The 72,089-nt window shown below is 47.0% G+C and overlaps 1 protein-coding gene across 1 annotated transcript; it reads right to left on the minus strand.

Moving 5' to 3' along the window:
• Positions 1-3,056: 3,056 nt before the first annotated feature.
• Positions 3,057-44,313, minus strand: LOC124020431 (N-acetyllactosaminide beta-1,3-N-acetylglucosaminyltransferase 2-like). Its single transcript, XM_046335672.1, has 5 exons — positions 43,964-44,313; positions 23,586-23,720; positions 8,437-8,558; positions 7,092-7,640; positions 3,057-3,978 (listed from the first exon to the last, which is right to left on the minus strand). Exons 3-5 carry the CDS (start codon positions 8,551-8,553, stop codon positions 3,412-3,414), a joined length of 1,233 nt encoding a protein of 410 aa, XP_046191628.1. The 5' UTR covers positions 8,554-8,558; positions 23,586-23,720; positions 43,964-44,313; the 3' UTR covers positions 3,057-3,411.
• Between the last annotated feature and the right edge of the window lie 27,776 nt (positions 44,314-72,089).

Raw genomic sequence — 72,089 nt, forward strand, 5'->3', positions numbered from 1 at the left:
AAGGACTGGGCTGAAGAACCAGACAGGGCTATGGATGTAAGGACTGGGATGAAGAACCAGACAGGGCTATGGATGAAAGGACTGGGCTGAAGAACCAGACAGGGCTATGGATGAAAGGACTGGGCTGAAGAACCAGACAGGGCTATGGATGAAAGGACTGGGCTGAAGAACCAGACAGGGCTATGGATGAAAGGACTGGGCTGAAGAACCAGACAGGGCTACGGATGAAAGGACTGGGCTGAAGAACCAGACAGGGCTATGGATGAAAGGACTGGGCTGAAGAACCAGACAGGGCTATGGATGAAAGGACTGGGCTGAAGGACCAGACAGGGCTATGGATGAAAGGACTGGGCTGAAGAACCAGACAGGGCTATGGATGTAAGGACTGGGCTGAAGAACCAGACAGGGCTATGGATGTAAGGACTGGGCTGAAGAACCAGACAGGGCTATGGATGTAAGGACTGGGCTGAAGAACCAGACAGGGCTATGGATGAAAGGACTGGGCTGAAGAACCAGACAGGGCTATGGATGCAAGGACTGGGCTGAAGAACCAGACAGGGCTATGGATGTAAGGACTGGGCTGAAGAACCAGACAGGGCTATGGATGAAAGGACTGGGCTGAAGAACCAGACAGGGCTATGGATGTAAGGACTGGGCTGAAGAACCAGACAGGGCTATGGATGAAAGGACTGGGCTGAAGAACCAGACAGGGCTATGGATGAAAGGACTGGGCTGAAGGACCAGACAGGGCTATGGATGAAAGGACTGGGCTGAAGAACCAGACAGGGCTATGGATGAAAGGACTGGGCTGAAGAACCAGACAGGGCTATGGATGAAAGGACTGGGCTGAAGAACCAGACAGGGCTATGGATGTAAGGACTGGGCTGAAGAACCAGACAGGGCTATGGATGACTGGGCTGAAGAACCAGACAGGGCTATGGATGAAAGGACTGGGCTGAAGAACCAGACAGGGCTATGGATGAAAGGACTGGGCTGAAGAACCAGACAGGGCTATGGATGAAAGGACTGGGCTGAAGGACCAGACAGGGCTATGGATGAAAGGACTGGGCTGAAGGACCAGACAGGGCTATGGATGTAAGGACTGGGCTGAAGAACCAGACAGGGCTATGGATGTAAGGACTGGGCTGAAGGACCAGACAGGGCTATGGATGAAAGGACTGGGCTGAAGGACCAGACAGGGCTATGGATGAAAGGACTGGGCTGAAGAACCAGACAGGGCTATGGATGAAAGGACTGGGCTGAAGAACCAGACAGGGCTATGGATGTAAGGACTGGGCTGAAGAACCGATGTGGTGACAGTTGAGCTTATGAGGTATTTATCAGTTACATTTTTTCAAGAATCAAAACTGGATGCAGCAACTGTTGACGGACACTTCAACCCCAAAAGGTTTTTCACCAACAATGTAAAGACCTAGTTATTTTTGTTACTTTGACAAATTCATTTCTAGAGATTAATTCATTTAATGTGATTAGTGAATTATAAAAAATAAAAAAAACCTGTCCCTGATTTTAAGGTCAACCCTGTTACATGAACTGAACTCTCGTTTGAATATGTTGAAACTATTACAGTCAACCCTGTTACAGTCAACCCTGTTACAGTCAACCCTGTTACAGTCAACCCTGTTACAGTTAACCCTGTTACTTTATTTGGCTCTTACTACAGTCACTGTTTTCCAGCATTTTGAAAGCTCTTTGTGCAGTCAGACACACAGTGTTAAAGTGTTTTCATTAAGGTCCATCAGTCAGATCTCTTCAGACTGGGAAACCTGTTTGTTTTTAAAGTTGAACATGTGCTCTTTTTTATTTGATTTATTTTCCCAAGTTACATTTTCCAACAGGGACTCATTTCGTGGAACGACCAAACATCTTTATCTAGCACGGCCCAGACCAGCTGAGCACTCATACATTAGCCTGGTTCCAGATCAGTTTGTGCCAACTCTTACGGTCATTTTCACACAAAAACAGATCTGGGATCAGACTCCTCTGTCTCCAACTCCTCATAATACAACATGGTACAGACTCTTTGTGCCGTCAGACACACAGCAGAGAATCATGGAAGAACCATCAGACTTGACCATCATAACGCCATGACGACCATTTAGAAAGCTCAGAGACACGTTGACCATCATAACGCCATGACGACCATTTAGAAAGCTCAGAGACACGTTGACCATCATAACGCCATGACGACCATTTAGAAAGCTCAGAGACACGTTGACCATCATAACGCCTTGACGACCATTTAGAAAGCTCAGAGACACGTTGACCATCATAACGCCATGACGACCATTTAGAAAGCTCAGAGACACGTTGACCATCATAACGCCATGACGACCATTTAGAAAGCTCAGAGACACGTTGACCATCGTAACGCCATGACGACCATTTAGAAAGCTCAGAGACACGTTGACCATCATAACGCCATGACGACCATTTAGAAAGCTCAGAGACACGTTGACCATCATAACGCCATGACGACCATTTAGAAAGCTCAGACGTTGACACGACCATTTGGTCTGCCATCGTACCGCCATGACGACCATTTAGAACGCTCAGAGACACGTTGGTCTGCCATCGTTGACCATCCGCCATGACGACCATTTAGAAAGCTCAGAGACACGTTGTCTGCCATCGACCATTTAGAAAGCTCAGAGACCATGATCATAACGCCATGACGACCATTTAGAACGCTCAGAGACACGTTGGTCTGCCATCGTACCGCCATGACGACCATTTAGAAAGCTCAGAGACACGTTGGTCTGCCATCGTACCGCCATGACGACCATTTAGAAAGCTCAGAGACACGTTGGTCTGCCATCGACCATTTAGAACGCTCGACCTTCACAATCACACCCTCTTTATCTTGGGATTCAAAACCTGAAATGTTCATCCAAGTTTAACTTTGAAGACGGTTAACTAACATCAACAAACATGATAATAACAACATTAAAGCTGCCAATGTTCGACTGATCCTCCAAGAGTAATAATCCTTCCTAAAAAAACAAATAAAAAAGTCTCAAAAGTCTGTCTGACCTTTAGAATGTTAACAACCCTACCAAGTGTCACAAAACAGTGGCCACTGACCTCTCACAGAGTTACTATAACAACCAGCATAACAAAATGGCCGCCTGTCGTGGTGTCTGGTCCAGGCAGTTACCGACAGTTTAAGTCACCCGTCTTCCCTGGTTACTGACAGCTCAAACCAAAATGGCCACCGACACCTGTTGTCCCCGGTTTCTGAAGTCAAAATGGCCACCGACACCTGTTGTCCCCGGTTTCTGAAGTCAAAATGGCCACCGACACCTGTTGTCCCCGGTTTCTGAAGTCAAAATGGCCACCGACACCTGTTGTCCCCGGTTTCTGAAGTCAAAATGGAGACGGGCTGGGAAGTTACTGACAGGTCAAGTTGGGGTCATTGAGCCAGGCCCAGATCTGGATCATCTCCTGCGGTGTCCGGCTGTGTACCAGCATCAGACCCTTATAGGCACACGGGTTCCTCCTGTACTTCTCCTCAATGTCAAACGTCTTGAAGCCTTTATGCTTCTCCGGGCCCAGCCCCAGTTTCCTCAGACACATCCCTGTGTAGACGTCGTCGATGGGGTAGAGAGGTACGTGCTGCGAGGCTCCGTGCAGCCGCCTGGCCAGGTCCCCGGAGTACAGATACCCCCCTCCGCCTGCGTATGGCGGGTACTTGCCAACGAACAAACTCTCTGGGATGAAGTACTTCACCTTTTTATCCCTGTTCGGCCCCGCGTTGGTGATCACATCCCCTACAAACAGGTCCCTTGCCCGGGGCCCCGTGAGGCCCTTGAGGAAGGCCAGGATCCTCAACGTATTGACAAAGACGTCATCGTCCCCTTTAAAGACGAACTGAGCTCCAGGACAGCGTGTGGTCATCCAGTCCAGGAAGAGCACCTCCTTGACGGTCAGGTTGAAGAACGAGTCCCGGTAGTCCCACTGGGGGTAGAGTTAAAACTATTATTATACAACAACAAAATATACTACATACAGATTTGAGTATTTGGTTCATTATTCCACTGTTTATCCCATTGTATATGTCAGCACACTAAGAGTCTGAGTATCCCTGTGTCACACCAATACTGCAACATTAGACAAGACGTACAGTTGAAGTCAGAAGTTTACATACTTAGGTTGGAGTCATTAAAATTCATTTCTCAAATTTCTTGTTAACAAAATATAGTTTTGGCGGTTAGGACATCTACTTTGTGCATGACAAGTAATTTTTACAACAATTGTTTACAGACAGATTATTTCACTGTATCACAATTCCAGTAGGTCAGTTTACATACACTAAGTTGACTGTGCCTTTAAACTGCTTGGAAAATTCCAGAAAATTATGGCATGGCTTTAGAAGCTTCTGATAAGCGAATTGACACAATTTGAGTCAATTGGAGGTGTACCTGTGGATGTATTTCAAGGCCTACTTTCAAACTCAGTGCCTCTTTGCTTGACATCATAGGAAAATCCAGAAATCAGCCAAGACCTCAGAAAAAAAATTGTAGACCTCCACAAGTCTGGTTCATCCTTCGGATCAATTTCCAAACACCTGAAGGTACCACGTTCACCTGTACAAACAATAGTACGCCAGTATAAACACCATGGGACCACGCAGCCGTCATACCGCTCAGGAAGGACACGCGTTCTGTCTTGTTGAGATCTACGTACTTTGGTGCAAAAAGTGCAAATCAATCCCAGAACAACAGCAAAGGACCTTGTGAAGATGCTGGAGGAAACAGGTACATAAGTATCTATATCCACAGAAAAGCGAGTCCTATATCGACATAACTTGAAAGGCAGCTCAGCAAGGAAGAAGCCACTGCTCCACAACCGCCATAAAAAAGCCAGACTACGGTTTGCAACTGCACATGGGGATAAAGATCGTACTTTTTGGAGAAATGTCCTCTGGTCTGATGAAACAAAAAAATAAAACTGTTTGTGGGCAGAAGAGGCCTACAAACCTGACTCAGTTATACCCTTTCTGTCAAGAGGAATGGGCCAACATTCACCCAACTTATCGTGGGAAGCTTGTGGAAGGCTCCCCGAAGCGTTCGACCCAAGTTAAACAAATTAAAAAGGCAACACTACCAAATACTAATTGAATGTATGTAAACTTCTGACCCACTGGGAATGTGATGAAAGAAATAAAAAGCTGAAATAAATCATTTCTCTCTGATATTATTCTGACATTTCACATTCTTAAAATAAAATGGTGATCCTAAATGACCTAAGACAGGGAATTTTTACTAGGATTAAAATGTCAGGAATTGTGAAAAACTGAGTTTAAATGTATTTGGCGAAGGTGTATGTAAACATCTGAGTTCCAACTGTATTACAGATCAAAACCAACATTGTGGACCACAACATCACCACACAAATACCATATATTTAAACACCCCCCCCTTGTCGACTGATGAAGCGGTGTGTCAATCTAAGTAACATAATAACATGAACCCCCAACAAAATCTGCCAGTTTCAGGTATTAGGGGGGGGGGGGGGGGTTCAAAATGTAAAAGATAACACATCTAACATTTCCTGAGCGTCTTCTAGCTCTTTGATATGGGACCGACACTGAGCGTCTTCTAGCTCCTTGATATGGGACCGACACTGAGCGTCTTATAGCTCCTTGATATGGGACCGACACTTCAAAACCTTGTTCGTTAGGATTTGTTCTTTGCCCGTCTTCTCTGGTATTTATCAATGTGTTATGGGATTTGGGAGTAAAAGGACAAATTCAATATTTTATCAAATCATTTTAAAAATGTATATATTTTTTTATACCTATGACCAACTTAAAACAATTCTATGTCAGCTTATAACCCCCACCCCCTCCCAACATTTTAGGGTGTTTTTCCATAAAGTCCTCTTTAAAATAACCGATCTCGGTCCTCTTTAAAGTAACCGATCTCGGTCCTCTTTAAAGTAACCAATCTCGGTCCTCTTTAAAGTAACCAATCTCGGTCCTCTTTAAAGTAACCAATCTCGGTCCTCTTTAAAGTAACCAATCTCGGTCCTCTTTAAAGTAACCAATCTCGGTCCTCTTTAAAGTAACCAATCTCGGTCCTCTTTAAAGTAACCAATCTCGGTCCTCTTTAAAGTAACCAATCTCGGTCCTCTTTAAAGTAACCAATCTCGGTCCTCTTTAAAGTAACCAATCTCGGTCCTCTTTAAAGTAACCAATCTCAGTCCTCTTTAAAGTAACCAATCTCAGTCCTCTTTAAAGTAACCAATCTCAGTCCTCTTTAAAGTAACCAATCTCAGTCCTCTTTAAAGTAACCAATCTCAGTCCTCTTTAAAGTAACCAATCTCAGTCCTCTTTAAAGTAACCAATCTCAGTCCTCTTTAAAGTAACCAATCTCAGTCCTCTTTAAAGTAAATATATATATAAAAAAGACTTTGCCCTTGTATGAGGATGCCACTGGGAAAGAAATTGCACAAGGCACACCTGTTCATTGAAATGCATTCCAGGTGACTACCTCATGAAACTGGTTGAGAGAATCCCAAGAGTGTGCAAAGCTGTCATCAAGGCAAAGGGTGGCTACTTTGAAGAATCTAAAATATATTTTGAGATGTTAAACACTTTTTTGGTTACTACATGATTCCATATTTGTTATTTCATAGTTTGTGTCGTCACTATTATTCTACAATGTAGAACATAGGAAAAGTAAATAAAAACCCTGGAATGAGTAGGTGTTCCCAAACTTTTGACGTTAACATGTCTATTATTGACACCCTGAGGACATTAACATGTCTATTATTGACACCCTGAGGACATTAACATGTCTATTATTGACACCCTGAGGACATTAACGTGTCTATTATTGGCACCCCGAGGACATTAACGTGTATATTATTGACACCCTGAGGACATTAACGTGTATATTATTGACACCCTGAGGACATTAACATGTATATTATTGACACCCTGAGGACATTAACATGTATATTATTGACACCCTGAGGACATTAACGTGTCTATTATTGACACCCTGAGGACATTAACGTGTATATTATTGACACCCTGAGGACATTAACGTGTATATTATTGATACCTGCAAGATGTCCCGGTGGTGAGCGTTCTCATAGCGCAGCATCTCCGACAGATCTGGGTGGTGGTCCACGGCCGTGGTGTTGCCGAGCAGGAACACCGTGACAACCGTCCGGTTGGCGAGGACGCCGGCTCGACCCCACGACTGGCGGATGGCCTGGCGGCGGTCAAAGTGAGGAGCGAGGGATTTGACGGCCAGTAGGAGGAAGGGCGGCTCCCCTCTCCGGGTCTTTTGGCAGACGTGAGGCTGGTCCACCACTAGAGGGTACGACCGACAGCGCATGTAGAGCAGGAAGTCTTTAAAACGAGGAGGTAGGGAATTGTAGTCTTTCACGTGAGTGGTGACTCTGTAATCCGGTTGGCACGGGTCAGGGTTCAGCCCCGTGTCGTTGAGCCAATCAGGGACAGGTCTGACATCATCATCGCTAGTGTTGTTACTATTGGAGGAGGCGAGGATGGGGTTGTGTTGGAGGTCCAGTCTCTGTTGCTGGCGGTTCCAGTAGGCCTGACTAGGAGCCAGTTTGGACCAGAAGCGCTTGGAGGGGACAAGGACCTTGAATGGAGGAAGGAAGGACGAAATTAATAAATAAATTGAATATCCTAAACCGAGAACAACAAAACATACCTTTAAAAAAAGAGGATTAAAAAAGGCAATTCAACACTGATTTAATAGAAGAGACACCTTGTTGTGTCTCTTGTCCTGTCCCCTCCTCACCTTGTTGTGTCTCTTGTCCTGTCCCCTCTTCACCTTGTTGTGTCCCTTGTCCTGTCCCCTCCTCACCTTGTTGTGTCCATTGTCCTGTCCCCTCCTCACCTTGTTGTGTCCCTTGTCCTGTCCCTCCTCACCTTGTCGTGTCTCTTGTCCTGTCCCCTCCTCACCTTGTTGTGTCCCTTGTCCTGTCCTCACCTTGTTGTGTCTCTTGTCCTGTCCCCTCCTCACCTTGTTGTGTCTCTTGTCCTGTCCCCTCCTCACCTTGTCGTGTCCCTTGTCCTGTCCCCTCCTCACCTTGTCGTGTCCCTTGTCCTGTCCCCTCCTCACCTTGTCGTGTCTCTTGTCCTGTCCCCTCCTCACCTTGTCGTGTCTCTTGTCCTGTCCCCTCCTCACCTTGTCGTGTCTCTTGTCCTGTCCCCTCCTCACCTTGTCGTGTCTCTTGTCCTGTCCCCTCCTCACCTTGTCGTGTCTCTTGTCCTGTACCCTCCTCACCTTGTCGTGTCTCTTGTCCCGTCCCCTCCTCACCTTGTCGTGTCTCTTGTCCTGTCCCCTCCTCACCTTGTTGTGTCCCTTGTCCTGTCCTCTCCTCACCTTGTCCTGTCCCCTCCTCACCTTGTCCTGTCCTCCTCCTCCTCACCTTGTTGTGTCCCTTGTCCTGTCCTCCTCCTCCTCCGTGGAACACTAGGATGAAGATGAAGAGATTGACCGTCATCAACGTCACCAGAAACTTCAGCTTCCTCCTCAGGCCCGCCATGACCTCTAGAGGGAGAGGAGAGAGACGAGGGAGAGGAGAGAGAGAGACGAGGGAGAGGAGAGAGAGAGACGAGGGAGAGGAGAGACACAGACGAGGGAGAGAGAGAGACGAGGGAGAGGAGAGAGAGAGACACAGACGAGGGAGAGGAGAGAGAGAGACACAGACGAGGGAGAGGAGAGAGAGAGACGAGGGAGAGGAGAGAGAGAGACGAGGGAGAGGAGAGAGAGAGACGAGGGAGAGGAGAGAGAGAGACGAGGGAGAGGAGACAGACGAGACACAGACGAGGGAGAGGAGAGAGAGAGACACAGACGAGGGAGAGGAGAGAGAGAGACACAGACGAGGGAGAGGAGAGAGAGAGACACAGACGAGGGAGAGGAGAGAGAGAGACACAGACGAGGGAGAGGAGAGAGAGAGACACAGACGAGGGAGAGGAGAGAGACACAGACGAGGGAGAGGAGAGAGACACAGACGAGGGAGAGGAGAGAGACACAGACGAGGGAGAGGAGAGAGACACAGACGAGGGAGAGGAGAGAGACACAGACGAGGGAGAGGAGAGAGACACAGAGGAGAGAGACACAGACGACAGAGAGGAGAGAGACACAGACGAGAGAGAGAGAGAGAGACACAGACGAGAGAGAGAGAGAGACAGAGACGAGAGAGAGGAGAGAGACACAGACGAGGGAGAGGAGAGAGACACAGACGAGGGAGAGAGAGAGACACAGACGAGGGAGAGAGAGAGAGACACAGACGAGGGAGAGGAGAGAGACACAGACGAGGGAGAGAGAGAGAGAGACACAGACGAGGGGAGAGAGAGAGAGACACAGACGAGGGAGAGAGAGAGACACAGACGAGGGAGAGGAGAGAGACACAGACGAGGGAGAGGAGAGAGACACAGACGAGGGAGAGGAGAGAGACACAGACGAGGGAGAGGAGAGAGACACAGACGAGGGAGAGGAGAGAGACACAGACGAGGGAGAGGAGCGAGACACAGACGAGGGAGAGGAGCGAGACACAGACGAGGGAGAGGAGCGAGACACAGACGAGGGAGAGGAGAGACACAGACGAGGGAGAGGAGCGAGACACAGACGAGGAGAGAGAGCGAGACACAGACGAGGGAGAGAGAGAGACACAGACGAGGGAGAGGAGCGAGACACAGACGAGGGAGAGAGAGCGAGACACAGACGAGGGAGAGGAGAGAGACACAGACGAGGGAGAGGAGAGAGACACAGACGAGGGAGAGAGAGAGACACAGACGAGGGAGAGGAGCGAGACACAGACGAGGGAGAGAGAGAGAGACACAGACGAGGGAGAGGAGCGAGACACAGACGAGGGAGAGGAGAGAGACACAGACGAGGGAGAGAGAGAGACACAGACGAGGGAGAGGAGAGAGACACAGACGAGGGAGAGGAGAGAGACACAGACGAGGGAGAGAGAGAGACACAGACGAGGGAGAGGAGAGAGACACAGACGAGGGAGAGAGAGAGACACAGACGAGGGAGAGGAGAGAGACACAGACGAGGGAGAGGAGAGAGACACAGACGAGGAGAGGAGAGAGACACAGACGAGGAGAGAGAGAGAGAGACAGAGAGGAGGAGACGAGAGAGACACAGACGAGGGAGAGGAGAGAGACACAGACGAGGGAGAGGAGAGAGACACAGACGAGGGAGAGGAGAGAGACACAGACGAGGAGAGAGAGAGAGACACAGACGAGGGAGAGGAGAGAGACACAGACGAGGGAGAGGAGAGAGACACAGACGAGGGAGAGAGAGAGAGACACAGACGAGGAGAGAGAGAGAGACAGACGAGAGAGGAGAGAGACACAGACGAGGGAGAGGGAGAGAGACACAGACGAGAGAGAGGAGAGAGACACAGACGAGGGAGAGGAGAGAGACACAGACGAGGGAGAGGAGAGAGACACAGACGAGGGAGAGAGAGAGAGACAGACGAGGGAGAGAGAGAGAGAGAGAGACAGACGAGGGAGAGGAGAGAGAGAGAGAGAGACGAGGGAGAGAGAGAGAGAGAGAGACAGACGAGGGAGAGGAGAGAGAGAGACAGACGAGGGAGGAGAGAGAGAGAGAGAGACAGACGAGGGAGAGAGGAGAGAGAGAGAGACGAGGGAGACAGAGAGAGAGAGAGACGAGGAGAGGAGAGAGAGAGAGAGAGAGGGAGAGGAGAGAGACGAGGGAGGAGAGAGACAGACGAGGGAGAGAGAGACAGACGAGGGAGAGAGAGAGAGAGACAGACGAGGAGAGAGAGAGAGAGACACAGACGAGGGAGAGGAGAGAGAGAGATACACAGACGAGGGAAAGGAGAGAGACACAGACGAGGGAGAGGAGAGAGAGAGACACAGACGAGGGAGAGGAGAGAGAGAGACACAGACGAGGGAGAGGAGAGAGAGAGACACAGACGAGGGAGAGGAGAGAGAGAGACACAGACGAGGGAGAGGAGAGAGAGAGAGACAGACGAGGGAGAGGAGAGAGAGAGACAGACGAGGGAGAGGAGAGAGAGAGAGACAGACGAGGGAGAGGAGAGAGACACAGACGAGGGAGAGGAGAGAGACACAGACGAGGGAGAGGAGAGAGACACAGACGAGAGAGAGGAGAGAGACACAGACGAGGGAGAGGAGAGAGACACAGACGAGGGAGAGGAGAGAGACACAGACGAGGGAGAGGAGAGAGACACAGACGAGGGAGAGGAGAGAGACACAGACGAGGGAGAGGAGAGAGACACAGACGAGGGAGAGGAGAGAGACACAGACGAGGGAGAGGGGAGAGACACAGACGAGGGAGAGGAGAGAGACACAGACGAGGGAGAGGAGAGAGACACAGACGAGGGAGAGGAGAGAGAGACAGACGAGGGAGAGGAGAGAGAGAGAGACAGACGAGGGAGAGGAGAGAGAGAGAGACAGACGAGGGAGAGGAGAGAGAGAGACAGACGAGGGAGAGGAGAGAGAGAGAGACAGACGAGGGAGAGAGAGAGAGAGAGACAGAGAGGAGAGAGAGAGAGACAGAGGGAGACGAGGGAGAGAGAGAGAGAGACGAGGGAGAGAGAGAGAGAGAGAGAGACAGACGAGGGAGAGGAGAGAGACGAGGGAGAGGAGAGAGACACAGACGAGGAGAGAGAGAGAGAGGGAGAGAGACAGAGAGGGAGGGAGAGGAGAGAGACACAGACGAGAGAGAGGAGAGAGAGAGACACAGACGAGGGAGAGAGAGAGAGAGACAGACAGAGAGAGAGAGGAGAGAGACACACAGACGAGGGAGAGAGAGAGAGAGACACACAGACGAGGGAGAGAGAGAGAGAGACACAGACGAGGAGAGAGAGAGAGAGAGACACAGACGAGGGAGAGGAGAGAGAGAGAGACACAGACGAGGGAGAGGAGAGAGAGAGAGACGAGGGAGAGGAGAGAGACGAGGGAGAGGAGAGAGACGAGGGAGAGGAGAGAGACGAGGGAGAGGAGAGAGAGAGACACAGACGAGGGAGAGGAGAGAGAGAGACACAGACGAGGGAGAGGAGAGAGAGAGACACAGACGAGGGAGAGAGAGAGAGAGACACAGACGAGGGAGAGGAGAGAGAGAGACACAGACGAGGGAGAGGAGAGAGAGAGACACAGACGAGGGAGAGGAGAGAGAGAGACACAGACGAGGGAGAGAGAGAGAGAGAGAGACACAGACGAGGGGAGAGAGAGAGAGAGAGACACAGACGAGGGAGAGAGAGAGAGAGAGACACAGACGAGGGAGAGGAGAGAGAGAGAGACACAGACGAGGGAGAGAGAGAGAGAGACACAGAGAGAGGAGAGAGAGAGAGAGACACAGACGAGGGAGAGGAGAGAGACGAGAGAGAGAGAGAGAGAGAGACGAGGGAGAGGAGAGAGACGAGAGAGAGAGAGAGAGAGAGAGACGAGGAGAGAGAGAGACGAGGAGAGAGAGAGAGAGAGAGACGAGGAGAGAGAGAGAGAGAGAGAGACGAGGGAGAGGAGAGAGAGAGAGACGAGGAGAGAGAGAGAGAGAGACGAGGGAGAGAGAGAGAGAGAGAGAGACGAGAGAGAGGAGAGAGACGAGGGAGAGGAGAGAGACGAGGGAGAGGAGAGAGACGAGGGAGAGAGAGAGAGAGATACACAGACGAGGGAAAGGAGAGAGACACAGACGAGGGAGAGGAGAGAGACACAGACGAGGGAGAGAGAGAGAGACAGACGAGGAGAGAGAGAGAGAGAGACACAGACGAGGGAGAGAGAGAGAGAGAGACACAGACGAGGGAGAGAGAGAGAGAGAGACACAGACGAGGAGAGGAGAGAGAGAGAGACACAGACGAGGGAGAGGAGAGAGAGAGAGACACAGACGAGGGAGAGAGAGAGAGAGACAGACGAGGGAGAGAGAGAGAGAGAGACACAGACGAGGGAGGAGAGAGAGAGACGAGGGAGAGGAGAGAGAGAGACACAGACGAGGGAGAGAGAGAGAGAGAGAGACGAGGGAGAGAGAGAGAGAGAGACGAGGGAGAGAGAGAGAGAGAGAGACGAGGGAGAGAGAGAGAGAGAGACGAGGGAGAGGAGAGAGAGAGAGAGAGGGAGAGAGAGAGAGAGAGAGACGAGGAGAGAGAGAGAGAGAGAGACGAGGAGAGAGACAGAGAGAGAGAGACGAGGGAGAGAGAGACAGAGACGAGGGAGAGAGAGAGAGAGAGACGAGAGAGGAGAGAGAGAGACAGAGACGAGGGAGAGAGAGAGAGAGAGACGAGGGAGAGGGAGAGAGAGAGAGAGACGAGGGAGAGAGAGAGAGAGAGAGAGAGAGAGAGAGACAGAGAGAGAGAGAGAGAGGGAGAGAGAGAGAGACGAGGGAGAGGAGAGAGAGAGAGACGAGGGAGAGGAGAGAGAGAGGGAGAGAGAGAGACGAGGGAGAGGAGAGAGAGAGGGAGAGGAGACAGACGAGGGAGAGAGAGAGAGAGACACAGACGAGGGAGAGGAGAGATTGAGACAGGCGAGGGAGAGGAGAGATTGAGACAGACGAGGGAGAGGAGAGACGAGGGAGAGGAGAGACGAGGGAGAGGAGAGAGAGAGACACAGACGAGGGAGAGGAGAGAGAGAGATACACAGACGAGGGAAAGGAGAGAGACACAGACGAGGGAGAGGAGAGAGAGAGATACACAGACGAGGGAAAGGAGAGAGACACAGACGAGAGGAGAGAGAGAGAGAGAGACACACAGACGAGGGAGAGGAGAGAGAGACACACAGACGAGGGAGAGAGAGAGAGAGACACAGACGAGGGAGAGGAGAGAGAGAGACACAGACGAGGGAGAGGAGAGAGAGAGACACAGACGAGGGAGAGGAGAGAGAGAGACACAGACGAGGGAGAGGAGAGAGAGAGACACAGACGAGGGAGAGGAGAGAGAGAGACACAGACGAGGGAGAGGAGAGAGAGAGACACACAGACGAGGGAGAGGAGAGAGAGAGAGACACACAGACGAGGGAGAGAGAGAGAGAGAGACACACAGACGAGGAGAGAGAGAGAGAGAGACACACAGACGAGGGAGAGGAGAGAGAGAGAGAGACACACAGACGAGGAGAGAGAGAGAGAGAGAGACACACAGACGAGGAGAGAGAGAGAGAGAGAGAGACACAGACGAGAGAGAGAGAGAGAGAGAGACACAGACGAGGGAGAGAGAGAGAGAGAGACACAGACGAGGGAGAGGGAGAGAGAGAGACACAGACGAGGGAGAGAGAGAGAGAGAGACACAGACGAGGGAGAGAGAGAGAGAGACACAGACGAGGGAGAGAGAGAGAGAGAGACACAGACGAGGGAGAGGAGAGAGAGACACAGACGAGGGAGAGGAGAGAGAGAGACAGACGAGGGAGAGGAGAGAGAGAGAGAGACGAGGGAGAGGAGAGAGAGAGAGAGACGAGGGAGAGGAGAGAGAGACAGACGAGGGAGAGGAGAGAGAGAGAGGAGAGAGAGAGAGACATAGACGAGGGAGAGGAGAGACACATAGACGAGGGAGAGGAGAGACACATAGACGAGGGAGAGGAGAGACACATAGACGAGGGAGAGGAGAGAGAGAGAGACATAGACGAGGGAGAGGAGAGAGAGAGAGACATAGACGAGGGAGAGGAGAGAGAGAGACATAGACGAGGGAGAGGAGAGAGAGAGAGACATAGACGAGGGAGAGGAGAGAGAGACACATAGACGAGGGAGAGGAGAGAGAGACGAGGGAGAGAGAGAGACATAGACGAGGGAGAGGAGAGAGAGAGAGACATAGACGAGGGAGAGGAGAGAGAGAGAGACATAGACGAGGGAGAGGAGAGAGAGAGAGACACACAGACGAGGGAGAGGAGAGAGAGAGAGACACACAGACGAGGGAGAGGAGAGAGAGAGAGACACACAGACGAGGGAGAGGAGAGAGAGAGAGACACAGACGAGGGAGAGGAGAGAGAGACACACAGACGAGGGAGAGAGAGAGAGAGAGACACAGACGAGGGAGAGGAGAGAGAGAGAGACACAGACGAGGGAGAGGAGAGAGAGAGAGACACAGACGAGGGAGAGGAGAGAGAGAGAGACACAGACGAGGGAGAGGAGAGAGAGAGAGACAGACGAGGGAGAGGAGAGAGAGAGAGACACAGACGAGGGAGAGGAGACACAGACGAGGGAGAGAGAGAGAGACACAGACGAGGGAGAGGAAAGAGAGAGACGAGGGAGAGGAAAGAGAGAGACGAGGGAGAGGAAAGAGAGAGAGACGAGGGAGAGGAAAGAGAGAGAGACGAGGGAGAGGAAAGAGAGAGAGACGAGGGAGAGGAAAGAGAGATAGACGAGGGAGAGGAAAGAGAGAGACAGACGAGGGAGAGGAAAGAGAGAGACAGACGAGGGAGAGGAAAGAGAGAGACGAGGGAGAGGAAAGAGAGAGAGACAGACGAGGGAGAGGAGAGAGAGAGACAGACGAGGGAGAGGAGAGAGAAAGAGACAGACGAGGGAGAGGAGAGAGAAAGAGAGACAGACGAGGGAGAGGAGAGAGAAAGAGAGACAGACGAGGGAGAGGAGAGAGAAAGAGAGACAGACGAGGGAGAGGAGAGAGAGAGAGAGACAGACGAGGGAGAGAGAGAGAGAGACAGACGAGGGAGAGGAGAGAGAGACAGACGAGGGAGAGGAGAGAGAGAGAGAGACAGACGAGGGAGAGGAGAGAGAGAGAGAGACAGACGAGGGAGAGGAGAGAGAGACAGACGAGGGAGAGGAGAGAGAGACAGACGAGGGAGAGGAGAGAGAGACAGACGAGGGAGAGGAAAGAGAGAGATAGACGAGGGAGAGGAGAGAGAGAGAGGACGAGGGAGAGGAGAGAGAGAGAGACGAGGGGAGAGAGAGAGAGAGAGACGAGAGAGAGAGAGGGGAGAGAGAGAGAGAGAGACGAGGGAGAGAGGAGAGAGAGAGACAGACGAGGGAGGAGAGAGAGAGACAGACGAGGGAGAGGGAGAGAGAGAGACAGACGAGGGAGAGGAGAGAGAGAGACAGACGAGGGAGAGGAGAGAGAGAGACAGACGAGGGAGAGAGAGAGAGAGACAGACGAGGGAGAGGAGAGAGAGAGACAGACGAGGGAGAGGAGAGAGAGAGACAGACGAGGGAGAGGAGAGAGAGAGAGAGACAGACGAGGGAGAGGAGAGAGAGAGAGAGACAGACGAGGGAGAGGAGAGAGAGAGGAGAGAGAGAGACAGACGAGGGAGAGGAGAGAGAGAGACAGACGAGGGAGAGGAGAGAGAGAGACAGACGAGGGAGAGGAGAGAGAGAGACAGACGAGGGAGAGGAGAGAGAGAGACAGACGAGGGAGAGGAGAGAGAGAGACAGACGAGGGAGAGGAGAGAGAGAGACAGACGAGGGAGAGGAGAGAGAGAGACAGACGAGGGAGAGGAGAGAGAGAGACAGACGAGGGAGAGAGAGAGAGACAGACGAGGGAGAGGAGAGAGAGACAGACGAGGAGAGAGAGAGAGAGACAGACGAGGGAGAGGAGAGAGAGAGAGAGACAGACGAGGGAGAGAGAGAGAGAGAGAGACAGACGAGGGAGAGGAGAGAGAGACAGACGAGGGAGAGGAGAGAGAGACAGACGAGGGAGAGGAGAGAGAGACAGACGAGGGAGAGGAGAGAGAGACAGACGAGGGAGAGGAGAGAGAGAGATAGACGAGGGAGAGGAGAGAGAGAGAGAGACGAGGGAGAGGAGAGAGAGAGAGACGAGGGAGAGGAGAGAGGAGAGAGGAGAGAGAGAGAGACGAGGAGAGAGGAGAGAGAGACGAGGGAGAGGAGAGAGAGAGACAGACGAGGGAGAGAGAGAGAGACAGACGAGGGAGAGAGAGAGAGAGACAGACGAGGGAGAGGAGAGAGAGAGACAGACGAGGGAGAGGAGAGAGAGAGACAGACGAGGGAGAGAGAGAGAGAGAGACAGACGAGGGAGAGGAGAGAGAGAGACAGACGAGGGAGAGAGAGAGAGAGACAGACGAGGGAGAGAGAGAGAGAGAGAGAGACAGACGAGGGAGGAGAGGAGAGAGAGAGAGAGACAGACGAGGGAGAGGAGAGAGAGGACAGACGAGGAGAGAGAGAGAGAGACAGACGAGGGAGAGGAGAGAGAGAGACAGACGAGGAGAGGAGAGAGAGAGACAGACGAGGGAGAGAGAGAGAGACAGACGAGGGAGAGGAGAGAGAGAGACAGACGAGGGAGAGAGAGAGAGAGACAGACGAGGAGAGAGAGAGAGAGAGACAGACGAGGGAGAGGAGAGAGAGAGAGAGACAGACGAGGGAGAGGGAGAGAGAGAGAGAGACAGACGAGGGAGGAGAGAGAGAGAGACAGACGAGGGAGGGAGAGGAGAGAGAGACAGACGAGGGAGAGGGAGAGAGAGACAGACGAGGGAGAGGAGAGAGGAGAGACGAGGGAGAGAGAGAGAGAGAGAGACGAGGGGAGAGAGAGAGAGAGAGAGACGAGGGAGAGGAGAGAGAGAGAGACGAGAGAGAGAGAGAGAGAGACGAGGGAGAGAGGAGAGAGAGAGAGACGAGAGAGAGAGGGAGAGAGAGAGGAGGAGAGGAGAGAGAGAGACAGACGAGGGAGAGGAGAGAGAGACAGACGAGGGAGAGGAGAGAGAGAGACAGACGAGGGAGAGGAGAGAGAGAGACAGACGAGGGAGGAGGAGAGAGACAGACGAGAGAGAGAGAGACAGACGAGGGAGAGGGAGAGAGAGAGAGAGACAGAGAGGGAGAGAGAGAGAGAGACAGACGAGGGAGAGAGAGAGAGAGAGAGACAGACGAGGGAGGAGAGAGAGAGAGAGACAGACGAGGGAGAGAGAGAGAGAGAGAGACAGACGAGGGAGAGGAGGAGAGAGAGAGAGACAGACGAGGGAGAGGAGAGAGAGAGAGACAGACGAGGGAGAGGGAGAGAGAGAGAGACAGACGAGGGAGAGGAGAGAGAGAGAGACAGACGAGGGAGAGGAGAGAGAGAGAGACAGACGAGGGAGAGAGAGAGAGACAGACGGAGAGGAGAGAGAGAGAGACAGACGAGGGAGAGGAGAGAGAGAGAGACAGACGAGGGAGAGGGAGAGAGAGAGAGACAGACGAGGAGAGAGAGAGAGAGAGACAGACGAGGGAGAGGAGAGAGAGAGAGACAGACGAGGGAGAGAGAGAGAGAGAGACAGACGAGGGGAGAGAGAGAGAGACAGACGAGGGAGAGGAGAGAGAGAGACAGACGAGGGAGAGGAGAGAGAGAGACAGACGAGGGAGAGGAGAGAGAGAGACAGACGAGGGAGAGGAGAGAGAGACAGACGAGGGAGAGGAGAGAGAGAGACAGACGAGGGAGAGGAGAGAGAGAGACAGATAGACGAGGCAGATGAGGGGACACATTCAAGTTAGTTTATTTGTCATATGCACAATGCAACAAAATGCTTTACACACAAATTAGTGGTCAACTAGCCTAGTGGTTAGTTAAATCCCCGAGCTGACAAGGTACAAATCTGTCGTTCTGCCCCTGAACAGGCAGTTAACCCACTGTTCCTAGGCAGCCATTGAAAATAAGAATTAGTTCTTAACTGACTTGCCTGGTTAAATAAAATCAACATTAAATAAGATGGAAATCTCCCCCTGAGTTAATATGGCAGTTCAAAAACACATGACTACAAACAGCCCACATGTTCATTCTACTTTAAGGGGGGTGTAATGTCTTCACTTCAAGAGAACACAGGTCTCTAAGAAACAATGCTGCAGAATAATGCCCCCACAGAATGCATCAGCAATTTCAGATGAATGGTAATCAGACTGCTAATCTACAATCTATTCAAATCTACAATTTATTCAAATCTACAATTTATTCAAAAACTCTGCTCGACTCTAAGATGGAGACCTTCGGGTCAGTTTGAACATTTGAAATATTTATTTTGAAATGGCCAGAAAGTCTTTCAGGAAAGTTGGAAAGGTTATTTAGGGAAAATCAATGTTTCTAGGCAGCGAATCACTGATCATGTGCTTTCTATTCCAGAGAGCCCTCGTGATCCTAATCTGGGGTCCTGGTCTGACTGATGACAACTGCACAACCTAGGAGAGATATTGGCTGTGCAGGTTTGGCTTCCGACCCTGCAAGAGCACAGCTGATACAGCCAACCAAGGTGGAATCATAACCACAAGGATGTGGGTGTGGGGGCACAAACATACACCCCTCCTCCTCAACACACCCACCTCCCTCCCTAAACCCCCTCAGTAATCTGGACCTCATCTCAGATTGACTCAACAGATTGAATAAGAGCGGATGGGATCCTGAAGATTTTGGCTTTTCAAAACAGAGTTTATAAAACCTTTATAGACTCACTCCCTTTTCACTGGGTTACTTCATTTACTAGTTATTGTCTGACACCATCCCTGGGTTACTTCATTTACTAGTTATTGTCTGACACCATCCCTGGGTTACTTCATTTACTAGTTATTGTCTCTACTGACACCATCCCTGGGTGACTTCCTTTACTACTAGTTATTGTCTGACACCATCCCTGGGTTACTTCATTTACTAGTTATTGTCTGACACCATCCCTGGGTTACTTCATTTACTAGTTATTGTCTGACACCATCCTTGGGTTACTTCATTTACTAGTTATTGTCTGACACCATCCCTGGGTTACTTCATTTACTAGTTATTGTCTGACACCATCCCTGGGTTACTTCATTTACTAGTTATTGTCTCTACTGACACCATCCCTGGGTTACTTCATTTACTAGTTATTGTCTGACACCATCCCTGGGTTACTTCATTTACTAGTTATTGTCTCTACTGACACCATCCCTGGGTGACTTCCTTTACTACTAGTTATTGTCTGACACCATCCCTGGGTTACTTCATTTACTAGTTATTGTCTCTACTGACACCATCCCTGGGTTACTTCATTTACTAGTTATTGTCTGACACCATCCCTGGGTTACTTCATTTACTAGTTATTGTCTGACACCATCCCTGGGTTACTTCATTTACTAGTTATTGTCTGACACCATCCTTGGGTTACTTCATTTACTAGTTATTGTCTGACACCATCCCTGGGTTACTTCATTTACTAGTTATTGTCTGACACCATCCCTGGGTGACTTCATTTACTAATTATTGTCTCTACTGACACCATCCCTGGGTTACTTCATTTACTAGTTATTGTCTGACACCATCCCTGGGTGACTTCATTTACTAGTTATTGTCTCTACTGACACCATCCCTGGGTTACTTCATTTACTAGTTATTGTCTGACACCATCCCTGGGTGACTTCATTTACTAGCTATAGTCTGACACCATCCCTGGGTGACTTCATTTACTAGTTATTGTCTGACACCATCCCTGGGTTACTTCATTTACTAGTTATTGTCTGACACCATCCCTGGGTTACTTCATTTACTAGTTATTGTCTGACACCATCCCTGGGTGACTTCATTTACTAATTATTGTCTCTACTGACACCATCCCTGGGTTACTTCATTTACTAGTTATTGTCTGACACCATCCCTGGGTGACTTCATTTACTAGTTATTGTCTGACACCATCCCTGGGTTACTTCATTTACTAGTTATTGTCTCTACTGACACCATCCCTGGGTTACTTCATTTACTAGTTATTGTCTCTACTGACACCATCCCTGGGTTACTTCATTTACTAGTTATTGTCTGACACCATCCCTGGGTTACTTCATTTACTAGTTATTGTCTCTACTGACACCATCCCTGGGTTACTTCATTTACTAGTTATTGTCTCTACTGACACCATCCCTGGGTTACTTCATTTACTAGTTATTTTCTCTACTGGCACCATCCCTGGGTTACTTCATTTACTAGTTATTGTCTGACACCATCCCTGGGTTACTTCATTTACTAGTTATTGTCTGACACCATCCCTGGGTTACTTCATTTACTAGTTATTGTCTGACACCATCCCTGGGTGACTTCATTTACTAATTATTGTCTCTACTGACACCATCCCTGGGTTACTTCATTTACTAGTTATTGTCTGACACCATCCCTGGGTGACTTCATTTACTAGTTATTGTCTCTACTGACACCATCCCTGGGTTACTTCATTTACTAGTTATTGTCTGACACCATCCCTGGGTGACTTCATTTACTAGCTATAGTCTGACACCATCCCTGGGTGACTTCATTTACTAGTTATTGTCTGACACCATCCCTGGGTTACTTCATTTACTAGTTATTGTCTGACACCATCCCTGGGTGACTTCATTTACTAATTATTGTCTCTACTGACACCATCCCTGGGTTACTTCATTTACTAGTTATTGTCTGACACCATCCCTGGGTGACTTCATTTACTAGTTATTGTCTGACACCATCCCTGGGTTACTTCATTTACTAGTTATTGTCTGACACCATCCCTGGGTTACTTCATTTACTAGTTATTGTCTCTACTGACACCATCCCTGGGTTACTTCATTTACTAGTTATTGTCTCTACTGACACCATCCCTGGGTTACTTCATTTACTAGTTATTGTCTGACACCATCCCTGGGTTACTTCATTTACTAGTTATTGTCTCTACTGACACCATCCCTGGGTTACTTCATTTACTAGTTATTGTCTCTACTGACACCATCCCTGGGTTACTTCATTTACTAGTTATTGTCTCTACTGGCACCATCCCTGGGTTACTTCATTTACTAGTTATTGTCTGACACCATCCCTGGGTTACTTCATTTACTAGTTATTGTCTGACACCATCCCTGGGTTACTTCATTTACTAGTTATTGTCTGACACCATCCCTGGGTTACTTCATTTACTAGTTATTGTCTCTACTGACACCATCCCTGGGTTACTTCATTTACTAGTTATTGTCTGACACCATCCCTGGGTTACTTCATTTACTAGTTATTGTCTGACACCATCCCTGGGTTACTTCATTTACTAGTTATTGTCTGACACCATCCCTGGGTGACTTCATTTACTAGTTATTGTCTGACACCATCCCTGGGTGACTTCATTTACTAGTTATTGTCTCTACTGACACCATCCCTGGGTGACTTCATTTACTAGTTATTGTCTCTACTGACACCATCCCTGGGTTACTTCATTTACTAGTTATTGTCTCTGCTGACATCATTGACATGCAAAAATTGGGCGGCTCATTTGCATTTAAGCTGAGGCTAAACATTTGCTTTGATTTAGTTGATAAGAACATAGTAGAACACAGCAGCAGTTCAATACAACACTAAGACCTGGTCACCATCACACACAAAAAGACAGGATTCCTGTTCGGACAAAATCAAATATTTACATTCTTCTCTTGCTATTGGAGTTGGAATGAGCAGAACAACCCACCTGAGCAAGGCTGAACGCAGCTCTCTCCCTCCCTCCCCCACTAACCCTTCTCAGAGTACTTCCCTCATTGAAACACAATGACCTCTTACCCACCATAACCCTCCCCCACTATTTCGGATTTCTTCCTCTCACTACTTCCAGGTGTCCTTTATCTTTCTTCCTCATCTCTCCCTCGTTCTACCCTTTCGCTGTCTTGTGTTTCAGTTTCACTGTCTCCTAGCAACAATTCTGCCCCAGTGCCTTCAGGCCCCTGTGTCCTCTCATCCTCCCTCTTCTTCATTCTCTCCCTCTTCTTCATTCTCTCCCTCTTCTTCATTCTCTCCCTCTCAGCCATCCTCCCCTCACACCTATAGTACACAAGCAATCTTTATTGCATTGACTGTCTACTCTTCTTTTACCTGTGAGCATAACAGTTGGTTTTACCTGTGTAGGTGGAGTGTGTTTCAGACAGTATGTGTGTGAGTGAGCATAACAGTTGGTTTTACCTGTGTAGGTGGAGTGTGTTTCAGGCAGTATGTGTGTGAGTGAGCATAACAGTTGGTCTTACCTGTGTAGGTGGAGTGTGTTTCAGACAGTATGTGTGTGAGTGAGTATAACATTTGGTCTTACCTGTGTAGGTGGAGTGTGTTTCAGGCAGTATGTGTGTGAGTGAGTATAACAGTTGGTCTTACCTGTGTAGGTGGAGTGTGTTTCAGGCAGTATGTGTGTGAGTGAGTATAACAGTTGGTCTTACCTGTGTAGGTGGAGTGTGTTTCAGACAGTATGTGTGTGAGTGAGTATAACATTTGGTCTTACCTGTGTAGGTGGAGTGTGTTTCAGGCAGTATGTGTGTGAGTGAGTATAACAGTTGGTCTTACCTGTGTAGGTGGAGTGTGTTTCAGACAGTATGTGTGTGAGTGAGTATAACAGTTGGTCTTACCTGTGTAGGTGGAGCGTGTTTCAGGCAGTATGTGTGTGAGTGAGTATAACAGTTGGTCTTACCTGTGTAGGTGGAGTGTGTTTCAGACAGTATGTGTGTGAGTGAGTATAACAGTTGGTCTTACCTGTGTAGGTGGAGTGTGTTTCAGACAGTATGTGTGTGAGTGAGTATAACAGTTGGTCTTACCTGTGTAGGTGGAATGTGTTTCAGACAGTATGTGTGTGAGTGAGCATAACAGTTGGTTTTACCTGTGTAGGTGGGTGGAGTCTCTCTCTCTCTGTGTGTGTGTGTGTGTCTAACAGGAGTTGGTCTTACCTGTGCGGCGGGTGGAGTGTGTCAGGCTTCACTGTCCTCTCAGTCTGGCCTCACAGCTCTTAACCCATACTGAGTCCCACCCCCTGGGGAACAGCAGCCAATGGGACACAGAGGGGGGAGGGGTGTGGCTGCAACCTGTAGGCAAGAAAGACCAACTGTGTGTCAACACCACGATAGAGATGACCAGGAACAGTACGAGACACTGTTCAGAACTAAGGTGTTCTCAAACACACAGAACGAGAAAGAAGCAAATATTATTCTCAGACGAGTCTAAATTCTTGCCTTGTGATTTGTTGCGTCATTTCGTTCATTCTACCACTGCTGAGGGCTTCTGTTATCTACAATCAATCAGACATTCTGTGGACTCTCATTTCAGTGCCACCTAGACATGTTGTTGCATGATGGTCCTGCTCTCATGCTCGACAGCAGGGTACAGAGAACTGTGATAATCATTAACTTATTGGCTTTCTGAGCCAACCAGAGGGGTCAGTAACAAGAAAAGGCAGGCAGCCACTCACACACTGTGGGACATGTGAAAAGTGATCACAGAACAGTCCGTGATCCTGGTTACCCATGTTAATCCCTACTAGGCTTGGGAGGTATCCAGAATGTCATACCGACCTTGTGCCATAATGGGATATCCGGTAATACCGGCACTGAACACTAGGGGGTGCTACTGTAATCCAAAGGTTAGCAATGCTAACAAGTACATGTAAAATCCCATAGAGGATGCTAACTAAATGCTAATGAGCACATTGATTAGCAGGACAGACATCCCAGCTCAAAGTTCTACAAGGAACTCAAAAATGATACTCACAGATTGCTGCACAAACACAAAACAAATAAACAGGAAGGCTTTTGATCCAGGAGGGAATTATCAGCTGTTACCAAGCAAAACTTGATTTTGGAAGAAGATTAACCACTTCGCTAACTAGCTACTAAATTAGCTGCAGAGTATTTAGCACATTTTAGACAGTTATCAACTAAGGTATCTAGCTGGCAAACATTTAGTTGTGAATTGCGTAATGTAACTACATCACCTGACTCCGGTCTCTCGTTATGTGCTTGTAAACAAACACCACATGACGGGGGACTAGCGTTATGCTTCATAATGAAAAATGGTGATCGGTGAAATGAAGGACACAATCTTCTTTATCTCCTAACCTATTTCACAAGGTGACTTCAGGTATTTACTTAAAAAGTATTCACATTTATAAAAATAAAAAACTTTAAAAGAAATACTTAACATTGACGGTATTGGAAAAAATATTCCTTTGGCTCTTTCCAAATATCCCGGTATACCGCCCTGGTCTAAAGCCTACTACACACGTGGATATATGTACCCCCACTCTACATGTGTTAATATGTAACCCCCACTCTACACGCACGTGTAACCCCACTCTACACATGGATATATGTAACCCCACTCTACACGTGGATATATGTAACCCCACTCTACACGTGGATATATGTAACCCTACTCTACACGTGGATATATGTAACCCCACTCTACACGTGGATATATGTAACCCTACTCTACACGTGTACATATGTAACCCCACTCTACACGTGGATATATGTAACCCCACTCTACACGTGGATATATGTAACCCCACTCTACACGTGGATATATGTAACCCCACTCTACACGTGGATATATGTAACCCCACTCTACACGTGGATATATGTAACCCCACTCTACACGTGGATATATGTAACCCCACTCTACACGTGGATATATGTAACCCCACTCTACACGTGCACATATGTAACCCCACTCTACACGTGCACATATGTAACCCCACTCTACACGTGTACATATGTAACCCCACTCTACACGTGTAACCCCCACTCTACACGTGTAACCCCCACTCTACACGTGTAACCCCCACTCTACACGTGTAACCCCCACTCTACACGTGGATATAACCCCCACTCTACACGTGTAACCCCACTCTACACGTGTAACCCCCACTCTACACGTGTAACCCCCACTCTACACGTGTAACCCCCACCCCACTCTACACGTGTAACCCCCACTCTACACGTGTAACCCCCACTCTACACGTGTAACCCCCACTCTACACGTGTAACCCCCACTCTACACGTGTAACCCCCACTCTACACGTGTAACCCCCCTCTACACGTGTAACCCCACTCACACGTGTAACCCCCACTCTACACGTGTAACCCCCACTCTACACGTGTAACCCCACTCTACACGTGTAACCCCACTCTACACGTGTAACCCCCACTCTACACGTGTAACCCCCACTCTACACGTGTAACCCCCACTCTACACGTGTAACCCCCACTCTACACGTGTAACCCCCACTCTACACGTGTAACCCCCACTCTACACGTGTATGTGTATGGTGTGAAGAGATGTGAGGTCCAAAAATGACGAGGGGTGACAGAGAGACCGAGGTCGAGGTCTAGGTTTGTGTCAGCACACCAACACTAATAACAACACACACAATAAACCTTTTTTTTTAAAGAGTCCTCTGTGATTTGTCTGGCTGCAGTGAACCATGTAAAACAGCTGATGTCACCTCACACCGAATTACCCACGTTTTCAGTCAGAGTTTACTTTGTCATATGTAATGACTTGAATGATATGGATCAAAATGAAGCCTGGTTTGTTCTACTGTTGTAAGGTGGGCCTACTCTACTTTATATTTGTATGGGGGGGGTTAATATCCTGTGGCGGATTTCAATAAGCATTTCTCAACGGCTGGCCATGCCTTCCTCCGGCTTCCGAGCCGGTCACGGGTGCACCTCAGCCACGCTCAAGGTACTAAACGATATCATAACCGCCATCTATAAAAGACAGTACTGTGCAGCTGTCTTCATCGACCTGGCCAAGGCTTTCGACTCTGTCAATCACCACATTCTTATCGGCAGACTCAATAGCCTTGGTTTTTCTGATGACTGCCTCACCTGATTCACCAACTACTTTGTAGACAGAGTGTCAAATCGGAGGGTATGTTGTACGGACCTCTGGCAGTCTCTATGGGGGTACCACAGGCTTCAATTCTCAGGCTGACTCTATTCCCTGTATACATCAATGATGTCGCTCTTGCTGCGGGCGATTCCCTGATCCACCTCTACGCAAATGACACCATTCTGTATACTTCTGGCCCTTCCTTGAACACTGTGCTAACTAACCTCCAAACGAGCTTCAATGCCATACAACACTCCTTCCGTGGCCTCCAACTGCTCTTAAACGCTAGCAAAACCAAATGCATGCTTTTCAACCATTTGCTGCCCGTACCTGCCCACCTGACTAGCATCACCACCCTGGACGGTTCCGACCTAGAATATGTGGTGGACAACTATAAATACTTAGGTGTCTGGCTATACTGTAAACTCTCCTTCCAGACTCATATTAAACATCTCCAATCCAAAATCAAATCTAGAATCGGCTTTATATTTCACAACAAAGCCTTCTTCACTCACGCCGCCAAACTTACCCTAGTAAAACTGACTATCCTACCGATCCTCGACTTCGGCGATGTCTTCTACAAAATAGCTTCCAACACTCTACTCAGTAAACTGCATGCAGTCTATCACAGTGCCATCCGTTTTGTTACCAAATCACCTTATACCACCCACCACTGCGACCTGTATGCTCTACTCGGCTGGCCCTCGCTACATATTCGTCGCCAGACCCACTGGCTCCCAGGTCATCTATAAGTCTATGCTAGGTAAAGCTCTGCCTTATCGCAGTTCACCAGTCACGATAACAACACCGTCCTGTAGCGCCCGTTCCAGCAGGTATATGTCACTGATCAACCCCAAAGTCAACACCTCATTTGGCCGCCTTTCCTTCCAGTTCTCTGCTGCCAGTGACTGGAACGAATTGCAAAAAAAAAAAAAAAAAATGTTTTTTTAAAATTCAAAATAAATAAATAAAATATATATTCATTTTTAAAATAGCTGAAGTTGGAGACTTCTATTTCCCTCATCAACTATCTGAGCAGCTAACTGATCACTGCAGCTGTACATAGTCCATCCGTAAATAGCCCACCCAATCTATCTACCTCATCCCCACACTGTTTTTATTTTATTTACTTTTCTGCTCTTTTGCACACCAGTATCTCTACCTGCACATCATCATCTGATCATTTATCACTCCAGTGTTAATCTGCTAAATTGTAATTATTCACTCCTATGGCCTATTTATTGCCTTCCCTCCTCATGCCTTTTGCACACACTGTATATAGACTTTATTTTCTGTGTCCTTGACTTGTTTGTGTTATTGGCTTGTTTATTGTTTATTCCATGTATAACTCTGTGTTGTTGTTTGTGTCGAACTGCTTTGCTTTAACTTGGCCAGGTCGCAGTTGTAAATGAGAACTTGTTCTCAACTGACCTACCTGGTTAAATAAAGGTGAAATTTAAAATTAAAAAAAATAAATATATGGTTGAGATGAAAAGTTGCTTGCATAGTGGAATAATTTGTTGTAAGCATGCTTAGCTGCTGGTAGTTACCTACGTTACTGGGATATTTACAGAACATTTTGAAACTACAGCGCAAGAACGTCCGTTGCCCAGCCCCCAAACGCTCTCTCGGCAGGCACAGGAGAGTCCGATGCCCAGCCCCCAAACTCTCTCTCGGCAGGCACAGGAGAGTCCGTTGCCCAGCCCCCAAACTCTCTCTCGGCAGGCACAGGAGAGTCCGTCGCCCTACCCCCAAACTCTCTCTCGGCAGGCACAGGACAGTCCGTTGCCCTGCCCCCAAACTCTCTCTCGGCAGGCACAGGACAGTCCGTTGCCCTGCCCCCAAACTCTCTCTCGGCAGGCACAGGACAGTCCGTTGCCCAGCCCCCAAACTCTCTCTCGGCAGGCACAGGACAGTCCGTTGCCCAGCCCCCAAACCCTCTCTCGGCAGGCACAGGACAGTCCGTTGCTAATGTAAATTGAAAAGTTAAGTCAATATTATGTACATTTGAATCTCATCACGGTGCCTCTGCTAGAACTCTCTTCAACTTGAATAAGCCCTAAATCAGTCTCTGAAGACTGGAGTCGCAGCTAAAGTCCTCATTAAACAATTATACAAGATAATAGCAGGAAGGAAGTCTAACTCAAACACACACCCTCATTACCTCGGACCAGAATACTGCTCTGGCTGTTGGCTGATGAAGAATAATAAAATGGATTAGTTTCAAATGCAAAATATAATTTTTCATAGTGTGCAATACAAGTGGAGTCTAAGCAGAAGGATGTCATGCTGAATGAAGCTTGTTAGGAGAGTTGTCCAGCCAGACAATGGGAGAATCTCAATTAGATACTCCTCGTGTCCTCTCTCCTCGTCAAAAACCCATTGGATGAGAAAGCCAGATGTCTCTCCCCTCTGACCTTCTCCTCCAATGGGTTTTGAGAAGGAAGCGAGGAGGGAGATTACGAGAGGATGTGAGGAGTATGCAATTGAGATTCTCCCATTGTGCATCATCTCTTCTCCATCTGGACATATTGGAAATCATGTGACTGTCTCAGCAATATGGTGGACGTATCCAGGAAGTGAATCATGTGACTGTCTCAGCAATATGGTGGACGTATCCAGGAAGTGAATCATGTGACGGTCTCAGCAATATGGTGGACGTATCCAAGAAGTGAATCATGTGACAGTCTCAGCAATATGGTGGACGTATCCAGGAAGTGAATCATGTGACAGTCTCAGCAATATGGTGGACGTATCCAAGAAGTGAATCATGTGACAGTCTCAGCAATATGGTGGACGTATCCAGGAAGTGAATCATGTGACGGTCTCAGCAATATGGTGGACGTATCCAGGAAGTGAATCACGAAATAATTCTGACAAAATCCTTTCACTAGTTCTTCAAAGTAGATGAGGTATACTTTCAAAAACTGTCGTCTCAGTCCCTCTCTCTCGTCATTGTGTTCATTGCTCTCTCAAAGTCTGTGTAAATAACATAACGTAGCAGGCATAAATAAAGTGTAGGCCTATCCATCCAGAGAAGTGTATACCATGAGATGCTCATAGGCCTATCCATCCAGAGAAGTGTATACCATGAGGAGATGCTCATAGGCCTATCCATCCAGAGAAGTGTATACCATGAGGAGATGCTCATAGGCCTATCCATCCAGAGAAGTGTATACCATGAGGAGATGCTCATAGGCCTATCCATCCAGAGAAGTGTATACCATGAGGAGATGCTCAATAGGCCTATCCATCCAGAGAAGTGTATACCATGAGGAGATGCTCAATAGGCCTATCCATCCAGAGAAGTGTATACCATGAGGAGATGCTCAATAGGCCTATCCATCCAGAGAAGTGTATACCATGAGGAGATGCTCATAGGCCTATCCATCCAGAGAAGTGTATACCATGAGGAGATGCTCATAGGCCTATCCATCCAGAGAAGTGTATACCATGAGGAGATGCTCATAGGCCTATCCATCCAGAGAAGTGTATACCATGAGGAGATGCTCATAGGCCTATCCATCCAGAGAAGTGTATACCATGAGGAGATGCTCATAGGCCTATCCATCCAGAGAAGTGCACTATTGTAAAGTGACTGTTCCACTGGATGTCATAAGGTGAATGCACCAATTTGTAAGTCGCTCTGGATAAGAGCGTCTGCTAAATGACTTAAATGTAAATGTAAGTGTATACCATGAGGAGATAGATGCTCATAGGCCTATCCATCCAGAGAAGTGTATACCATGAGGAGATGCTCATGTCTCTGCTCTAACAATGGGAGTCGTTCTCCCAAAGGCAGGAAGGCAGGTGACCAATCCGTGTTCAATATAAACCAATATAAACGCATTGTGCTTATTTAGGACAGATTTTGGCGAGAGTGAAACTTCTCGGGTCGCCTCTTCCTCTCTGAGCTGGGAAAAACTCCCGCAATGGATTATGGTCATTGTATTGAGTTACAAGGTTTCTACACTGAACTAGGGTGAATATTTTCTTAATGAAAACAGCTCCCTTCAGCCCGGCGTCTCACATCATTCTTGACTTGATTTCTCTGGTGAATGAAATCTAGCGCTGGACTCACACAAAAAACTCAAATGGAATTCAAGTAACTGAACCGATGTCGGTTAATTAGTTGTTTAATAACCCCTCCCCTCCAAAAAAAGAGAGTTTGGTTAATCACTCAGCACTACGAGACTAACGTACAAATCAACAACAGAAACGTGTTCGCTGACATGACTAACTGAGTGACTGACAGACATAAGAGAACCACTGCTGATGGACAAACACTTCAAAATGGCACTTGGTCTATTCTACTATTCTGAGTTCCAAAAGGTCGGGGGCCCGTTTCTGGAAATTGATCCGTGGGCCTATAAAAGTTGACCTCCCTGATTTAGAGGCTATAATAAATAAATATAAATATATATAAACACTTAAATCAAGCGTTTTATGTTTTCAGAACTTAGTACTCCGTCAACAAATGTCCTCATCCTAGACCATCCATTTTGTAGATCCAGCTGTATGTCAACAATCCTAAATGATTAGAAAAGATAAGCACCAAGTCATTTCCTGATGTGTGGCGCTCATCTTATCCCTCATTGGATGTTGAGGCATTTAGCACAATGTTGTATTTGTTGACCTGCGATGTGGACTCTTCCTGACACTAAAGACTCCATCATGGAGACTCTGACCGTTGTGGCTGCTCTGCATGATGTAATGTCTTTACCTTCTGGCCCTTTGTGTCGTTGTCTGGGCCCAATAATGTCTGTACCTTCTGGCCCTTTGTGTCGTTGTCTGGGCCCAATAATGTCTCGACCTTCTTCCCTTTGTGTCGTTGTCTGGGCCCAATAATGTCTCTACCTTCTGGCCCTTTGTGTCGTTGTCTGGGCCCAATAATGTCTCGACCTTCTTCCCTTTGTGTCGTTGTCTGGGCCCAATAATGTCTGTACCTTCTGGCCCTTTGTGTCGTTGTCTGGGCCCAATAATGTCTGTACCTTCTGGCCCTTTGTGTCGTTGTCTGGGCCCAATAATGTCTACCTTCTGGCGCTTTGTGTCGTTGTCTGGGCCCAATAATGTCTGTACCTTCTGGCCCTTTGTGTCGTTGTCTGGGCCCAATAATGTCTGTACCTTCTGGCCCTTTGTGTCGTTGTCTGGGCCCAATAATGTCTCGACCTTCTTCCCTTTGTGTCGTTGTCTGGGCCCAATAATGTCTCTACCTTCTGGCCCTTTGTGTCGTTGTCTGGGCCCAATAATGTCTGTACCTTCTGGCCCTTTGTGTCGTTGTCTGGGCCCAATAATGTCTCGACCTTCTTCCCTTTGTGTCGTTGTCTGGGCCCAATAATGTCTGTACCTTCTGGCCCTTTGTGTCGTTGTCTGGGCCCAATAATGTCTGTACCTTCTGGCCCTTTGTGTCGTTGTCTGGGCCCAATAATGTCTGTACCTTCTGGCCCTTTGTGTCGTTGTCTGGGCCCAATAATGTCTGTACCTTCTGGCCCTTTGTGTCGTTGTCTGGGCCCAATAATGTCTCGACCTTCTGGCCCTTTGTGTCGTTGTCTGGGCCCAATAATGTCTCGACCTTCTGGCCCTTTGTGTCGTTGTCTGGGCCCAATAATGTCTCGACCTTCTGGCCCTTTGTGTCGTTGTCTGGGCCCAATAATGTCTCGACCTTCTGGCCCTTTGTGTCGTTGTCTGGGCCCAATAATGTCTCGACCTTCTGGCCCTTTGTGTCGTTGTCTGGGCCCAATAATGTCTGTACCCTGTTCTGTGCCGATACCATGTTGTGTTGCTGCCATGATGCCGTGTTGTCATGCGTTTCTCTTCATGTTGTGTTGTCATGTGTTGTTGTCATGATGCAGTGTTGTCATGTTGTTGTCATGATGCAGTGTTGTCATGTTGTTGTCATGATGCAGTGTTGTCATGTTGTTGTCATGATGCAGTGTTGTCATGTTGTTGTCATGATGCAGTGTTGTCATGTTGTTGTCATGATGCAGTGTTGTCATGCGTTTCTCTTCATGTTGTGTTGTCTCGTCGTGATGTGTATTTTGTCCTATATTTTTAGCAGGCCTTTTGCCTTTTTCGTAGGCCGTCATTGTCAATAAGTATTTGTTCTTAACCGACTTGCCTAGTTAAAACGTTGAAATAAAAACACTACTGTTGAGGTCGGAGAACATCTGACAAGACGTTGATATAAACTGTGTTAACGGGGACATTACACAGACATGTAAGAAGATGAAAAAGATGAATACAAGATGCTGAAACACTGGTGATTTAGCCAACAAATGAGTGGCAGCTGATACAGTTGACTCTGTTGGGCTCTATTTTAATAGCCTACAGTTAGTTGACTCTGTTGGGCTCTATTGTAATAGCCTACAGTTAGTTGACTCTGTTGGGCTCTATTGTAATAGCCTACAGTTAGTTGACTCTGTTGGGCTCTATTGTAATAGCCTACAGTTAGTTGACTCTGTTGGGCTCTATTTTAATAGCCTACAGTTGACTCTGTTGGGCTCTATTTTAATAGCCTACAGTTGACTCTGTTGGGCTCTATTTTAATAGCCTACAGTTGACTCTGTTGGGCTCTATTTTAATAGCCTACAGTTGACTCTGTTGGGCTCTATTTTAATAGCCTACAGTTGACTCTGTTGGGCTCTATTTTAATAGCCTACAGTTGACTCTGTTGGGCTCTATTTTAATAGCCTACAGTTGACTCTGTTGGGCTCTATTTTAATAGCCTACAGTTGACTCTGTTGGGCTCTATTTTAATAGCCTACAGTTGACTCTGTTGGGCTCTATTTTAATAGCCTACAGTTGACTCTGTTGGGCTCTATTTTAATAGCCTACAGTTGACTCTGTTGGGCTCTATTTTAATAGCCTACAGTTGACTCTGTTGGGCTCTATTTTAATAGCCTACAGTTGACTCTGTTGGGCTCTATTTTAATAGCCTACAGTTGACTCTGTTGGGCTCTATTTTAATAGCCTACAGTTGACTCTGTTGGGCTCTATTTCAATAGCCTACAGTTGACTCTGTTGGGCTCTATTTCAATAGCCTACAGTTGACTCTGTTGGGCTCTATTTCAATAGCCTACAGTTGACTCTGTTGGGCTCTATTTCAATAGCCTACAGTTGACTCTGTTGGGCTCTATTTCAATAGCCTACAGTTGACTCTGTTGGGCTCTATTTCAATAGCCTACAGTTGACTCTGTTGGGCTCTATTTCAATAGCCTACAGTTGACTCTGTTGGGCTCTATTTCAATAGCCTACAGTTGACTCTGTTGGGCTCTATTTCAATAGCCTACAGTTGACTCTGTTGGGCTCTATTTCAATAGCCTACAGTTGACTCTGTTGGGCTCTATTTCAATAGCCTACAGTTGACTCTGTTGGGCTCTATTTCAATAGCCTACAGTTGACTCTGTTGGGCTCTATTTCAATAGCCTACAGTTGACTCTGTTGGGCTCTATTTCAATAGCCTACAGTTGACTCTGTTGGGCTCTATTTCAATAGCCTACAGTTGACTCTGTTGGGCTCTATTTTAATAGCCTACAGTTGACTCTGTTGGGCTCTATTTTAATAGCCTACAGTTGACTCTGTTGGGCTCTATTTTAATAGCCTACAGTTGACTCTTTTTGGCTCTATTTTAATAGCCTACAGTTGTATCTGTTAGTCAGCACCTGGAACTGTTTGGGTCACACAAAGGACATATTGGTTTACAGAAATCCATGCTGAGGTGTTGTTTACCTGGTCACGGTCTCCAGCTCTGTTGCATTTACAGCACAAAACCAATATAAGTAAATATCTGTGATAATGGCATTTCAGGATAAAATCATCTTAAAGTAACTTCACTGATCTAGAAAATCCATTTAACCCTTTGGGAGAATTCCGACATGGAACGTAAAAATATTTACACGACCAGTCAAACGTTTAGACACCTACTCATTCCTGGGTTTTAAATAATTTTTTACTATTTTCTACATTGTAAAAACGTGAAGACATCAAAGCTATTAAATAATATATGGAATCATGTAACCAAAAAGATGTTAAACAAATCAAAACATATTTTATATTTGAGATTCTTCAAAAAGTAGCCACCCTTTGCACACTCTTGGCATTCTCTCAACCAGCTTCATGAGGTAGTCACCTGGAGTGATTTTCAATTAACAGGTGTGCCTTGTTAAAAGTTAATTTGTGGAATGTCTTTCCTTCTTAATGTGTTTGGGCCAATCAGTTGTGTTGTGACAAGGTAGGGGGCGTGTACAGCAGATAACCAATCAGGTGTGTTGTGACAAGTTAGGGGGCGTGTACAGCAGATAACCAATCAGTTGTGTTGTGACAAGGTAGGGGGCGTGTACAGCAGATAACCAATCAGTTGTGTTGCGACAAGGTAGGGGGCGTGTACAGAAGAGCCCTATTTGGTAGAAGACCCTGTCCATATTAAAGAACAGCTCAAATTAGAAAAGAGAAACGACAGTCCGTCATTACCTTGAGACATGAAGGTCAGTCAATCCGGATGAGTACATTCACCGGACAATCTTTCTTTATGTGAATAATAGTTTAAAACAGAAATAATTTACAAATTAAATCCAGGTTATGAACATGTTACAGTAATGAGAACTCGTTATGATAAAAATGTTCATGTCTTGTAATGTTTAAAAAAAAAAAACGTTTTCCATGTGAACAGTTATGATTAAGAGGGACAATAATTTGATGGTATTTTATCCATTACAAAATAAAAAGAAGGTTTGTCGTTTTATTTATTTTTTTACCAAGAGTGACACACACACTTAGCCATAATATTATATGTACATGGCCCAATGGTATTCCTAGAAACACAGACCACAACAAGCAGTCATACAGTCCTGGAATGTGCTAGAAAGCCTCTGCCCATCAGCTCCGGGAAAGAGAGCAGGTGATGTCCCAGAAATGGTTTTAACGTTAAATACTTAAATCAAATCGTTATGTCACATACGCCGTAAACAGGTGTAAACCTTACAGGGAAATGCTCCCTTTACAAGCCCTTAACACAGTTTTCTTAACTGCATTGTAGGTTAAGTAAAACATATATATAATTATTAACAAATAAATAAAACAATTACACGGGCTCATAAATTATGTTAGTATAGACGTAGTATACAATATAAAATGACATAAGGCTGAAGTTTTCTGACCATGAAACCTGAGCAGGAAACCCTCTAACTCAATATTAGGAATGCGTTAATGTGTTGTACACTCAGTGGAAGTGTTCTAGGGAACTGGGCCCGAGAGCCCAAGTCAAAAGTAGTGCACTATTTTAGGGAATAGGATGCCATTTGGGACGAAGCCTGGGACACACACAATACATCTATCACACTTCAGATACAGCTGACACGTCTCCGCTCCAAAAGTATGTGTGGCCTGATCTTCCAAGTGTTTGTGCCACATGTCTGACCATTCTAAAAGTGGGTGTGGCCTGATCTTCCAAGTGTTTGTGCCACATGTCTGACCATTATAAAAGTGGGTGTGGCCTGATCTTCCAAGTGTTTGTGCCACATGTCTGACCATTATAAAAGTGGGTGTGGCCTGATCTTCCAAGTGTTTGTGCCACATGTCTGACCATTATAAAAGTGGGTGTGGCCTGATCTTCCAAGTGTTTGTGCCACATGTCTGACCATTATAAAAGTGGGTGTGGCCTGATCTTCCAAGTGTTTGTGCCACATGTCTGACCATTCTAAAAGTGGGTGTGGCCTGATCTTCCAAGTGTTTGTGCCACATGTCTGACCATTATAAAAGTGGGTGTGGCCTGATCTTCCAAGTGTTTGTGCCACATGTCTGACCATTATAAAAGTGGGTGTGGCCTGATCTTCCAAGTGTTTGTGCCACATGTCTGACCATTATAAAAGTGACCATTCTAAAAGTGGGTGTGGCCTGATCTTCCAAGTGTTTGTGCCACATGTCTGACCATTATAAAAGTGGGTGTGGCCTGATCTTCCAAGTGTTTGTGCCACATGTCTGACCATTATAAAAGTGGGTGTGGCCTGATCTTCCAAGTGTTTGTGCCACATGTCTGACCATTATAAAAGTGGGTGTGGCCTGATCTTCCAAGTGTTTGTGCCACATGTCTGACCATTCTAAAAGTGGGTGTGGCCTGATCTTCCAAGTGTTTGTGCCACATGTCTGACCATTATAAAAGTGGGTGTGGCCTGATCTTCCAAGTGTTTGTGCCACATGTCTGACCATTATAAAAGTGGGTGTGGCCTGATCTTCCAAGTGTTTGTGCCACATGTCTGACCATTATAAAAGTGGGTGTGGCCTGATCTTCCAAGTGTTTGTGCCACATGTCTGACCATTATAAAAGTGGGTGTGGCCTGATCTTCCAAGTGTTTGTGCATCATCATTATAAAAGTGGGTGTGGCCTGATCTTCCAAGTGTTTGTGCCACATGTCTGACCATTCTAAAAGTGGGTGTGGCCTGATCTTCCAAGTGTTTGTGCCACGGTTTGTACAACAAATCTGACCATTATTAAAGGGTGTGTGAACTGCACTTGCTCATGGGTTTGTGGTTTCCCAAAACACTCTCCCTCCCCAAAGCCCAATATCCTGCTGCCTCAACCCAGCCCCAGAAGTAGTAAGAGTGAGTGAGTAGAAGGCCGGTCAAACAAGACACTGAACAGCCACTGGATAAAACCTGTTAGTAGAAGGTAGTGGGACTAACGCAACAATCACGTTTCAAATGAACATTTACAAGACATGTTACTGAAAGTTACTCCCCCACGCCCTCTCTACCAGAACACACGGAAGCAGGATTTCCTACCATCATCTCTCTCCTTAAAGGTGTCTGTGTTTTATGACTCTAGACGAGACAGAGCTCATATAAAAGCCATCTCTAAGAACAATAAGGATGGTTGGCTCTAGTAGAACGGACACCAAACATCCTGTTCTAACGGTTCCTACTTCCTGTGTGTCTGCACGCGTGTATAAAAGAGGAACGACATGGGGCTTTATAACGATGATGATATTGACCAGGCGTTTTAACACTTCCCTGTTCCTTTAGTCTGGTATGATGGAACTAAAAACGGGTCACACGATGTTCCTCAAAAAGGTCTTCATTAGGATACTCTGCCTGACTGATGCAGAAATCCAGTTTGATCCAGTTAGCATCTCTCTCAATCTAGTGCAGTACAGCCAAAGCTTTGTATGGATGGCAGTCAGATATGTGCTGTGTGCTCCTATTGGTGGTTAGATCTTGACGATATATTAAATGTAATTAAAAAATGGTATTTGTGGTGAATGTAAAGGGTTTAGACATCAGGGAGAAATGCTTTCCTTACGAGTCCTTTCCCAAAGTAATAACAGGAAGGATAAAATACACATGAATGAAGACACATACAAGGACCATGTATCACGAGTCCCAGTATACAGGTATGGATCTACAGATTGGTACAATACCCTCTATAATAAAAAAAAATAAGGTATTTTTATACCGTGTTAAATAACTGAAAAGTTCAACTCTAATTGGACTACATAGCTGTCAGTTCTGTCCTGGCTGGGTTGAGTGGGAAACCCATCCGCATGGAGAAAGACCATTTAAACACACATATAATTCATGTGTTGCCGGTCTAGGGTCCATGCACTCGTCATAAAACTCATTCAGAAACATATCGCCATACAATCAAAATAAAGACAAATATAGAAATATGATATTTGGGCCAAATCGCCCCGCCCTATTGGTGGTACTCATGTGGTTCTGAGTGGCGCTAGCAGCCAAAGGTCAAGGGTTCAATTCCCTCATGTGACCACATACACATGACAAAAAATGGACACAGTCACTACTGTATTTTAAGTATGTTTTGGATTAAAAACATCTGACCAAAGTCCTACTGTGGTGTTTTACACAGATACCTGCATAAGAGCAACCTCTACTGGACAACATGTTAGACACTAGGTCAGTCGTCTCTATAAAAGGAGAGTGTGTGTGTGTGTGTGTGTGTGTGTGTCTGCTGGTTCTGGGACATTAAAATCCCCTAAAGTCCCCACAAGGATAGTAAAATAAGGAAAATTAACCCTCGTGCTGACAATTCCCACAGCCCCCTGAGGACAAAGGCAAATTTAAATTTAGGAGGTTAGGATTTGGTGGTTAGGGTTAGAATTAGTGTAAAGTGTTAGGATTAGGGTTTAGTGGTTAGGGTTAGAATTAGTGTAAGGTGTTAGTTAGGATTAGTGTAAGGGATTAGGGTTTAGTGGTTAGGGTTAGAATTAGTGTAAGGGGTTAGGATTAGGGTTTAGTGGTTAGGGTTAGAATTAGTGTAAGGGATTAGGGTTTAGTGGTTAGGGTTAGAATTAGTGTAAGGGGTTAGAATTAGAGTTTAGTGGTTAGGGTTAGAATTAGTGTAAGGGGTTAGGATTAGGTTTTAGTGGTTAGGGTTAGAATTAGAGTTTAGTGGTTAGGGTTAGAATTAGTGTAAGGGGTTAGGATTAGGGTTTAGAGGTTAGGGTTAGAATTAGTGTAAGGGGTTAGGATTAGGGTTTAGAGGTTAGGGTTAGAATTAGTGTAAGGGATTAGGGTTTAGTGGTTAGGATTAGAATTAGTGTAAGGGGTTAGGATTAGTGTTTAGTGGTTAGGGTTAGAATTTGTGTAAAGGGTTAGTTTTAAGAGTTATGTTTATGGGTTAAGGTTATGGTAAGGATTAGGGAAAATAGGATTTAGAATGGAAATATATTTGAGGTCCCCACGAGGATAGAAGAACATAACGTGTGTGTGTGTGTGTGTGTGTGTGTGTGTGTGTGTGTGTGTGTGTGTGTGTGTGTGTGTGTGTGTGTGTGTGTGTGTGTGTGTGTGTGTGTGTGTGTGTGTGTGTGTGTGTGTGTGAACCCTGACAATATTCTCTCTGTCAGGTGTTAATTGCCTTTGCGTCATCATGTTAAATTCCTGAATTTGAGAGTCAGTTGACCATGAAAGTGCAGCCAGCTACCCCGACCTAAAAGACACTACTCCAGCTGCATGAGGACACGAGGGCTGTTGTAACTACCTGTCCCCGGCTGTATGAGGACACGAGGGCTGTTGTAACTACCTGTCCCCGGCTGTATGAGGACACGAGGGCTGTTGTAACTACCTGTCCCTGTCTGTATGAGGACACGAGGGCTGTTGTAACTACCTGTCCCCAGCTGTATGAGGACACTGGGGCTGTTGTAACTACCTGTCCCCGGCTGTATGAGGACACGAGGGCTGTTGTAACTACCTGTCCCCGTCTGTATGAGGACACGAGGGCTGTTGTAACTACCTGTCCCTGTCTGTATGAGGACACGAGGGCTGTTGTAACTACCTGTCCCCGGCTGTATGAGGACACTGGGGCTGTTGTAACTACCTGTCCCCGGCTGTATGAGGACACTGGGGCTGTTGTAACTACCTGTCCCCGGCTGTATGAGGACACGAGGGCTGTTGTAACTACCTGTCCCCGGCTGTATGAGGACACGAGGGCTGTTGTAACTACCTGTCCCCGGCTGTATGAGGACACTGGGGCTGTTGTAACTACCTGTCCCTGGCTGTATGAGGACACGGGGGCTGTTGTAACTACCTGTCCCCGGCTGTATGAGGACACTGGGGCTGTTGTAACTGTTGTAACTACCTGTAACCCTGTCCCCGGCTGTATGAGGACACGGGGGTTGTAACTACCTGTTGTAACTACCTGTTGTAACTACCTGTTGTAACTACCTGTCCCCGGCTGTATGAGGACACGGGGGCTGTTGTAACTACCTGTTGTAACTACCTGTTGTAACTACCTGTCCCCGGCTGTATGAGGACACGGGGGCTGTTGTAACTACCTGTTGTAACTACCTGTCCCCGGCTGTATGAGAACACGAGGGCTGTTGTAACTACCTGTTGTAACTACCTGTCCCCGGCTGTATGAGGACACTGGGGCTGTTGTAACTACCTGTCCCCGGCTGTATGAGGACACGGGGGCTGTTGTAACTACCTGTTGTAACTACCTGTTGTAACTACCTGTTGTAACTACCTGTCCCCGGCTGTATGAGGACACGGGGGCTGTTGTAACTGCCTGTTGTAACTACCTGTCCCCGGCTGCATGAGGACACGGGGGCTGTTGTAACTACCTGTCCCCGGCTGTATGAGGACACGGGGGCTGTTGTAACTACCTGTCCCCGGCTGTATGAGGACACGGGGGCTGTTGTAACTACCTGTCCCCGGCTGTATGAGGACACGGGGGCTGTTGTAACTACCTGTCCCCGGCTGTATGAGGACACGAGGGCTGTTGTAACTACCTGTTGTAACTACCTGTTGTAACTACCTGTCCCCGGCTGTATGAGGACACGGGGGCTGTTGTAACTACCTGTCCCCGGCTGTATGAGGACACGGGGGCTGTTGTAACTACCTGTCCCCGGCTGTATGAGGACACGGGGGCTGTTGTAACTACCTGTCCCCGGCTGTATGAGGACACGAGGGCTGTTGTAACTACCTGTTGTAACTACCTGTTGTAACTACCTGTCCCCGGCTGTATGAGGACACGGGGGCTGTTGTAACTACCTGTCCCCGGCTGTATGAGGACACTGGGGCTGTTGTAACTACCTGTCCCCGGCTGTATGAGGACACGAGGGCTGTTGTAACTACCTGTCCCCGGCTGTATGAGGACACGAGGGCTGTTGTAACTACCTGTCCCTGTCTGTATGAGGACACGAGGGCTGTTGTAACTACCTGTCCCCGGCTGTATGAGGACACTGGGGCTGTTGTAACTACCTGTCCCTGGCTGTATGAGGACACGGGGGCTGTTGTAACTACCTGTCCCCGGCTGTATGAGGACACGGGGGCTGTTGTAACTACCTGTTGTAACTACCTGTTGTAACTACCTGTCCCCGGCTGTATGAGGACACGGGGGCTGTTGTAACTACCTGTTGTAACTACCTGTTGTAACTACCTGTTGTAACTACCTGTCCCCGGCTGTATGAGGACACGGGGCTGTTGTAAACCTGTTGTAACTACCTGTACCTGTCCCCGGCTGTATGAGGACACGGGGCTGTTGTAACTACCTGTTGTAACTACCTGTCCCCGGCTGTATGAGACACGAGGGCTGTTGTAACTACCTGTTGTAACTACCTGTCCCCGGCTGTATGAGGACACTGGGGCTGTTGTAACTACCTGTCCCCGGCTGTATGAGGACACGGGGGCTGTTGTAACTACCTGTTGTAACTACCTGTTGTAACTACCTGTTGTAACTACCTGTCTCCGGCTGTGGTCAGCCCGTCACTGACAAATTACCCTGGAAACACGAGATAAACAAACTAAGGACGAACTAAATATGAATAATACCAGGTTATTTACATAAAACACAACATCAGTCAGGGTGCATCTCCTCAGCCTTAAACAGACCAGACTAGTACATAACTGCTACATCCAGCTGGGTCTGCCTTTGTAACAGAGATAACAACATACTGTAAGACCACTTCACAGCTAACTTGAAATGTTGCTAAAGGAACTAGCAAATTGGGTCCTTTTCCTAGAGCACAACATGTTGATACGTTGTGGGGGAGGGCAGTCAGAGGACGACTGGTTTGATCCCACTAAGGGGGACAGTGGAGGAAGCTGTTAGCAGAGCAGCGACGTGGGTTTCACCTCCAGCGTATTTGGGTCTTCCCAGGTTATCCTTGTTTGGGAACCCTGGTTCACAGCTTGTGTATCTGTGTTAGCTTCAGGCTCCTCCCTCTACCTCTGTATCAGATCAGTCTTCCTGTCTGTTTCCTTCTACCAGTATACACAGCTCCCTTCATGATCAGTCTCCCTCTGTCTGTCTGGATCCTTCTACTGGTCTCTGTCTACCAGTATACACAGCTCCCTTCATGATCAGTCTTCCTACATTACATTTTACATTTAAGTCATTTAGCAGACGCTTCTTATTACACAGCTCCTTCATGATCAGTCTTCCTCTGTTGGTGCATTCACCTTATGACATCCAGTGGAACAGTCCTTTACAATAGTGCATCTAAATCTTAAAGGGGGGGGATTACTTATCTGTCTAGGTATTCCTTCCTGGTGGGGTTTCAGGTGTCTCCGGAAGGTGGTGATTGACTCAGCTGTCCTTCAGTTTGATCAGTCTTCCTCTGTCTGTCTGGATCCTTCTACTGGTCCCTGTCTACCAGTATACACAGCTCCCTTCATGATCAGTCTTCCTCTGTCTGGATCCTTCTACTGGTCTCTGTCTACCAGTATACACAGCTCCCTTCATGATCAGTCTTCCTCTGTCTGTCTGGATCCTTCTCCTGGTCCCTGTCTACCAGTATACACAGCTCCCTTCATGATCAGTCTTCCTCTGTCTGGATCCTTCTACTGGTCTCTGTCTACCAGTATACACAGCTCCCTTCATGATCAGTCTTCCTCTGTCTGTCTGGATCCTTCTCCTGGTCCCTGTCTACCAGTATACACAGCTCCCTTCACGCAGCACAGTCACTCTATTGGACATCTCCACTCTGGGTTGGTAACTAGGTACATGTGTCAAGTCTATTCCAACCTGGATACTGTTGCTAGACACTCCCCCAAACAGCCAGGCATTTCCAGTTGTAATGGTTGACTCAAAAGTTTAAAAATGACCTTGGTTGTAAAAATGTCACCAAAAGACAATACTAGCAGGGTTTATTTAACTATGTTATCTCAAAAAACTTAACTTGTACAGCACATGAAAAACAGACCATATGTTTTTCAACAGACCATATGGGTGTTAAACTGTGGCAATGGGGTGCACATTTTAGGAGATGTGCCTGTTTATACAACAAAAATATGTGAGAGTGCTGTACTCACTGCACCAGAGACACTCAGTCTACTACAGTAACGTCATTTCATGATACTGAACTCTGGAAACTACTACTCCTTATTCTGTGTGGGATGCAACACTCTGACGGTAGAAATGTAGCCTATAGAGCTGTCTGTCTGGTCTCTCCTGTTGTTTATGTATAGAGTAGTTCTCAGCTATTCTGTAAGTTTGTTTTCTATCTGAGCGTTCTGTATCCTACTCGCTGCCCTCTGAACTGTCCATCTGGTGAGTGACTGTTGATAATCCACTATCTCTACAGCCGGTTTCGACAGTATTTTAGAAGCATAGACTACTTATTGTCGGGAAGGAATTTCCACTACGGGTTTCATTATGCTCCTCCTCCTCTGTATCGTACTTAGTCAAATAAACGTGCAATGTGCCCATGAAGACAACGAGACGTCTGCGTATTAACCTAGGAAAATATTTGACCATATGAATGATTTCCACAGATAACATGTTTGAGTTGCAACCACTACGCACAAGCGAACTCCGAATTTCCAAGAGAAATGGACGGAGGGAGCAAAGACGTGCGTCAAGAGATCAGAAATACGTTTGACGAGAACGAAATATTCAGACTGGATATGGGAGAAACTAGATTAGTAAATTCTCAATATGGCTAATAAAATCACATTAATAATCGTAAACAATCATAGCTACCTTGTCTTTGAATCCTAAACCCAGGTTCGTTCTCTCATCATGAAGTTAATTGTCTCCAAGTCGCCCCCCCCCCAAAAAAAAACTCTCCTTCAGAAAACTGCAACCCTGTCGCGCATGGAGATGGCGCATCTGACATCGGTGCTGTAAAAGGTAGCGTACAAACTCTCCGTAGACGTATCGTCCAATGATTAATAGGCTACAAGCCCGCCGTTGATTACTTCACTTTTTGTTAAGCGAAATGTTCACTAATAACTTGAGGACAAACGAGGTTTATTCCAGTTTAGAGTTGAGATTCTGTTATCGGGAGTTCCTTATCCTTCCTCCTCGCACCGGTGACACAACTTTGATGATTGACGGCTGGAAGACTCCTCCTAAAAAAGGTATGACGTTGCCTTTGTTAGGCCGATGTACCCCGCTCAGGAGTTGAAAACAAATCGTTTTTTTCTAATTCAAAAGGCAGTAAAACAAAAATGATGGAGTGAGTTTTAGTAAAAAAAATACCTTGATGTAATAATTTGTTATAGGGACAGGCTAATGCTACATGCACACAGGTTATCGTCATAAACTACATTTTACATACACCTTGATCACACCGACAGTGTTATTGCGCCAAATGGTATGCAGCGTCATCTGGATATGTGGGACATTCACCTTCTGCTACCATTTCTGTCAATTTGATGCATACGTTAGATAAATCCAATGTATGCACCACACAGAAACTGCCTCTGCAATGCAACGCTGCAAGGCTAACACAGCGTTCCATTGGAAATGAATGTACTTCTGATGTACCAAAACGCAAGGACACTGTAGGTGTGATCTAGGCGTTAGTATTCACACTCCGTGGCCTGCATCTCAACAAAAAGAATGAAGCTACACATTAGCAACTTCTTCTGTGGTTTTACTACATGAACCTCACCGTAATGCCCAAGTAGCCCAAGTCCAAAGCATCACACTGCACAGGGATTTAGAACAGCACCAAATAAAGCTGTAGGCCCCTTTCTCCCCCCCACCTCTCCCTTCTCCTCCCACCTCTCCCTTCTCCTCCCTCCACCCACCTCTCCCTCCTCTTCCCTCTCCCCCCCCCACCTCTCCCAACTCTCCCGCCCCACCTCTCCCTCCCTCTCTCCCTCCCTCTCTCCCTCCCTCTCCTCCCATCTCTCCCTTCTCCTCCCTCCACCCACCTCTCCCTCCTCTTCCCTCTCTCCCCCACCTCTTCCAACTCTCCCACCCCACCTCTCCCTCCCTCTCCCCCACCTCTCCCAACTCTCCCACCCCACCTCTCCCCACCTCTCCCTCCCCCCACCTCTCTCCCCCCCCCTCCTCCACCTCCCTCTCTCCCTCCCCACCTCCTTCACCTCCCTCTCTCCCTCCCCCCACCGCCACCCCCCCTCCTCCACCTCCCCCCCCCCTCCTCCACCTCCCTCTCCCTCCCCCTCCTCCACCTCCCTCTCTCCCTCCCCCCACCTCCCTCTCTCTCCCCCCACTCTCCCTTTGCTCTCTTTTCACCCCCCCCTCTCCTCTCTCTCTGAACAGGGACATGTTGAAATTCACGTGGCTGTGCTCAGTGTGCTACGATGACTATCTCTGCCATGCTAATGTGGTGGTGGGGGAACACATGGGTCGTGGGTCCCTATATAGTGCACTACCTTTGACCAGGTCACATAGGGCTCTGGTCAAAAGTAGTGCACTAATTAGGGAATAGGGTGCCATAGGGCTCTGGTCAAAAGTAGTGCACTAATTAGGGAATAGGGTGCCATAGGGCTCTGGTCAAAAGTCGTGCACTAATTTAGGGAATAGGGTGCCATAGGGCTCTGGTCAAAAGTAGTGCACTAATTAGGCAATAGGGTGCCATTTGAGAAGCAGTCCTAACCCGCAGGTGTACTGCTGTATCAAAAGTAAGTATGTGTTATTGTCAGTTAGACAACAACGCCTCTGTAAAAACCACACTGACTGACTGGAAGATCACATCTCTCTACTAGACCCTTTCTCTTCAAACTATTTGTTGGCCTTTATGAATGTGTCTATAAAAAATACGATGCCTTTATTATCCCTGTGGGGAAATGTTGGTTGTGTCTCATACATAAATACACATCACCTAACATATACAACACTAACCACTAGGCTACCTGCTGGTTACTAGCCCAACAATCTAACCACTAGGCTACCTGCTGGTTACTAGCCCAACAATCTAACCACTAGGCTACCTGCTGGTTACTAGCCCAACAATCTAACCACTAGGCTACCTGCTGGTTACTAGCCCAACAATCTAACCACTAGGCTACCTGCTGGTTACTAGCCCAACAATCTAACCACTAGGCTACCTGCTGGTTACTGGCCCAACACTCTAACCACTAGGCTACCTGCTGGTTACTGGCCCAACACTCTAACCACTAGGCTACCTGCTGGTTACTGGCCCAATGCTCTAACCACTAGGCTACCTGCTGGTTACTGGCCCAATGCTCTAACCACTAGGCTACCTGCTGGTTACTGGCCCAACACTCTAACCACTAGGCTACCTGCTGGTTACTGGCCCAACACTCTAACCACTAGGCTACCTGCTGGTTACTGGCCCAACACTCTAACCACTAGGCTACCTGCTGGTTACTGGCCCAACACTCTAACCACTAGGCTACCTGCTGGTTACTGGCCCAACACTCTAACCACTAGGCTACCTGCTGGTTACTGGCCCAACACTCTAACCACTAGGCTACCTGCTGGTTACTGGCCCAACACTCTAACCACTAGGCTACCTGCTGGTTACTGGCCCAACACTCTAACCACTAGGCTACCTGCTGGTTACTGGCCCAACACTCTAACCACTAGGCTACCTACCACCCCATCTTGTTTTGAGGTGTTTTGGTTCATGGCTAAAATTAACCACGCTACCGCTAGCTAACCAACAACTGTAACGATGTATCTGAGAGACAACAAGTGCTCATTGTGCAACTTGATTTATGTTTTCAATGAACATAGGAGACTAAATATAGTTGACATGTTACTGTCAGCAGTCTAAGCCAACCCTGTCTGTTGCTAAACAACCAACCCCTCTATGTGTGGGTGTTTGTATTAGTTGTGTATTTACAGTAGACCTACTCTCAGTACTCTTTTCTCTCTCTCTGTGTGTGTGTGTGTGTGTGTGTGTGTGTGTGTGTGTGTGTGTGTGTGTGTGTGTGTGTGTGTGTGTGTGTGTGTGTGTGTGTGTGTGTGTGTGTGTGTGTGTGTGTGTGTGTGTGTGTGTGTGTGTGTGTGTGTGTGTGTTTTGAGGGAGTTTCTCCTTGAGGCAGATGGGTTTTTCCTTTAGGCAGATGGGTCTCTCTCTCTCATTCATCATGTGCAGCACCACAGCATGCGAGGGGGGGGGGACCCCGCTCTGCTTCCCCAACCAGAGAGCACCTCGTGGGGGAAGAAGTCTGTGCTGAGGGCACACTCCCTTCTGGGTCTCTGAGCCACAGCTGCACAACACGAGGGCAACAACAGACCTTTCTTGTGAATTTGATTTCATAACTACTGTCTTTAATTTCAGAGACAAATCCCTCTCCAAGGATTTCACACTTTTTCAGTTTTTAAGCACAGTTTTTTTTCCAAGACATCCTTTTCAATTTCTTAAGGCCTTATATTAAACAATATATTTTGGCAATATGCACAAACTCTGTCTATTTAGTTGTTTATTTATGGCACGACTGTTGAACAATCATCTCAGTCTGTGTTATTTTCACAACAAAAACAATATCAGTTGCAAAATAGAAAGCAAATACTTTGGATAAAGCTCAAGACCACTCACAGTAAGGTCTGCCCCCGGCCCTCACGGTAAGGTCTGCCCCCGGCCCTCACGGTAAGGTCTGCCCCCGGCCCTCACGGTAAGGTCTGCCCCCGGCCCTCACGGTAAGGTCTGCCCCCGGCCCTCACGGTAAGGTCTGCCCCCGGCCCTCACGGTAAGGTCTGCCCCCGGCCCTCACGGTAAGGTCTGCCCCGGCCCTCACGGTAAGGTCTGCCCCCGGCTCTCACGGTAAGGTCTGCCCTATCAAGGCTGAGTGGCTTCAAGTGTGAGGTGTGGAGAGCCAGAAATCTTGCTTGTTTGTAGGTGACCAAATACTTATTTTCCACCATAATTTGCAAATAAATTCATTAAAAATCCTACAATGTGATTTTCTGGATTTTTTTTCTAATTTTGTCTGTCATTGTTGAAGTGTACCTATGATGAAAATTACAGGCCTCTCATCTTTTTAAGTGGGAGAACTTGCACAATTGGTGGCTGATTAAATACTTTTTGCCCCACTGTATATATATATATATATATATATATTATATTCGGCTCTATTTACACACAGATTTGATACGTGAGGCTTATTTGATTGAATATAAAGATGTTACAAATGCACTGATATAAGTGGACACATGTCATAAAAAAACTGTCAATGGAAACACTCCCACACACAGGGGATAAACTTAAAGCCATAGAGGGCTTCCACCATTTTGAAGTAGTCAACTGGGTGGGGATTCCTGAGTTGGGAGCAATCAACCAATGAAGAAAATGTACTACTTGGCACTGCCCATGCTGCCTAATGGCACTGCCCATGCTGTCAGACACTATAATGGCACAGATACAAAGATGAATGTGCCATCTCTATGGCCTGTTTACATGTACATCTGCTCTCACATTGGCTAGAATGGTCCCACCTCTTCCCTTCCATCTTTGAGGACATGCATTTCCATTGTTTAGAGCGGTCACTTGACCATCTTGTCAATATGATAAACAATCTTTGTGAACAATGACAAGAGGTACAACACAGAACCACGTCTTAAACCAAGCTAGGCTGCCTTCGTTATACAACTAAAAGGGTTCACAAAAAGGATGATAAAAAACTGGAAACACTCCCACACACAGGGGATAAACTTAACTTAGGCTGGAACACTAAACAGCTGGGCTGATATCCAACCGACTGTCCTTTACGGCTTTTCTGCAGTCAGAAGTCCATGCCCATGTGCTTCCGCCAAATGTCAGGCAAGATCAGCATCCAGCCAAGAGCTTCTCCTGTGCTGAACTGAAGCATCCCCTTATAAGCCCCAGGTCTATTGCAGCCTAACAAGGCTGAGTGGCTTCAGGTATGGGGCTTGGCACAGCAGCCTAACAAGGCTGAGTGGCTTCAGGTACGAGGCGTGGCAACGCAGTCTAACAAGGCTGAGTGGCTTCAGGTACGAGGCGTGGCAACGCAGTCTAACAAGGCTGAGTGGCTTCAGGTACGAGGCGTGGCAACGCAGTCTAACAAGGCTGAGTGGCTTCAGGTACGAGGCGTGGCAACGCAGTCTAACAAGGCTGAGTGGCTTCAGGTACGAGGCGTGGCAACGCAACCTAACAAGGCTGAGTGACTTCAGGTGCGAGGCGTGGCACAGCAGCCTAACAAGGCTGAGTGGCTTCAGGTACGAGGCGTGGCAGCGCAGCCTAGCTTGCTGCAGCCTAAATATGCTGGTTGTGGGGCGTGGCTGATGCCTCAAACAGTGTCATTCCCCGGCCACACCACAGGGGAGCACAGCACTAGGTGTTCCTCGAGTCCAGGTGGGAGAGGGAAGTGTGCAGTGAGATTGCGTAGTCCGTAAATCTATTGGGGTGGTATGCAAATTGTAGTGGGTCTAGGGTGTCGGGTAAGTTGGAGATGATATGATCCTTAACTACCCTCTCAAAGCACTTCATGATGACAGTGCTATGGGGCGATTCCTGCCAAGGCAGCAGCTACTCTTCCTGGGGTTTATTATGGATCCCCAGTAGTTCCTGCCAAGGCAGCAGCTACTCTTCCTGGGGTTTATTATGGATCCCCAGTAGTTCCTGCCAAGGCAGCAGCTACTCTTCCTGGGGTTTATTATGGATCCCCAGTAGTTCCTGCCAAGGCAGCAGCTACTCTTCCTGGGGTTTATTATGGATCCCCAGTAGTTCCTGCCAAGGCAGCAGCTACTCTTCCTGGGGTTTATTATGGATCCCCAGTAGTTCCTGCCAAGGCAGCAGCTACTCTTCCTGGGGTTTATTATGGATCCCCATTAGTTCCTGCCAAGGCAGCTACTCTTCCTGGGGTTTATTATGGATCCCCATTAGTTCCTGACAAGGCAGCTACTCTTCCTGGGGTTTATTATGGATCCCCATTAGTTCCTGCCAAGGCAGCTACTCTTCCTGGGGTTTATTATGGATTCTTAGTAGTCCAGGTGCGACAAAACTATGGCCTGTAGGATATGCCTTGTAGATAGTGTTGTTAAAGCAGAGCGGAGCTTTATTATGGACAGACTTCTCCCCATCGTTGCTACTGTTGTATCAACATGTTTTGACAATGACAGTTTACAATCCAGGGTTACTCCAAGCAGTTTAATCACCTCAACTTGCTCAATTTCCACATGATTTATCACAAGATTTAGTTGAGGTTTAGGGTTTAGTGAATGATTTGTCCCATATACAATGCTTTTAGTTTTTGGAATATGTATTGCCACCCATTCTGAAACTAACTGCTGCTCTTTGTTAAGTAATGCAGTGATTTCACCCACTGTAGTAGCTGAAGTGTATAGTGTTGAGTCATCCGCATACATAGACACACTGACTTTACTTAAAGCCAGTAGCTTATCATTAGTAAAGTTTGAAAAAAGTAAGGGGCCTAGACAGCTGCCCTGGGGAATACCTGGTTCTACCTGGATTATGTTGGAGAGGCTTCCATTAAGAACACCTTCTGTGTTCTGTTAGACAGGTAACTCTTTATCCACTGAAAGTCTATTGTCAATTTGTTTACAGTAAAATAGCATTGTATCTGGTCAAACAATTATTTCCCAAAGTTTACTAAGGGTTGGTAACAAGCTGATTGGTTGTCTATTTGAGCCAGTAAAGGGGGCTTTAATATTCTTTGGTAGCGGTTTTACTTTTGCTTCCCTCCAGGCCTGAGGGCACACATTTTCTAGTAGGCTTAGATTGAATATATGGAAAATAGGAGTGGCAATATCGTCCACTATTATCCTCAGTAATTTTAATTCCAAGTTGTCAGACCCCGTGGCTTGTCATTGTTGACAGACAACAATTGTTGAACCTCTTCCACACTCACTTTACGGAATTCAAAAGTGCTATGCTTGTCTTTCATAATTTGATCAGTTATACTTGGATGTGGAGTGTCAGCGTTTGCTGTTGCCATATTATGCCTACATTTTCCAATCTTGCCAATGAAAAATAATTAAAGTAATTGGCAATATCAGTGGGTTTTGCGATGAATATTCTTTACATCAACAACATAGGAATCACTAGAAAACTTATTGTCTGACCTCTTCTACACTATATTTGTAAGGAACAATGCTGAAGACAAGAAGAAGGTACAGGGAGTGAACATTTAATGTAATACAGACATGAAACAGAACATGAACAGTGTCTGGACAGGGAACAAATAACGACATCAATGCTGACACAGGGAACAAACTGAGGAGCAGACAGAAATAGAGGGGGTAATCAAAGTAATGGAATCCAGGTAAGTCCAATATTGACAGCTGCGTGTAATCATGGTGACAGGTGTGTGTAATGAAGGGCAGCCTGGCGCACTCGAGCACCAGAGAGGGAGATCGGGAGTAGGCATGACAGTACCCCCCCCCTCTAGGGGCGTCACCCGGGGTCCCACCTGGGCGAGCCTGACGGGGGCCGGCCGAGGCATGGGCAAGCGTGGGAGCCCGGCAGAGGCGTGGGAGCCTGGCGAGCCGGCTGAGGTGTTGGAGTCTTGGTGAGCCGGCTGAATCATGATGTGGGGTGGGTGCCTGCCGAGCCCACCAAGACAAGAAGACCTCTCGACCCAGCTAAGGCATGGAAGCCTGACGAGCCAGCTAAGGCATGGAAAACCGACGAGCAGCAGCACGGCCAGGTGGACTGGGGACAGCAAGGAGTCATCATGCCAGGTAGTCTTGAGGCATGGTCCTAGGGCTCAGGTACTCCAAGGGAGAGAAAGAGAGAATTAGAGAGAGCATACTTAAATTCACACAGGACACCGGATAAGACAGGAGAAGTACTCCAGATATAACAGACTGATTCTAGCCCCGACACAAACTACTACAGCATAAATACTGGAGGCTGATGTGGTGTCAGCATTCTTTACGGATCGACGCTGGAGACGAGAAGCGGGTACAGGGAGTGAACATTTAATGAAACATGGACATGAAACAGAACAGGAACAGCGTCTGGACAGGGGAAAAATAACCACATCAATGCTGACACAGGAAACAAACTGAGGAGCAGACAGAAATAGAGGGTGTAATCAATAAAGTAATGGAATCCAGGTGAGTCCAATATTGCACAGCTGAACGTAATGATGGTGACAGGTGTGTGTAATGAAGGGCAGCCTGGCGCCCTCGCATGCCAGAGAGGGAGAGCGGGGGTAGGCGTGACAATATTAGGCCCAGCCTTTGGAACTTTGGTCTTCCTAGATATGGCTACTATATCACTACATCCGATGGATTTGGATACTGCTTTAAAGCTAATTTTTGCAGCATTAGTAAAGATGTGATCAATACCTGTTGAGGATTTCATTCCTGTGCTGTTTGTAACTACCCTGGTAGGTTGAACCAACCTGAACCAGGTTGTAGGCACTGGATACAGGTTGAAGCTTTTTCCTTGAGTGGGCAGCTTGATGAAAGCCAGTCAATATTTCAATCACCCACAAAATATACCTCTGTTTATATCACATACATTTTCAAGCATTTCACACATGTTATCCAGATACTGACTGTTAGCACTTGGGGGTCTACAGCATCTTCCCACAAGAATGAGCTTTAGGTGAGCCAGATGAACCTTTAGCCATATTACTTCAACAGTATTTAATAACATGATATCTGTCACGCCTTGGTCATTGTATCTTGTGTTTTTGTTATATGTTTGGGTAGGCCAGGGTGTGACATGGGTTTATATGTTGTATTTTCGTATTAGGGTTTGTATTAATTGGGAGTGTGTATTATTAGGGGTGTGTCTAGTTAGGCTTGGCTGCCTGAGGCGATTCCTAATTGGAGTCAGCTGATTCTAGTTGTCTCAGATTGGGAACCATATTTAGGCAGCCTGAGTGCGCGTTGTATTTCGTGGGTGATTGTACCTGTCTTTGTGTTAGTCACCAGATAGGCTGTAATGTTTCACTTGTTTGTTGTTTTTGTATTTTCAATTATTTCATGTACCGTTTTATCTTTATTAAAGGTCATGAGTAACCTACACGCTGCATTTCGGTCTGCCTCTCTTCTAACAGCAGACGAAGTTCATTACAATATCCTCTCTAAACATTACAGGAATGTGGTCCTGAATAAAAACAACACCTCCGCCATTGGTATTTCTGTATTTTCTGTAGATGTTATAACCAGGTATTGCTACCACTGTATCAAAGGTATTTATCTAACTGAGTTTGAGATTGTCAGAATATGAATGTCATCTGTTTCTAGATAGTAATTGGTTGTGGGCTATTTGTTGCACTTTTCTGGGATACTTTTTTTGTTGCTTTACTGGGAAGCATAGCAGAAGTAGACATGCTCATGTTATTTATGTTAGTGTCGGGTGAGCTGCACACAGTGGACTTCCTACTAGGGCACACCGCCTTAGTGCTAACAGTATAACGCTGCATCATAGGCACATGATACTGTATACTATAGCTGTGGGATCAGCAGAGGCATTCAGGGCAGTAAGAGGGACATAAATGAGGTTACTAACATAGTGTCTTCCAACGCCCCTGGGATAATATACATTTGTTGAAGCATTATGACAACTCAGTGACACAATGGTAGGGATGAACTGAGCTGGGCTTTGGTCATTGATAAGCCATTGTTTCAACGCACCCTTATAATGTTGTGAAAGGATCCAGGAAACCAAATTATTTGGGTGGATCCCATCCTCTTTATAAAATGTGTTTTGTTTCCAAAAGGTATCGAAATTGTCAACAAAAGTTACACCAATTAAACTGCAATAATCACGTAGCCGTTGTGAAGAGAAAGAATCATCCTGCTAAAGCGTTCAATGCCACGATTCAGACATGGCACAGGATGGGTCTTTTATTAGTTTCTAGCAGAGAATCAATCACCTCTTTAAAATCCAATTTTAACTGTTCAGAGAGGCCCTTCATAATGTCATTAAAACCCACATGGACTACGATAGAATCGATTTACATGGGGCTGTAACGATCAATGTTGGAAGGATGGTCGGACCAAGATGCAGCTTTTTATTTATGATAATAACCGGCACAAAACAACAGAGTAAGCAACGAAACGTTCAGCTTTGTGTAACGGCGTTCGTCTGTCGAAAGAGAAGCGGACCAAAATGCAGCGTGGTGGTTACTCATGTTCTTTAATGAAATAGAACGATACATGAAATAACTATATATATATAACAAAACAACAAACGGAACGTGAAAACCTATACAGCCTGTCTGGTGAAACAACTACAGAGACAGGAACAATCACCCAAGAAAACACTCACAGAATATGGCTGCCTAAATATGGTTCCCAATCAGAGACAACGAAAATCACCTGACTCTGATTGAGAACCGCCTCAGGCAGCCATAGACTAATTAGTCACCCCACAAAACCCTAAGACAAAAAACACACCACAATAACCTGTCACACCCTGGCCTGACCAAATAAAGAAAGAAAACACAAAATACTAAGACCAAGGCGTGACACTTTGTAGGTCTAAAAGCAACAATACAAAATCAAGATCCCACACATATGGAAAAAATAGGATCCCCAATCAGAGACAACGATAGACAGCTGCCTCTGATTGGGAACCATACCAAGGCCAACATAGAAAATAAAAAACTAGACTATCCACCCAAGTCACATCCTGACCTAACCAATATAGAGAAATAAAAGGTTCTAAGGTCAGGGTGTGACAGGGACGTAGAACATTTTGGAGCAGCTTAGTAATGTAATTTCCTCAAGCTCCTGGATAGGACAATGTTTTTGGACCAGGAACAGTGACATTTCTTACCATGGAGCTGCCTAAAATAATGGCTGGCGAGAAGGACAAGAAAATCGGCCCACTCCCATGCTTCACAGGATTCAAAGAAATCTTTAAGGACGGGCGATGGGCAGGATAACTTGAGCCTGTAGCTCCCAGCGCCCACATCAATGAATATGCAGGAAGATCAGGCTCCAGGGCAGCGAAACTATTCGTTGTTTCTATCTGCTCCAGGCCTCTCGTTGGAAGTGTAGCCTGCTTTGTGGGAGGCCGCTGTCTTCGGCTTCCACTGCTCATGAAATGTGCCCATCATGGATTAGCATGCTCTTCTTGCTGTGCTCCTTTGATTCCGCTATCAGATGGGGGAGGAGAGGCAGGAGATGGCTCCCCTGGTGAACAGACTCTGGGCAACACCGGACAGTTGGACATTGACAAATGGCAAGGCGGAGATGCATCCAACAAGCGTGAACGCTGTCCAGCCACCGGCGTAGAAAATGTACACATTCCACTCTGCGTTTTACCCAGTTTCTTACGTAGACTGGCGACCTGCTTGATCAAGGAAGCCACTTAAATCCTATAATCGTCTGCAAACAAACAATTGCCGCATTGGAACTCAGAGTGATCCAGCTTGTCCCGAAACAAAGCACCGTAGATACAGCTCCTACAGCGTTGGAAGCGTTCATTTACTTCTCCAGACAAAAAGGGCTCCATTGAAAAACACATCTGGGACTAACTTTGTTAGCTTGATGGCTAGCAGCTTAACTAGCGGGGACTCTGTCAAGCCAGCATCTATTAAGTGGGATCCCTGGACAAGAAATAACGGTCCTAGCTGTTAAAAGCTAACCGGGTTGCGGAATTCATGCAAAAACAAGTTCACTGTTAAGGTTTTCTGCCTCTTAAGAGGTAAAACAGGGATCGGACCAAAATGCAGCGTGGTTATTATTAAACATCTTTAATAAAGATGATAACAAACAATACAAAAACAGTAAACGTAACGTGAAAAACCTAAACAGCCTTTTATTTGTATAAAAAAAATTGTATAAAAAATAATAAATCTTCAATACCATTCATTCTTTACAACACAATTTTCATACATACTCAAATAATGGTATTTTTAATTAAACTAATTAAACTAAACATAAACCCCAAACAAAACCTCAGGGGAGCATCTTCCCTCCCCGTCACCCTACAAAATACCTTTCCCTATCTCCCCGTCCCTAATCTATCCCCTTACAAATCTAAATGACACCCAGCCCTAAACCCCCCTTCCACCTCTCCCGAGCAGCATACTGCCCCCACTACCTCTCCTCCCTCTTCATCCTCCCCCCTCAAATCTCCTTCCACCCTCCTCACTATCCCTTCCACTACCCAATCTCTCCCTGTCTTCACCATGTTCTGCCTTGCTTCCCACAGCCCCCGTTTAAAGAGACTCATGAGAAGCCAGAGCAGAAACCTGTCCCTATCCATCCCTTCTCGCTCTCCCTACACCTCTCTCTAACCTGGCCCACGTCAATACAAAATCCCCCTTTACCAAACCTAACAACACCCGTGCCCTAGCCCATACTACTCCGGCAAAGGCACAGTCCCAAAAGACATGGCGCACAGTCTCCTCCCTGCCACAAGAGGATCTTGAACAGGTGGGGGATTGCACCAAACTATACCGGTACATGATGGAACGTACCGGCAAGCACTTATGGAGGCTCAACCAATTCAGGTCCTTGAGCCTGTTGTCCAGACCCCGCGCCTGCACTCCCTCCCAGACTACTTCCGAGATGCCCACTACAGGCGCCGGACTCCCTGCCTTTCTGACCTCCTCGTACAGGTGCCTGTGATCTAAACCTACTCGGGCAACTTCAACCTCAGGATGCGCACGCAGCCACTTGGCCGCGTGACCAAAGTGCCACGGCAGCAGTTCCGTCCGAGGACCCGTGTTAGACCACACATTACGCTTCTCGCCTGATACGAGAAGAACACCCGCAGGAGGTAACCGGACGGGTGTATCACTGGCTGAGCAAGCTCCGTTAACAAGAAAGAAACAAAAATTGTGTCCAGCTTGAGGGGAAAATGTGGTACCCCCCCTACCTCCCTCCCCGATGGGACAGATCATGCGTGCCCTGGAGACCCACTCGCACCTGCCACTCCACATAAACTGAAACACAAGCCTCACTAGAGGCCTCCTCAGACAAGCCGGCAATGGATAGATGTACGCCAAATACAAAAGAGACGGCAACACATCCACCTTTAGGACCAGGACTTTGCCCATAAAAGACAAATACCTAGCCTTCCACATTGCTAGCTTCCTCTGTACCACTGCGATACGCATGTTCCAGTTTAGCGTCGCTGAGCCGGAGGTCTCAAAATGGACCCCGAGAATCCTCAGGGCCCCCTCACAGAGAGATAACCCCCCCAGGCACATCCGTTCTACCGCGTCATCTTCCGAAAAACTTGACGGAAGACTTTGCATGGTTCAGAACTGCTCCCGACGCTCGGGTGAAATCCCCAAAGATGGCAAGGGACCTTGTCAGGCACGAGTCCTTGCACAGCAGCAAGGAAGTGTCGTCGGCATACTGCATCATCTTAACACGCCTCCCACCACTTCCAGGGATCAACAAGCCTTCCACCCCTGTGTCTGCCCTAATGGCAGCCCCCAGAGGCTCCATGTACAGAACGAAGAGGAGAGCCGAGAGTGGGCACCCCTGCCTGACTCCAGACGAGAGGTCAAAAACGTCACCCAAGTGACTATTTACACTAACTCGGCACCCCGCTCCGACATATAATGTACGAATCCATCCTATGAACTTCTCCCCAAATCCTAATCGACCTAAAACTCTGAATAAAAAGGATCTATTCACGCGATCAAAGGCTTTCGCCTGATCTAGCGCTGCTACCATTAAAGGCAGTCCTCTATCCTCAACCCAAGCGATGGAGTCCCTGATTAACTGTAGGTTCCATCTAATAGAGCGGCCCTCTACCCCGCACGTCTGATCCTCATGGACGACGTAGGGAAGGGCTGTGCGCAACCGGTCTGCTAAAACCTTTGCAAGTAGCTTGTAATCTACACACAGCATGGTCAACGGCCGCCATTTGCCATGGTCTGTTACTTCCCCCTTCTTATATAAAAGTGACAGCACACCAACAGCCATTGATCCCCCCGGGACCCCCGTCTCAAGGATGGCCTTCAAGACTTCGAGGACCACTGGTCCATGTATACCCCAAAACTTGAGATAAAACTCAGCCGGCAGCCCATCCATCCCAGGCACCTTCCCTTTTCCCCATCCTCCTAAGAGCGCTCTCAACCTCTTCTAGTGAGATCTGGGCCTCCATCACTTCTCTAATGTCCTCCGGCAACCGCCTGGACAAGTGTTGTAAAAACACATTTCCCTGCTCTACATCTATTTCCCTTTCCTTAAATAAACCTTCGAAATGATCAGTTGTCACCCTGACAATATCCTCTGGTTCTCTAACTATACTACAATTTTCTTCCCTAACGCCATGCATTACCTTCCTACTCTGTCTGGCCCTAACCGACTTAAAGAACATAGCAGAACAAGTCTCATTATGTTCATTATTAAAGCCACTATGCGCACGCTCCAGGAAAGCTCGAGTATTCCGCTCCTGCAACTCCCTGAGCTGCGCCTTGAGGGTTGTGGATCTCTCCCAGTCAAACGACCCGCCGAGGTTGCCTGCCTCGTACTCGAGTTCAATTAACCTTTGGATACGATCCACCTCCCTCCTCTCCTCCCTTTTTTTCCTCTTGCAAAAGCCCTAATCCTCACCTTAACTAATTCCCACCACTCTAACACCCCCCCTCGCACATGGACCGGAGGCCTTCAAGCCTCCAAAAGAAACCATAAAACCCGTCAACAAAAGCCTACTCCTCCAGCACATCCAGATCTAGCTTCCAGTACCCCCTACCAAAGAGGCAGTCTGGCGACCCCACCTGCAGGAGCACCCCGTCGTGATCCGAAAAGAAAACAGGCAACAGCCACCCAGACAACTTACCCAAAGACCTGGGTACAAAAATATAGTCGAGCCTCCGCTCAACCCCCCCTGGAGTTGCGCCATGTAGGACCGGCCATTTTCGGAGTAGTGTGCAGACCACCATCTACCAGACCATGGCAAGCCATTAGCCCGGCAATGGCGCCTGCACTGCTATCCCCCCCCCTCTTCCTAAATCTGTATTAAAATCCCCCCCTATCACTAATTTCCTATTTGTGACACACAGGGGCGTCAGACAGTCCACCATCTCCCTCCTGTCTGCCACCACCTGTGGCCCATACACCACCACTAATCTAAATTTACAATCCCTTATCGTGACATCCACCCCTATAACCCTCCCCTGCATTACCACAAAAGAATCCTCCACTTTTACCTCCCTGTGCCCACACAAAATCCCTACCCCGATGAGTGCACCCCCAATACCCCAAACCGACTCCCCCTTGTCCCACTCCCTCTTAAACCTACTAACATCCCCTTCATCCCTCAGGTGAACCTCCTGTAAAAACAAAAATCAAACCCCACACCCTCCAAATAACTAAAAACCGCCCTCCTCTTAACAAAATCCCTTAAACCCCTTACATTTAAACTAACAAAAGTAAAATTAGACCCCATGAAAAAATAACATGTAATACACTCAAATTCTAAACCCAGACAGAAAAAAACAAAAACAGGGGACTCACCCGATGTTCCTCTGCTCCATATCTACCGGTGAGAACACCATCCGTACTCCCAACATCCTCCATCTCTTCCTCCATCTCACCAACTCAGGATGCAGGAATAGTGTTTGGCTCCGGGGTGCCCTGCACCCTGGGTCTACCCCCACACTCCTCCCCCTCCCCAGTGCTGCAGCTGGTTTGGAAAAATAAATTGGGGAGGCTGAGTCCCCAAACAAAAAACTCCCCCACCTCCTCCTGTACCCAGTCCTGAGTCTTGTTAGGTGTGTCCCCACCCAACAGAAGTTGAGGGCCTGGGGAAACCAGCAGCAACCCAGATGTTTCTCCCACCCCCATCACTCTCTTGGCCATCCCCTCCCTCTCACTGTCGGCCAATCGCACCCTCCTCTTCATTCTCTTCTTTGGTGATGACAGCAGTGGAGAGATAAATCCCCCCCCCCTGCCAGCTCCTCCACCATACCCCTCTCTTCCACCAGGGCACTTTCCCCCCAGTCCACTTGCTCTTCCACCGTCTCCTTCACCACTCCTCCCTCGCTTTCTTCTCTCTCATGCTCCTCCACTCGGTTGCCTTCTTCCGCCGCTTTTCCTGGTTCTCCTACTCCCGTGCCTTCCGTTTCCTTCCGTTTCCTTCTCTCTTCCATCTGCCGCTTCTGGCTCCTCCTCCTTCCTTGCGGCCTTCCCCTCTGGACCTGTACTCTGGTCATGAGGCGTGCTTCCTTCCCCTCCTCTTCTTCCCCCATCCCCTGCTCCTGCTCCCCCCCCAGCCGCAGACGCATATGACCTCTGACGGGCCAGGCACCCCCGCCACAGGTGTGCTGACGAGCCACACCCGTGGCACGCTTTAGACTTGTCACAATCCCTCGCCTCGTGTTCCTCAGATCCACAAAATCTGCATTTTCTTGTACTGCACGAGGCGAATATGTGACCGTAGGCCATACAGCGCCTGCAAAATGGGGGCTGACGTGCATAAAACAACGTCCCCCTGTCAGCCCCTAGGGAGAACATAGCAGGAGGATGGAGGTAGCCACCATGTCCCTTTGGGTCCTCTCTGAGGAGGGCCTGGAAGCCTCTCCTCCCATTCCAAAACCCAAGGGAGTCTTTGAGGTGCCTTGCTGAGGAGACGTTATCCGTGTATCTCCCCAGAAAAGCCCTCACCTCTTAGTCCTTAACGTAAGGGTTGTAAATGTTAACAGTTACAACCCTAAAGTTATTATTCGCCAGGCTTGTTATTTCATAGTGGCACATCGGCCTCTCACCTCCCACTGCTCTTGCCCTTCTCAGGATATCATCGTGTTTTTCCTCTGTATATAGTGCCACGTCGTATGCTCCCTCCAACGAGTTGCCTTGGAAACAAAACACGTCCTTCACCGTCAGCTTTAGAATCCCCATCAATATTATCCTTCCAAAAGTTTTGCGTCCTAAAGGCTCCAACTCCTTTTCCTTCCAAGCAAACCGAATCGCGTTGGCCAGCCCAATCCCAGGGACCGACCGTGTTGATGTATTTTGCACCATCTCCGCAATGGCTCTCGTTCTCTTCTCTTCCAAAACAAGGAAAAAAGAAAAACCAAAGTGACTGAGCCTATCCTGGTGCAAACTAACACAGAGACAGGAACAATCACCCACAAAACACTCAAAGAATATGGCTGCCTAAATATGGTTCCCAATCAGAGACAACGATAAACACCTGCCTCTGATTGAGAACCAATCTAGGCAACCATAGACTTACCTAGACAACTCTACTATACCACAATCCCATAACCTACAAAAAACCCCAAGACAAAACACACCACATAAATAACCCATGTCACACCCTGGCCTGACCAAAATAACAAAGAAAACACAAAATACTAAGACCAAGGCGTGACATTCACTATTTATATCTTATGAAGATTTTTTTTTTCAAAAACAAGAAAAACAACAAACTTAGTGTTTCCAGCATACCATGTTCAGCTGTGAACTCTGATGACGTGATCTCTGACGTGATCTCTGACGTGATCTCTGACGTGATCTCTGACGTGATCTCTGATGTGATCTCTGACGTGATCTCTGACGTGATCTGTACGTTTGTTTGGTTGAATGAATCTAACAAGACGGGTCGGCGAGAAAATGGGCCTCGTCCTGGGTGAACAAGGGTAGATGGAGTGCCAGGACTCAGGTGCATGTGTGTGTGTGTGTGTGTATGTGTATGTGTATGTGTATGTGTGTTTGTGTTTGTGTTTGTGTTTGTGTTTGTGTTTGTGTTTGTGTTTGTGTTTGTGTTTGTGTATGTGAACATAGGATACTGAGGGGTAAGCCTAATTGTGGCTGTGTGTACGGGGTCTGGAAGGATGATATGTGAACAGGGGCTGCTGATTGGGTAATTATGGGGTGTGTGTGTGTGTGTGTGTGTGTGTGTGTGTGTGTGTGTGTGTGTGTGTGTGTGTGTGTGTGTGTGTGTGTGTGTGTGTGTGTGTGTGTGTGTGTGTGTGTGTGTGTGTGTGTGTGTGTGTGTGTGTGTGTGTGTCACTGCATGTTGTTGGTGATTAGCTGACAGACAGCGAAAGAACCAGACACAGAGAGCAGCTGTGTGTGAACCTACCAGCTGCAGCCCAGCTCAGCCCACCTCACACACACACACACACACACACACACACACACACACACACACACACACACACACACACACACACACACACACACACACACACACACACACACACACACACACACACACACACACACACACACACACCACACCCTTTGTTTGTGTCTGTTTACCCCACGAAAGCCTCTTCGTCACGATATGGCTTCATAGGAAACCTTGATCCTGGGACATTAAACAGAACCACAGGGCCTGTATCAGCCTGACAGATATGAGGTTTATACAGTCAATAACTTAGGATCAAGTACATTCCACATCTCTTAATGAATGCTTTTAAGTCATCTGATATATACACACACACAATTGTACATCACTTGCAACAGCAGCATTGTGGGTTCGATTCCAGCTGGGACCACCCATGTCGAAAATATATGCAGGAAAGTCGCTTTGTGTAAAAGGGTCAGCTAAATGTTATATATTACACAATTAAGCATACTTTAAAAAAAATTTTAAAAAAAAGTTGTTTCCACCCAAAATCAGATGTGATTAAATGGTGTGTGTTTGCAGATGGGGTTTGCTAGGAGAACACACTGGTGTAAACAAATATGTCACTATTGTGGCAACACTTTCTTGTTATGGATTTTTTAGCTTCTGGGAAAAACCTCATAACTTTCAGTTTCAGAGAGGCACCTCAGACTACAAGGAAGTGACTCAGACATTTAGAATGCTGATGATCATCTCTTCAGTGGTAAACAGTAAGATCTTATGTTAACACTATAAATCACCTGATTGACTTTGTTTGAAGAAGTGAGATAGAGTGTCTATTTTTGTTATATTGTTTAGTAAATGAAACTTGTATTAGGGCTGTTGCAGTGACTGTATTATCAGCACACCAGCAGTCATGAGTCAAGATAGCAGTAAATTCCACGTCACTATAATCTCCTGTTATGCACTCTGGACAGGCTTTGGTAGAATCCAAATGGCTAACTACCATCAGGTCCTAATGGCCTGGTACTCAGGGCTCTAGTGTCCCTCCATCAGGTCCTAATGGCCTGGTACTCAGGGCTCTAGTGTCCCTCCATCAGGTCCTAATGGCCTGGTACTCAGGGCTCTAGTGTCCCTCCATCAGGTCCTAATGGCCTGGTACTCAGGGCTCTAGTGTCCCTCCATCAGGCCTTAATGGCCTGGTACTCAGGGCTCTAGTGTCCCTCCATCAGGTCCTAATGACCTGGTACTCAGGGCTCTAGTGTCCCTCCATCAGGTCCTAATGACCTGGTACTCAGGGCTCTAGTGTCCCTCCATCAGGTCCTAATGACCTGGTACTCAGGGCTCTAGTGTCCCTCCATCAGGTCCTAATGACCTGGTACTCAAGGCTCTATTGTCCCTCCATCAGGTCCTATTGACCTGGTACTCAGGCTACCTGCTGGTTACTGTCCCAACGCTCTAACCACTAGGCTACCTGCTGGATATTGGCCCAACGCTCTAACCACTAGGCTACCTGCTGGATATTGGCCCAACACTCTAACCACTAGGCTACCTGCTGGTTATTGGCCCAACACTAACCACTAGGCTACCTGCCACGTTTGCTAATTGAAGGGAGGACATATATATTTTCCCTTGCCCTTGTTCCTCACCATTTAATAATGGACTGTTCTAAATCAAAACTATTTTTTTACACATTAGCAAAGACAAGATAAAAATGAGAATAGTCTGAAGGGTTAAAATGTGATCACTTAATGAGAGAACAGCTGTTGCAGCCTGAGGCAAGGATCTTTTTATTTTTGCTACTTTCTCAAATCATCAATAGACTATAGTCACATCATGCAGCCCATATATGTTATGATTTCTAAGACATTCTAAGGTTTGTATCAGTCACATCTAAAGTTTACAAATAACTCTAAATCTAGCATATAGGACCCGTTTAAAATGAGCACTTTTACACTAAACATAGACACTTCATATGCACACTGGCTCAAGAATGGAAGAATACCATTTATATTTTATTCAGCTAAGTTCAATTATATTATTCTTACTATAAAAGAATGGCATAAAATGAAGTATATCTTGTCAGCTAAACAAGCCTACAGTGTATGAGATGGAGCGTTGTCAGATAACTAACAGTAGGCCAAGTCATATTCTGTTCTTGGTGTTGGGCCTCAGATTCTCTAAAAGTTATACGGCTGCACCACTGAGAGCATCTTGACTGGCTGCACCACTGAGAGCATCTTGATTGGCTGCACCACTGAGAGCATCTTGACTGGCTGCACCACTGAGAGCATCTTGACTGGCTGCACCACTGAGAGCATCTTGATTAGCTGCACCACTGAGAGCATCTTGACTGGCTGCACCACTGAGAGCATCTTGACTGGCTGCACCACTGAGAGCATATTGACTGGCTGCACCACTGAGAGCATCTTGACTGGCTGCATCACCGCTTGGTCCGGCAACTGCAAGGCAACCGACCCGGAAGGTGCTACAGAAGGTGGTGAGCTCAGGCACCAGTACATCAAACTCTTAACAACTATTACCCCCTTTGAGATGTTGGTCAGATGGCGAGAAGCCAAACTGGTGAAACACGTCTCTCTCTCTCTCTGAAGTGGTTGAATTTGTGTCTCATATGGAACTCAGAGTTCCTGCAGATCCTGTGTTGCCACTGGTAACATCACAAGGTCACTGACTTCAGCATGAATACTCTGTTACCACGTGTGTGTTTACGTGGTGTGTTTAAAAAAGGAATATCCCCTCTGCCAGAAGAACAATAAAACTGCTGACCAGATAGACACCTTGGGAATATCCTCCCATAAAGTTGGACATCCTTGACAGCCCTTTGAAAAAAACTATATATATCTGCCTGTCTTTGTTTATAGACCCTTATTGTTGTGTGTGTGTGTGAAGGAGACGTACCTCTACCAAGGCGTCAAATCGGGTTATGACCCTAAAGGTCCAGCCATCTACATATCCTCTGTGGTGTGAGCAGGCAGGGTCATTCCTCCTATGATCTCACTGTTACCAGTTTATTGGGGTCTCCTTTGACTAACCGCAGGGGCCACTGAAGTGTTTCGGTGAAATCCTATCTTGTAATTTGCTTTGTCAAACCATAAAACTGAATAAACACTGTATGCCTTTAATGGGTTTCTCTAGCAGGAATCAACCTGATGTTGTATGTCTTTAATGGGTTTCTCTAGCAGGAATCAACCTGATGTTGTATGTCTTTAATGGGGTTCTCTAGCAGGAATCAACCTGATGTTGTATGTCTTTAATGGGTTTCTCTAGCAGGAATCAACCCCCTCCTCCTGATGTTGTATGTCCTTAATGGGTTTCTCTAGCAGGAATCAACCTGATGTTGTATGTCTTTAATGGGTTTCTCTAGCAGGAATCAACCTGATGTTGTATGTCTTTAATGGGTTTCTCTAGCAGGAATCAACCCCCTCCTCCTGATGTTGTATGTCGTTAATGGGTTTCTCTAGCAGGAATCAACCTGATGTTGTATGTCTTTAATGGGTTTCTCTAGCAGGAATCAACCTGATGTTGTATGTCTTTAATGGGTTTCTCTAGCAGGAATCAACCCCCTCCTCCTGATGTTGTATGTGCTTAATGGGTTTCTCTAGCAGGAATCAACCTGATGTTGTATGTCTTTAATGGGTTTCTCTAGCAGGAATCAACCTGGTGTTGTATGTCTTTAATGGGTTTCTCTAGCAGGAATCAACCTGATGTTGTATGTCTTTAATGGGTTTCTCTAGCAGGAATCAACCCCCTCCTCCTGATGTTGTATGTCTTTAATGGGTTTCTCTAGCAGGAATCAACCTGATGTTGTATGTCTTTAATGGGTTTCTCTAGCAGGAATCAACCTGATGTTGTATGTCTTTAATGGGTTTCTCTAGCAGGAATCAACCTGATGTTGTATGTCTTTAATGGGTTTCTCTAGCAGGAATCAACCCCCTCCTCCTGATGTTGTATGTCTTTAATGGGTTTCTCTAGCAGGAATCAACCTGATGTTGTATGTCTTTAATGGGTTTCTCTAGCAGGAATCAACCTGATGTTGTATGTCTTTAATGGGTTTCTCTAGCAGGAATCAACCTGATGTTGTATGTCTTTAATGGGTTTCTCTAGCAGGAATCAACCCCCTCCTCCTGATGTTGTATGTCTTTAATGGGTTTCTCTAGCAGGAATCAACCTGATGTTGTATGTCTTTAATGGGTTTCTCTAGCAGGAATCAACCCCCTCCTCCTGATGTTGTATGTCTTTAATGGGTTTCTCTAGCAGGAATCAACCCCCTCCTCCTGATGTTGTATGTCTTTAATGGGTTTCTCTAGCAGGAATCAACCTGATGTTGTATGTCTTTAATGGGTTTCTCTAGCAGGAATCAACCTGATGTTGTATGTCTTTAATGGGTTTCTCTAGCAGGAATCAACCCCCTCCTCCTGATGTTGTATGTCTTTAATGGGTTTCTCTAGCAGGAATCAACCTGATGTTGTATGTCTTTAATGGGTTTCTCTAGCAGGAATCAACCCCCTCCTCCTGATGTTGTATGCACCATGCTTTACCAACTGAGTCACACAGTTTGTGCCGGATGACACTGAAAAAACCCATGACTTCCGAGTTGAGAAATAACTGTCATTTAAAACGAATGATTCAAACGTTGTTTCTCAACAGTTTCTCTTACCACACCAGACTACAGCCAGGCATGATGACCACCAGACCAAGACAGACATTTTTTAACATGTTTTTTTTATTTATATCCATATATATTTATATTGAGCTTTTATTTGGACAGGAGGATCACCTTTGAGAGCAGGGTCTAAACTGAAGGGAGCCCTTTGAACCTGAACACACAACTTAATACGACCTAGTAGCACCCTCAACACGTTACAATAAACACAACCAGATTCATCAAATCACACACTACTATCTCCCTCAAAATGAATCTGAACTGTCCACTGGAGACCAGGCTATCCCCCCCCCCCCTCAGTGGAGACCCGGCTACCCCCCCCCCCCCCCCCAGCGGAGACCAGGCTACCCCCCCCCAGTGGAGACCAGGCTATCCCCCCCCCCAGTGGAGACCAGGTTATTCCCCCCCCCCCAGTGGAGACCAGGCTATTTCCCCCCTCAGTGGAGACCAGGATATCCCCCCCCAGTGGAGACCCGCGGGACCTCCAGAACCAGCTAGTCCAGAAGGCGGGTCTGATAATAGCTGGATCTCCAGTGAATACATGAACTGAGGTAGTAGGAGGAGTCTCTGAAGAACCCTTCTGGTAGTCAGACACTCGCAGCCAACAGAACCATTCAAAATGCAGTGATGTGAATGGGAATTGTCCCCAGTGATAAAGCGCAGTGCTGAGTGATAGACTGTCTGAATCTAAATGTCTCATGTATGCAGATAATATCACCATAACTGGGTGAAGTGTTGCTTGAACACTCTTCCTTTCTACTTTCTATAAAAGAAACCAATCCTAATTCTCTGGTTTTTTGTTGTCAATTTTTCAACGTGTGTTTTAAAAGAGAGCTTGTCATCAATCCCCTCCCCCCCCAAAAAGTACTGTTTGGTTCTAATCTTTCAGAGGAAATAGCTCACGGACACTAGAGAAGCTGAACCAAGTTGAATTCATCCCAAAGGATCGACACAGCTGTAATTTGGACACAGACAAGGCTTCCCCCGTGGCGGTATTCATACCCCACTTTGGGTGGAGTCTCCTGAGCTCTAAACATTGGGTGGAGTCTCTTGATCTCTAAACATTGGGTGGAGTCTCCTGATCTCTAAACATTGGGTGGAGTCTCCTGAGCTCTAAACATTGGGTGGAGTCTCCTGAGCTCTAAACATTGGGTGGAGTCTCCTGATCTCTAAACATTGGGTGGAGTCTCCTGAGCTCTAAACATTGGGTGGAGTCTCCTGAGCTCTAAACATTGGGTGGAGTCTCCTGAGCTCTAAACATTGGGTGGAGTCTCCTGATCTCTAAACATTGGGTGGAGTCTCCTGATCTCTAAACATTGGGTGGAGTCTCCTGAGCTCTAAACATTGGGTGGAGTCTCCTGATCTCTAAACATTGGGTGGAGTCTCCTGATCTCTAAACATTGGGTGGAGTCTCCTGAGCTCTAAACATTGGGTGGAGTCTCCTGAGCTCTAAACATTGGGTGGAGTCTCCTGATCTCTAAACATTGGGTGGAGTCTCCTGAGCTCTAAACATTGGGTGGAGTCTCCTGAGCTCTAAACATTGGGTGGAGTCTCCTGATCTCTAAACATTGGGTGGAGTCTCCTGATCTCTAAACATTGGGTGGAGTCTCCTGATCTCTAAACATTGGGTGGAGTCTCCTGAGCTCTAAACATTGGGTGGAGTCTCCTGAGCTCTAAACATTGCATCGGGGAACTAAGTGATATGAGCCTTCCACGGTTTCTCCACCTTGTCAGCACTGTCACACATGATCGTGTTCCCTGCAGCCAGCCCCTCCCAAGCTTCATTATGGCCCCCTCTCATGTCTCTTTTGTAACTAATGTTCCTATACTCTGAGTATATGTCACGGCCGTCGTCGTAGCAATGACCGGACCAAGGTGCAGTGTGGTGAGGGTACATTTTCCTTTAATTCATTATAAATGTCGCCAACAAAACAAGAAACAACCATGAAGCTGACTTGGACTATAGTGCCACTAACAAAGACAACTACACACAAACTACAAAAGAAAAAAAAGGCTGCCTAAGTATGATTTCCAATCAGAGACAACGATAGACAGCTGTCCCCGTGCCCGGCCAAAACATAGAAACAGAAAACATAGAAATAAAGAAACTAGAATGTCCACCCAAGTCACACCCTGGCCTACCCAAAATAGAGAATAAAAGCCTCTCAATGGCCACGGCGTGACAGTAAAACAATGTTCAAAGTTAACACAAGAATCCAATAGTACTTATAATGGGGAACTTGCACAACTTGGGCTCCCTTCAATGTGCAAACACCCAAGTCCTCAGAGACCAAAATACTTCTGGTTTTATTAGCATTTAGCGCGAGTTTAAGATCAGTAAGTGATTTTTGAATCGAGTCAAAACCATGTTGAAGGTCATAAATGGCCTGCTATACTGAGGGGGCACAGGAGTGAATAACTAGCCTCCACGTAGAAATGTATGTTACAGGTTTTAACAGATAGACCAATATTATTTATATAAATAGTGAAGAAAAAGGGGTCCCAACATTGACTCCTGCTGAATACCTTCCTTAATATTGAGGAAATTACATTTTATACCGTCAGTAAGCACACGTTGTGTCCTGTCCGTTAGATCATTGTTGATAGGAATCAAGGCTCATTTCAAACAACCTTTGAACAGGTAAGAAATGGTCAACTGTATCAGATGAACAGGTCAATAAATAAGGCAGCGCAATGATTTCTATGGTCGAAATAATATAGCACATCGTCTAAGACCAGTGTAGCTGCTGAAACAGTGTTATGTCCAGGTCTAACAACACCAGTCTAACACCAGACACAACACCAGACACAACACCAGTCTAACACCAAACACAACACCAGTCTAATACCAGACACAACACCAGTCTAACACCAGACACAACACCAGTCTAACACCAGTCTAACACTAGTCTAACACCAGACACAACACCAGTCTAACACCAGACACAACACCAGTCTAACACCAGACACAACACCAGTCTAACACCAGACACAACACCAGTCTAACACCAGACACAACACCAGACACAACACCAGTCTAACACCAGACACAACACCAGTCTAACACCAGACACAACACCAGTCTAACACCAGACACAACACCAGACACAACACCAGTCTAACACCAGACACAACACCAGTCTAACACCAGACACAACACCAGTCTAACACCAGACACAACACTAGTCTAACACCAGACACAACACCAGTCTAACACCAGACACAACACCAGTCTAACACCAGACACAACACCAGTCTAACACCAGACACAACACCAGACACAACACCAGTCTAACACCAGACACAACACCAGTCTAACACCAGACACAACACCAGTCTAACACCAGACACAACACCAGTCTAACACCAGACACAATACCAGTCTAACACCAGACACAATACCAGTCTAACACCAGACACAACACCAGTCTAACACCAGACACAACACCAGTCTAACACCAGACACAACACCAGTCTAACACCAGACACAACACCAGACACAACACCAGTCTAACACCAGACACAACACCAGTCTAACACCAGACACAACACCAGTCTAACACCAGACACAATACCAGTCTAACACCAGACACAATACCAGTCTAACACCAGACACAACACCAGTCTAACACCAGACACAACACCAGTCTAACACCAGACACAACACCAGTCTAACACCAGACACAACACCAAACACAACACCAGTCTAACACCAGTCTAATACCAGACACAACACCAGTCTAACACCATACACAACACCAGTCTAACACCAGACACAACACCAGACACAACACCAGACTAACACCAGTCTAACACCAGTCTAACACCAGACACAACACCAGTCTAACACCATACACAACACCAGTCTAACACCAGACACAACACCAGACACAACACCAGACTAACACCAGTCTAACACCAGACACAACACCAGACACAACACCAGACACAACACCAGACTAACACCAGTCTAACACCAGTCTAATACCAGACACAACACCAGTCTAACACATTGACTCTGTACCGTAATACCCTGTATATAACCTCCACATTGACTCTGTACCGGTACCCCCTGTATATAACCTCCACATTGACTCTGTACCGTAATACCCTGTATATAGCCTCCACATTGACTCTGTACCGGTACCCCCTGTATAGAGCCTCCACATTGACTCTGTACCGGTACCCCCTATATAAAGCCTCCACACTGACTCTGTATCGGTACCCCCTGTATATAGCCTCCACATTGACTCTGTACCGGTACACCCTGTATATAACCTCCACATTGACTCTGTACCGTAATACCCTGTGTATAGCCTCCACATTGACTCTGTACCGGTACCCCCTGCATATAGCCTCCACATTGACTCTGTACCGTAATACCCTGTATATAACCTCCACATTGACTCTGTACCGTAATACCCTGTGTATAGCCTCCACATTGACTCTGTACCATAATACCCTGTATATAGCCTCCACATTGACTCTGTACCGGTACCCCCTGTATATAGCCTCCACATTGACTCTGTACCGGTACCCCCTGTATATATCCTCCACATTGACTCTGTAACGGTACCCCCTGTATATAGCCTCCACATTGACTCTGTAACGGTACCCCCTGTATATATCCTCCACATTGACTCTGTAACGGTACCCCCTGTATATAGCCTCCACATTGACTCTGTACCGTAATACCCTGTATATAGCCTCCACATTGACTCTGTAACGGTACCCCCTGTATATAGCCTCCACATTGACTCTGTACCGGTACCCCCTGTATATAGCCTCCACATTGACTCTGTACCGTAATACCCTGTATATAGCCTCCACATTGACTCTGTACCGTAATACCCTGTATATAGCCTCCACATTGACTCTGTACCGTAATACCCTGTATATAGCCTCCACATTGACTCTGTACCGTAATACCCTGTATATAGCCTCCACATTGTCTCTGTACCGGTACCCCCTGTATATAGCCTCCACATTGACTCTGTACCGGTACCCCCTGTATATAGCCTCCACATCGACTCTGTACCGGTACCCCCTGTATATAGCCTCCACATTGACTCTGTACCGTAATACCCTGTATATAGCCTCCACATTGACTCTGTACCGGTACCCCCTGTATATAGCCGCCACATTGACTCTGTACCGGTACCCCCTGTATATAGCCTCCACATTGACTCTGTACCGTAATACCCTGTATATAGCCTCCACATTGACTCTGTACCGTAATACCCTGTATATAGCCTCCATATTGACTCTGTACC

Source organism: Oncorhynchus gorbuscha, unplaced genomic scaffold, assembly GCF_021184085.1.
Source record: "Oncorhynchus gorbuscha isolate QuinsamMale2020 ecotype Even-year unplaced genomic scaffold, OgorEven_v1.0 Un_scaffold_816, whole genome shotgun sequence".
Classification (NCBI taxonomy): domain Eukaryota; kingdom Metazoa; phylum Chordata; class Actinopteri; order Salmoniformes; family Salmonidae; genus Oncorhynchus; species Oncorhynchus gorbuscha.

Excerpts from the sequence above, each read along its gene's own strand:
- LOC124020431 (XM_046335672.1), bottom strand. The coding sequence starts at position 8,553 with ATGGCGGGCCTGAGGAGGAAGCTGAAGTTTCTGGTGACGTTGATGACG. Across the intron at positions 7,641-8,436 it reads AGGACAAGGGACACAACAAG|GTCCTTGTCCCCTCCAAGCG; the intron begins GTGAGGAGGAGG and ends CCTCCATTCAAG. Across the intron at positions 3,979-7,091 it reads ACCACCGGGACATCTTGCAG|TGGGACTACCGGGACTCGTT; the intron begins GTATCAATAATA and ends CTCTACCCCCAG.